Source organism: Triticum dicoccoides, chromosome 7B, assembly GCF_002162155.2.
Source record: "Triticum dicoccoides isolate Atlit2015 ecotype Zavitan chromosome 7B, WEW_v2.0, whole genome shotgun sequence".
NCBI classification, from domain to species: Eukaryota; Viridiplantae; Streptophyta; class Magnoliopsida; order Poales; family Poaceae; genus Triticum; species Triticum dicoccoides.
Window position 1 is genome coordinate 144,540,211 of NC_041393.1, and position 72,089 is coordinate 144,612,299.

Consider the following 72,089-nt stretch of genomic DNA (forward strand, 5'->3'; position numbering starts at 1 on the left):
GTGGCTCATCAGGCCATCGCGTACTGCATCCGGGACGGTGAGCTGTACCGCAAAAGGCCCAATGATGTTTCTTTGCAATGCATCTTCAGGGAGCAGGGGCTTGAGCTGCTGGCAGACATACATGGTGAGGACTGCGGACACCACTCTTCATCATGCAGCCTCATGGGCAAGGCGTTCCGCAGTGGGTTCTATTAGCCCATGGCACTCAAAGATGCCACCGAGCTGGTGCGCTCATGTGAAGCCTGCCAGTTCCATGCCAAGAAGATCCACCAGCCTGCTCAGGGCCTCCAGACTATCCCGCTCACGTGGCCGTTCGCGGTTTGGGGGTTGGACATCTTAGAGCCATTTCCTCGAGCGCCAGGGGGCTACCGCTACCTCTACGTCGCCATCGACAAGTTCACCAAGTGGGCGGAAGTAGAAGCCGTCCGCACCATCCCAGTCGGATCAGCTATCAAGTTCATCAAGGGCCTCATGAGCCGGTTTAGGGTCCCTAACCGTATCATCACCGACAACGGCTCGCAGTTCACTAGCAACCTTTTCAAAACATACTGTGCTAACCTTAGAACGCATATATGCTACGCCTCAGTGGTGCACCCCAGGAGCAACGACCAAGCCGAGCGCGCCAGCGCAGAGGTCTTGAGAGGCCTCAAGGCAAGGACCTTCAAGAAGAAGCTCGAGGCTTGCGGCAGGGGCTAGCTTGACGAGCTCCAGTCCGTGTTGTGGTCCATCTGCACCACCGTGGCCAAGCCAACGGGCGAGACACCATTCTTCCTTGTCTACGGAGCTGAAGCGGTTCTCCCACACGAAGTCAGGCATCGCTCCATGTGGGTCCTGCCGTTCGACGAGGCACGTCAGGACACCACGCGGGGGATGGATCTCGTGCTGGGGGAGGAATGCCGCCGTCAAGCCTCGCTTCGAGCGGCAAGGTACCAGCAGGCGCTGCGGCGGTACCACTGCCGCAACATCTGCCCTAGGACGTTGGAGGTGGGTGATCTCGTCCTGAGGCGGGTGCTCTCTAGGAAGGGGTTGCACAAGCTCTCTCCCATGTGGGAGGGCCCGTTTAGGATTGCCCGTGTCTCCCGGCCTGGCGCCGCATGCCTGGAGACATAGGACAGGGTCCCCATCCAGAACGCCTAGAACATCCAGCACCTCCGGAAGTTCTACCCATGAAGCAAGGCTCCGCCATATGAAGGTCTCCGCTCGTGACACTCTCACATAATAATGAGTGGGGCTGTACACGCCCCGGAGTCTCCTGAGAGCCGCCCTGGGGCCTCATGGGGGCTCCCTCCCACGTCCTAGTGGCAGCACTTAGCTCCGCGCTAGTGAGAAGACTAGACTAGGTGCCGGACACAGCTGTTCATTTGCTTTCCGAAGTTGATTTGCAATCTTTTAGTGATCTTTAATGGATTTGGGGTTTTCGTGCTTTGGTTCGCCAAGTTGGATTTTCTCTCCTCTCATTTCTCTCGTTCTTGGCCTCGGTAAGGAAAGGGCGGCAGTTGCCCGTCGCTCTTCCTCGTGCGTCCCGCACGTGGGGGCTAGGCAGGTGTGTGCGCAGGGGCCTGCAGCGCATGGGCCCACCCTCGCACAAGCACACCTCGCCGAACCCCGTTGCCACAGTGCTTCGGCTTTATCCTAGCAAGAAGCCCTCGATCAACCTCACGGGCACCAGCACCCTCTCATGTCCGGCCCCTCGGGCAGCACGACGTGGTGCATTAAGCCACAACTAACCTATGATAGGGGGCTCGCGCAAGGAGGAATGAGGTGTTCGTTAGGATTTATTTTTCTTTAAACAGCTCTACAGCAGATCTACAACATCTCCCGAGGCCTTAAAGATCTCCCGAGACCAGTGGCCCCCGAGTAACCAGGAATGGGGGCTTCGCCAGGTGTCAAGGGTCTCTCCCTCATGAGGTGGGAAGCTACCAAAAACATGTCAAGCTAAGTTATCCTAGCCTTGCCTACGCAGAATACAGACATCATGGCACAACATCAAAGATAGCAAGCATAGCATAAAGGGCATAACTGACATAGTTCATTACACACCCCAGCGGGGCACCCTACTTTTTTCAAATTGCAAAAGGAAGGAAAGGTTAAACAAAAGTGGCGCAAGACAGCGACAGGTCTTGAGTCCAAGTTCGGCAGCCCCGAGCTCATGCAGGGCTCTCCTCCTGCTTCACCAGGATGTGGTGGCGAGATGATCCGCTGCCTCCCATGATCCGAGCTCGGCGGCGTGGAGGTTGATCGTAGCCGCCGCTGCTCGAGCTCTCACCCGAGGAAGAGTTTCCGCTGCGGGTGGAGGAGTGGACGTCGTCAAGGCCATGCTCACCCCCGCCATAGGCACGGCTGTCGTCAAGGCTAAGATCATCGTCGCTGTCGTCCTCTATGCAGCACCCCGCGTGGCGGCCGTCCTTTCTTAACACCCTCACGAAGATGGTCGCCAGGTCGTTGTACCTGAAGTGGAGGGTGCACCTCCCGCTCAGGCCTTGTGCGCGGGCAAACTCCAGCCAGCCGCGGGTCAGGACCATGCTGCCCGCGGTGGAAATCTCAATACCCACCCATGAGACCCTGCTGCCGCAGCCGTGGGCCTGTAGCCAGAGGCCATCAAGCCCCGATGTCGCCAGCTCACCGGTGAAGAAGCGCGGAAGCCGGAACGAGGTGCCGGCGTGTTGGTGTACAAAAGTAGGGGCTCTCTTTCGTACCCCATTACTTGTTCATGGGCGGTCAGAGGCGCGCCCATGGCCACACTTCGCAGGGCAGAGGAGGGAAGCCGAAGGCGCAAGACGACCAGACAACGCCAAGACCAGAGAGACAAGAAGCAAGAGGGCGAGGTAGACTCCCCCGGCAAGACCCTTGCCGAGGCAGCCTCCGCAGCCCCGTCAAGAGCCTTGCCAGGGCAACTTGCCCAGCGCCAGCGGAGTGCGCCACCCTTGAGCCCAAGGGTTCCAATACCATCAACAACATTGGAACCAAGGCTCAGGAGGCACCTCCATGGTGGCATGCAGATCTTTGTGAAGATCATAAACACAAGACCAAACGAGGACCAGAAGATGACGGTCCTCGGCGGGATCCTTGTCGAGGAAATCCATGAGACCTCCGGCAAGATCCTTGCCAGGGACGACCATGATGCCGTGGCAAGACCCTTGCCGGGACCCCGGCAAGACCCTTGCCGAGGACATCAGCGGGGTCGCGGCCAGGCCCGCACCTTCCAAGACTCCACCACCGTTCCCATGCAGCTGCCAGCCCGGCTAGCTAGGCTGGCACCTGTGAGGTAATGTGCGGCCTCTAGACCAGCTCAGCAAGCATCTGCGTGGTGGCATACAGATCTTCATGAAGACACTGCCACCGCGCCAGCTCAGCAGCCTGCTAGCCTATATGGCGCTGCCCGCCTCGCTGGCCTAGACGCGTGTCGAAGCAAGGCAAGGCGGCAATGGAGCAAGGGGACACCTAAGGGGCGCATTTAATTCGTTTTGTCACGTAATGACAGGCGATAAGCTCAGGTAGTGTACACTTTCCACCTCCTGTGTGCCATCGTGGTGTCCCCTTTTTCCTATAAAAGGAGGCCCGAGGCATACTAGAAAAGGATTCGGCTCTTTGGAACAAGTCATGTATCGTGGCTAGCTCAAGAACACTCAAATTTACACCAAAGCAGGACTAGGGTATTACGCATCCTCGCGGCCCGAACCTGGGTAAACGATCTGTGTGCTGGATCTTAGACCCGCTCTTTCCACAAACCCGCGCCCACCGACCGTAGTAGGGATTCCTGTGATCCCATAGGTGTCATTTCCACTGACATCTTTGGCGCGTCAGGTAGGGGGCGCAGTTGTGAAAATCTGGTCTAGCAGTTAGTTTAGCAGTTCTTCATCGCCATGGCTCCCAAGAGGAAGACGACGACGGAGATCGGTTCATCCGGAACCGGACAGCCCGTGCCGGTGAGGGCGAGTAGCGGGGAGGTCACGGACAGAACTCAAGGCGCGGCCCGCGAACACCCACATCGCTCTGGCAGTCAAAGCCTGGCGAGCGGCGTCGTTCGTGTGCGAGACGACGGGCTGCACGCCGCCAAATCCAAGGACGGAGCTGGGCCCTGATACGTCTCCAACGTATCTATAATTTTTTATTGTTCCATGCTATATTATTATCTGTTTTGAATGATTATGGGCTTTATTATACACTTTTATATTACTTTTGGGACTAACCTATTAACCGGAGGCCCAGCCCATATTGATGTTTTTTGCCTATTTCAGTACTTTGAAGAAAAGGAATATCAAACGGAGTCCAAACGGAATGAAACCTTCGGGAGCGTTATTTTTGGAACAAATCTGACCCGGAGAGCCTGGAGTGCAAGTCAAGAAAGCTCCGAGGGCCCCACAAGATAGGAGGGTGCCCCCCCCTGTAGGGCGCGCCCCCTGTCTTGTGGGCCCCTCGGGCGTCCACCAACGTACTTCTTCCTCCTATATATACCTACGGACCCCGAAAACATCCAGGGGCACCACGAAACACAATTTCCACCACCGTAAACTGCTGTATCCGCGACATCACATCTTGGAGCCTTCGCCGGCACTCTGCCGGAGGGGGAATCTACCACGGAGGGCCTCTACATCAACATCCTTGCCCCTCCTATGAGTTGTGAGTAGTTTACCACAGACCTACGGGTCCATAGTTATTAGCTAGATGGCTTCTTCTCTCTTTTTGGATCTCAATACAATGTTCTCCCCCTCTCTTGTGGAGATCTATTTGATGTAATCTCTTTTTGCGGTGTGTTTGTCAAGATCCGATGAATTGTGAGTTTATGTTCAGATTTATCTATGGTTATTAATTGAATCTTCTCTGAATTCTTTTATGTATGATTGAGTTATCTTTGCAAGTCTCTTTGAATTATCGGTTTGGTTTGGCCTACTAGATTGATCTTTCTTGCCATGGGAGAAGTGCTTAGCTTTGGGTTCAATCTTGCGGTGTTCTTACCCAGTGACAGAAAGGGTTGCAAGACACGTATTGTATTGTTGCCATCGAGGATAACAAGATGGGGTTTATATCATATTGCATGAGTTTATCCCTCTACATCATATCATCTTGCTTAATGCGTTACTCCGTTCTTATGAACTTAATACTCTAGATGCATGCTGGATAGCGGTCGATGTGTGGAGTAATAGTAGTAGATGCAGGCAGGAGTCGGTCTACTTGTTTTGGATGTGATGCCTATATACATGATCATGCCTAGATAGCATCATAATTATTCTTTCTATTAATTGCTTGACAGTAATTTGTTCACCCACCATAATGCTTATGCTCTCGTGAGAAGCCTCTAGTGAAACCTATGGCCCCCGGGTCTATCTCTTATCATATTTGTTTTCAATCAACTTTTATTTGCATCTTTACTTTCTTGCATCTATATTATAAAATACCAAAAATATATTTATCTTATCATATTATCTCTATCAGATCTCACTTTCGCAAGTGGACATGAAGGGATTGACAACCCCTTTATTGCGTTGGTTGCGAGTTCTCAGTTTGTTTGTGTAGGTGCGTGGGACTTTTGAGGAGCCTCCTACTGGATTGATACCTTTGTTCTCAAAAACTGAGGGAAATACTTACGCTACACTTGCTGCATCACCCTCTCCTCTTCGGGGAAAACCAACGCTAGCTCAAGACGTAGCAAGAAGGATTTCTGGCGCCATTGCCGGGGAGGTCTTTGCTCAAGTCAAGACATACCAAGTACCCATCACAAACTCATCTCCCTCGCATTTATATTATTTGCCATTTGCCTCTCGTTTTCCTCTCCCTCACTTCACCCTTGCCGTTTTATTCGCCCTCTCTTTCCCAATCCCCTCCTCTCTTTTTCGCTTGCCTCCTTTTGTGTGCTTGTTTACTGTTTAACCTTATGGCTACGCCTAAGGGGCCTAAACACCTTCTCAGAAGGATGGATGAGATTGAATCGAATATTAGAAGCTTTATGAATTTGCAATTTGAGCATAATAATTTCTTTAGAAAAGAGCTTAAGGAACAAAAAAGTTTTTCGGGATTTATGAACAAAGAGCTTGATGATATGAATAAAGAATTCTATGGTGTTAACGCTCAAATTACCCTGCTTGAGAATGCTATAGCCAAAATTTCTGACAAGCAAGCCACCTTAGTCAATAAGATGGCCGCTAAACCAGAAAAATTACATGAAAATAATGATGAGGATCTTAAAGTTATTGATGCATCTCCTATTAGATCTATGTTTTGCAGTATGAATTTTGATGATTATGGGACTGATGATGAATCAACTTTGCCTAGAAGGCGTCCCAAAAATTCGGAGTCTTTAGATCTTAATGCTAAATTTGGTAAAAGAGAGATTGGAGAACCTCCACTTCTAATAATGTTGAACCCACTATCTCAGATTTCAAGGAATTTGATTATGACAATTGCTCTTTAAAAGGTTGTATTTCCTTGTTGCAATCCGTTGTTAATTCTCCTCATGCTTATAGTCAAAACAAAGCTTTTACCAAACATATTGTTGACGCCTTGATCAATCTTATGATGAAAAACTTAATTTGGAAGTTTATATACCTAGAAAACTTAATGATGAGTGGGAACCTACTATAAAGATTAGAATTAAAGATTTTGAGTGTTTTGCTTTGTGTGATTTGGGTGCTAGTGTTTCCACAATTCCAAAAACTTTATGTGATATTCTAGATTTCCATGATCTTGATGATTGCTCTTTAAATTTGCACCTTGCGGATTCCACCATTAAAAAGCCTATGGGAAGGATCAATGATGTTCTTATTGTTGCTAATAGAAATTTGGTGCATGTAGATTTTATCGTTCTTGATATAGATTGCAATCTTTCTTGCCCTATTATTCTTGGTAGACCTTTCCTTAGAACGATTGTTGCGATTATTGATATGAAAGAAGGGAACATTAGATTCCAATTTCCTTTAAATAAAGGCATGGAGCACTTTCCAAGAAAGAAAGTCAAATTACCTTATGAATCTATCATGCGTGCTACTTATGAATCAAGTTCCAAAGATGGCACTCGTTAGATCTATCCTTGCTTTTATGCCTAGCTAGGGGCGTTAAACGATAGCGCTAGTTGGGAGGCAGCCCAATTTTCTTTATGTTCTTTGTTTTTGTTCCTATTTAGTGTTAAATTTTGTTTCTACTTTCTGTGTAGATGTGTTTTTATCTTTTGTTTAGTGTTTGTGCCAAGTAGAACCTATAGGATAAACTATGATGATAGTTAATTTGATTCTGCTGAAAAACAGAAACTTTGCGCTCACGAGAAAAAATTCAATAAATCACAGAAAAGAGATTTTGCATTGATTCTTTTTGCTGCTGATCCAAAAACAAATTTTCCAGTACGTTCTATTTTGGTAGGATTTTTAGAGTTCCAGAAGTTTGTGTTAGTTACATATTGCTACAGACTGTTCTGTTTTTGACAAATTCTGTTTTCCGTGTGTTGTTTGCTTATTTCAATGCATCTATGGCTAATAAATTAGTTTATAAACCATAAGGAAGTTTGAATACAGTAGGTTTAACACCAAAATAAATAAAAATTAGTTCATTGCAGTACCTTATGTGGTGGTTTTGTTTTCTTTCACTAACGGAGCTTATAAGATTTCCTGATGAGTTTTGTGTTGTGAAGTTTTCAATTTTTGGGTAAAGCTTTTATGGACTATGGAATAAAGAGTGGCAAGAGCCTAAGCTTGGGGATGCTTATGGCACCCCAATATATTCAAGAATAGCCAAAAGCCTAAGCTTGGGGATGCCCCGGGAAGGCATCCCCTCTTTCGTCTTCGTTCATTGGTAACTTTACTTGGAGCTATATTTTTATTCGCTACATGATATGTGTTTTGCTTGGAGCGTCGTGTATTATATTGGTCTTTGCTTGTTAGTTTACCACAATCATCCTTGCTGTAACACACCTTTTTGGAGAAGCCTATTTGATTAGAATTTACTAGAATACTCTATGTGCTTCACTTATATCTTTTGAGCTTGATAGTTTTTGCTCTGGTGCTTCACTTATATCTTTTAGAGCATGGTGGTGGATTAATTTTATAGAAATTGCTAGTCTCTCATGATTCACTTATATTATTTTGACAGTCTCTTAGAACAGAATGGTATTTGCTATGGTTTTAATTTGGTCCTAGAATGATGAGCATCCAAGTTGGGTATAATAAAAACTATCATAGAAAGTGAATTGGATGTTATGATCAATTTGATGCTTGATAATTGTTTTGAGATATGGAGGTAGTAATATTAAAGTCATGCTAGTTGGGTGATTATGGATTTAAAGAATGCTTGTTTTGAAGTTTGTGATTCTCGTAGCCTGCACGTATGGTGAACCTCTTTGTGATGAAGTTGGAGCACAATTTTATTTATTGATTGTCTTCCTTATGAGTGGCAGTCGGGGACGAGCGATGGTCTTTTCCTACCAATCTATCTCCCTAGGAGCATGCGTGTAGTGCTTTGGTTTTTGATGACTTCTAAATTTTTACAACAAGTATATGAGTTCTTTTGATTAATGTTGAGTCCATGGATTATACGCACTCCTTTCACCCCTCCATTATTGCTAGCCTCTCTTGTATCGTGCAACTTTCGCCGGTACCATACACCCATCATACTCCTTCCTCAAAACAGCCACCATACCTACCTATTATGGCATTTCCGTAGCCATTCCGAGATATATTGCCATGCAACTTTCCACCGTCCCGTTCATATGACACACATTACTTTTGTCATATTGCTTTTTGCATGAACATGTAGTTGACATTGTATTTGTGGCAAGGCCACCTTCATAATTTTCATACATGTCGCTCTTGATTCATTGCATATCCCGGTACACCACCGGAGGCATTCATATAGAGTCATATTTTGTTCTAAGTATCGAGTTGTAATTGTTGAGTTGTAAGAAAAATAAAAGTGTGATGATCATCATTATTAGAGCATTGTCCCAGTGAGGAAAGGATGATGGAGACTATGATTCCCCCATAAGTTGGGATGAGACTCCGGACGAAATATAAAAAAAGGGTGGCCATAAAAAAAGAGAAAAGGCCCAATAAAAAAAGAGAGAAAAAGAGAGAAGGGACAATGCTATTATCTCTTTTTCCACACTTGTGCTTCAAAATAGCACCATGATCTTCATGATAGAGAGTCTCATATGTTGTCACTTTCATTTACTAGTGGGAACTTTTCATTATAGAACTTGGCTTGTATATTCCAATGATGGGCTTCCTCAAAAGTGCCCTAGGTCTTTGTGAGCAAGCAAGTTGGATGCACCCCACTAGTTTTCTTTTGTTGAGCTTTCATATATTTATAGCTCTAGTGCATCCGTTGCATGGCAATCCCTACTCACTCACATTGACCCCTTGAAACGTGCTCGTCTCTTTGAGGTATCCATCAGGAATCTGCAGCCTTTTGATCACAACAGGCGAGATCAAGTTCAGACTGGCCCCACCGTCAACTAGCATCTTCGTCACCTTGAGGTTGCATATAGTTGGTGAAACCAACAACGGCAAGCACCCGACCGCAGTTGTGCGATCAGGGTGGTCCTCGGTGTCAAAAATGATAGGCGTGCTAGACCACTTTAGTGGCTTCTGGGCATCGAATGATGGCTCCGCCGCTACGATCTTACGCACCCACTGCTTGAGCTAGCGGTGAGAGGTGTGCAGCAAGGCACCACCGTCGACGCACATGGCCTCCATAGCTTTCTGAAACTCGTGATCACCGGACTCGTCATCCTTGTCATGATCATCGTCTTCCCGCTTCTTGTCGCGGCCCTGGGTGGGCCTCTCTTGCTGGTTATCCTTGCCGCGGCGGCCTACTTGGCCGCCACGCTTCCTGCCGGATCCTTCGACACCGTCTTGACCTCCTTGTCCCGTCTCTCATATTTGGCCTTCTTCTTCTCAGCAAGCATCTCAACTTGTTGGCAGTTCTGGAGGTCGTGGACCTTGGTGCGGTGGATCTTGCAGTACTACTTGTCGGAGCTTCCTGGCTTGTCGGCAGCCGCCAAGGCCCAGCAAGCGGCACACCCGTCAACTTCCTTGCCGGGGTCGCTTGCCTTGGCCTTCTTGGCAGTGCCGGTGTCGTCGGATCCCTCGACGGCAATTACAACCTTGCCCTTGCACTTTCTTTTACGGCGTCGGCCCTTCTTTGTCGGGGCGGCGGTGTCATCGTCTGTGGAGTCGGTTTCCGCACCGGCATCCTCGCTGGGGTACTTCCTCCCCTCTTCAGCTCGAGCGCACCTATCGGCCAGAACATAAAGTTCGGCCACATCCTTGACCTTGTTCATCGCCAGCTCTTCATGCATCTTGCGGTTGCACACATTCTGATGGAATGCACTGATCACGGTGGCAGGATGAACATCTGGGATGTTGTACTACACCCGGCTGAGTCTCTGGATGTACTTGCGTAGGTTTTCTCCTTCCTTCTAGGGGATGATATGCAGATCGCTTGCCTGGCCATGAGCTTGATGGCCTCCAGTGAAGGCGCCAACAAACTCATGGCACATATCCGACCAAGAATAAATGGAATCCGCCGGCAAGTGCATCAGCCATGACATGATATTGGGCTTAATTAAGTGCCAACGGGAAGTAGTTGGCAAGCACCTTGTCGTCACGGGCTCCAGCAGCTTGCATGGCGATGGTGTAAATGCTGAGGAACTCTGACGGGTGAGTCTTGCCATTGTACTTCTCGCCAACGTCGGGCTTGAACGTGTGGTTGGAGGGCCACTGGAACTGCCGCAGCTCATGGGTAAAGGCTAGGCAACCCACCTCGTAGGGTAGGCCACTGTAACCTCCCGGTGCCGGGTGGTCCATAGTGGGCCCTGCCCGCCTATCTGACTGGTGGCGTGCATCACACCGGCGTTCGATGGTGGTTCAAGCATCTTCAAGGGCTCGCTCCCGAAGAACTTGGCGCTGATGGCGGTGGGTCCATGGATCGGATGACGCTAAGGAAATGTTATCACAAGCGTCATCACGACGGATCGACACCCGAGGCAACTGGCGTGCGGGAGGAGAATGCACCGTGGCTGCATCACCTCCGACCCTTCCACCACTAGCATGCGGTGGCTCGACGGAGCGTCGGCCTACGGGCCCCACTGGTCGCGGCTCATCTTTGTTGGCGATGCCGGCGAGGCTCCAGACGGTGGCTCTCCAGTCGTCGGGCTTCTCTGCAGCAGGAGGAAAGTCGAGAAGCAGCTGCGCGCGTGCCAAAGCTTCTGCTGGCGTGGGCGGCGGCGAAAGCTACATGGACCGTGACACGCTCCGACTTCTAACCATGTTAGAAGGGGCTCTATCACGTCCTTGCGGTCGTACACCATTTTTGCCAGCACCTCGGCGTGCATGCTGGCTCCCTTCGTCCCGCGAAAGATGCGCAGGACTCTTCCCACGGCGGCGCCCAGGGTCACCAGCATGGTGACGCTGATCATCGCGCACAACTTGGGAAGAGCGCGTCGTGGGCGCTGGCATAGATGTCTTGGAGGTCACCGCATCGCCGGTAGGTGGTACGGCGATGCCATTGGAGGGCCCCGCGCCACCTGCGGGGGGCCTGCTAGTCTTGAGCTAGCGTTGGTTTTCCCCGAAGAGGAGAGGGTGATGCAGCAAGTGTAGCGTAAGTATTTCCCTTAGTTTTTGAGAACAAAGGTATCAATCCAGTAGGAGGCTCCTCAAAAGTCACACACACCTACACAAACAAACTGAGAACTCGCAACCAACACAATAAAGGGGTTGTCAATCCCTTCATGGCCACTTGCGAAAGTGAGATCTGATAGAGATAATATGATAAGATAAATATATTTTGGTATTTTATAATATAGATGCAAGAAAGTAAAGATGCAAATAAAAGTAGATTGAAAGCAAATATGATAAGAGATAGACCCGGGGGGCATAGGTTTCACTAGAGGCTTCTCTCGAGAGCATAAGTATTACGGTGGGTGAACAAATTACTGTCAAGCAATTGATAGAAAATCGAATAATTATGATGTTATCTAGGCATGATCATGTATATAGGCATCACATCCAAAACAAGTAGACCGACTCCTGCCTGCATCTACTACTATTACTCCACACATCGACCGCTATCCAGCATGCATCTAGAGTATTAAGTTCATAAGAACGGAGTAACGCATTAAGCAAGATGATATGATGTAGAGGGATAAACTCATGCAATATGATATAAACCCCATCTTGTTATCCTCGATGGCAACAATACAATACGTGTCTTGCAACCCTTTCTGTCACTGGGTAAGAACACCGCAAGATTGAACCCAAAGCTTAGCACTTCTCCCATGGCAAGAAAGATCAATCTAGTAGGCCAAACCAAACCGATAATTCGAAGAGACTTGCAAAGATAACTCAATCATACATAAAAGAATTCAGAGAAGATTCAATTAATAACCATAGATAAATCTGAACATAAACTCACAATTCATCGGATCTTGACAAACACACCGCAAAAAGAGATTACATTGAATAGATCTCCACAAGAGAGGGGGAGAACATTGTATTGAGATCCAAAAAGAGAGAAGAAGCCATCTAGCTAATAACTATGGACCCGTAGGTCTGTGGTAAACTACTCACAACTCATAGGAGGGGCAAGGATGTCGATGTAGAGGCCCTCTGTGGTCGATTCCCCCTCCGGCAGAGTGCCGACGAAGGCTCCAAGATGGGATCTCGCGGATACAGAAGGTTACGATGGTGGAAATTGTGTTTCATGGTGCCCCTGGATGTTTTCGGGGTCCGTAGGTATATATAAGAGGAAGAAGTACGTCGGTGGACGCCCGAGGGGCCCACAAGACAGGGGGCGCGCCCTACAGGGGGGGGGGGCGCCCTCCTATCTCGTGGGGCCCTCGGAGCTTTCTTGACTTGCACTCCAGGCTCTCCGGATCAGATTTGTTCCAAAAATAACGCTCCCGAAGGTTTCACTCCGTTTGGACTCCGTTTGATATTCCTTTTCTTCAAAATATTGAAATAGGCAAAAAACAACAATATGGGCTGGGCCTCCGATTAATAGGTTAGTCCCAAAAGTAATATAAAAGTGTATAATGAAGCCCATAATCATTCAAAATAGATAATAATATAGCATGGAACAATCAAAAATTATAGATACGTTGGAGACGTATCAAGCATCCCCAAGCTTAATTCCTGCTCCTCCCCGAGTAGGTAAATGATAAAAAGAGAATTTTTGATGTGGAATGCTACCTAGCATAATTCATAATGTAATTTTCTTTCATTGTGGCATGAATGTTCAGATCCAAGTAATACAAAATAAAAGTTCATGTTGATATAAGAAATAGTAGTACTTCAAGCATACCAAGCAAGTAATCATGTCTTCTCAAAATAGCATGGCCAAAAGATAGTTATCCCTACAAAACCATATAGTCTGACTAAGCTCTATCTTCATCACACAAAGTATTTAATCATGCACAACCCCGATGATGAGCCAAGCAATTGTTTCATACTTTAATAATCTCAAACTTTTTCAACTTTCACGCAATACATGAGCGTGAGCCATGGACATAGCACTATATGTGGAATAGAACGGTGGTTGTGGAGAAGACAAAAAAGGAGAAGATAGTCTCACATCAACTAGGCGTATCAACAAGCTATGGAGATGCCCATTAATAGATGTCAACCTGGGAAGGAGTCAGCCGAAGGGTAAGGTCACGCTGCCCGTGACATTTGGAGGCGAGTTGAACTACAGGACGGAGAATATTGTCTTCGATGTAGCCGAGATCCCCTTGCCCTACAACAGGATCCTCGGCCGCCTGGCACTAGCCAAGTTCATGGCGGCGGCACACTACGCCTATAACACGCTGAAGATGCCTGGGCCGATGACCATCATCACTTTCCCCTTGACAAGAAGGATGCGTTGATCTGCGCTGACCAACTCTACCGAGAAGTAGTTGCAGCGACTGCCGCTAAGGCACTTGCTCCTACCGTCGAAGCCCCGGAAGGGAAGAAGACTAGCAAGACCTCTCGCACCCACTCCGGCAAGCGCACCTCTTCAGAGTGTTGTGCTCCCGTTGAGGACGTGCCAGAGAACTCCACCGGCAAGAGCAAGAAGTCCAGAGCTGCACCACCAGAGACCAAAAAGGTGTCCATCAAGGAGGATGGCATGGGAGGGGCTTCCACCATAAGCTTCACCCTCCATGGAAAATAGGAAGGCGCGCTCGTCACTTTCCTGTGGGCGAATGTCGATGTATTTGCATGGCAAGCATCCGACATCCATGGCGTTCCCAGGGAGGTGATTGAGCACCATCTTGATGTCTATCCTCATGCGCGACCCGTCAAGCAGAAGGTCAGGAAGCAAGCTCTGGAAAGACAGGAGTTCATCACAGAAGAGATCGGGAAGCTAGAGGCGGCAGGCTTGGTGAGAGGAGTACTCCATCCGACATGGTTGGCCAATCCGGTGGTGGTGCGCAAGGCAAATGGGAAGTGGAGGCTGTGTATTGATTACACAGATATCAATAAAGCCTGTCCAAAAGACCCTTTCCCATTGCCACGCATCGACCAGATTGTTGACTCCACGGCCGGGTGCGACCTGTTATCATTCCTTGACGCCTACTCGGGATACCACCAGATTTTCATGATGAGAGAAGATGAAGAGAAGATAACATTCATCACCCTGTGTGGTATGTATTGCTTTTTACGGATGCCTTTCGGTTTGAAGAGTGCTATCTCAACCTTTGCAAGAGCAGTCCAAATTGGTTTTGAGCCCTAGCTACATAAAAATATGGAAGCTTATATGGATAACATAGTGGTCAAAACCAAGGACAAGACAACACTTGTACAAGATTTGGAAGAGACGTTTGCAAATCTGCGCAAGATCAACCTCAAGCTGAACCCTGAGAAGTGTGTCTTCGGTGTTCCGTCCGGCAAACTTCTCGGGTTCTTTGTGTCACAACGTGGGATCGAGGCGAATCCTGACAAGATCAAGGCCATTGAGAAGATTGAGGCGCCTAAGCGGATCAAGGATGTGCGCCGGCTCACTGGCTGCATTGCCGCCATGAGCAGATTCATCTCCAAGTCTGCTAAGCGTGCCCTTCCCTTTTTCAAAATCTTGAAAAAGGCGGTCCCAATTGATGTAGGGTAGAACCCTAGAGGCCGATCTTTCACGTTTGGAGAAGATCCCTACGAGGAACACGAAGAACACGAGGAGGGGAACGAGAGAAAAACACTCAACCAACAAGAATAAAAGTCACACATGCGCTAGATCATCGAAACAGAAGGAGAGATACAAGATTCAAGTCCAACAAAGGACGATACAAAGGGTAGCCGGTTCTTCTCCGTGAGGAGGTCTTGATGATGGTCTTCTCCGGATGGAGGTCTTGAATCCAGGTGGATCTTCTCCGAAGAGGTGTCGGTCCCTCACGAGGAGTAGATCCGGATGGATGAGCGAGGCTCTGTCTCACAAATGAGCTAAATCAACGCTAACCCTAGCTAGGAGGTGGGAGAGTTCTATTTATAGTCATAGTGCAAATGAGGGGCAAAGTGAAGGGGTACATGGGCATCAGCCCGTACCTAGACGCAGCCAGGGTCCGGACATCCGTGAGGCGCCGGTCGTCCGGAGGCTCGCGGGGTCCCGGACGCCCGTTGTTCTTCGGATGTCCGCAAATTCCGTCCTGTGGTCACTGGCACGGTCATCCAGACTTCCTCGGATTTCCATGATTTTGGTTCTGTTGGTGAAGTGGCGGACGTTCGGAGGGGCTCGGTCGTCCGGAGCCTGGGAGACGTCGGACGTCCGGGCTGGGCCGGTCGTCCGGAGCCTGTAGCTCTGGCAGGCCACTCTTCCCATGGCTGTAGCGACCTCCAGGGGTTGGTCGTCTGGGCCGGGCTGGTCGTCCAGAGCCTGTAGCTTCCAAAGCAGCTCTTCTCCTTGATCTTCACGCTTGGTGTCCTCGCCGTCTTGGCCATTGAATGTAGCTGTTCTGTGGCCCCCTTCCAAGCACCTGATCACACATAGAGTCTTCCCATGAGGTAGTAGCCATGTCTCGTGAGTAGAGAGAGGGAGTTCGGAGAGGAGCGAGTTGTTCACCTTATCTTCGATAGCCTTTGCTCGAGCTCTTTTCATTGGTCCAAGTGGTGTCGAGGGAGATGTAGGTACATCCATGGGGATGATCGAGGGATGCTCCGCATCACCAATGGAATGGACCCCAGAGGCCGAAGCTGTACTGCAGGATTTGAAGAAATACCTCTCCTCCATGCCAATAATAGTTGCACCTAAACCGCAAGAGCCGCCGCTGCTGTATCTGGCGGCAACCAATCAAGTGGTCAGTGCCGCGCTAGTGGTGCAGAGGGAGGTTGACGAAGGGGTAGTGGCAACAGCAGGACTGGTGGATTGTGAGCCAGAGCTCCCCCCGGCAGGGCCTAGTTCCGGCAAGGCGAGGCCCCTGGCAGGGTCTGACGCCGGCAGGACAGAGCCTCTACAACCAAATGAAGTGGTGCAGAAGAAGAAGATGATGCAGCACCTGGTTTACTTTGTTAGCTCCCTCTTGCAGGGGGCTAGGTCGAGGTACTCCGGTGTGTAGAAATTGCTCTTCGGCCTCCTTATGGCCTCAAGGAAGTTGCGTCATTACTTCCAAGCGCACGAGATCACCGTTGTCACCCGCCTCCCATTGCAACGGATACTGCATAACCCGGACGCAACCGGGAGGATTGTGGAATGGGCCTTGGAGCTGTCGAGCTTTGGTTTGAAGTTTGAAAGCACCTTGATGATCCAGAGCAGAGTCTTAGCTGAGTTCATTGCAGAGTGGACCTAGACGCCCGATAAAGAGATCCAGGAGACCACTCTTCACGGCAAGGAAACAAGTCGCAACTGGGTTATGTACTTTGCCGGGGCTTTCTTGCTGCAAGGCGCCGGTGCTGGTGTGCTACTCGTCGCACCCACCGGAGAGCACCTCAAGTATGTAATCCAGATGCACTTTCCCAGGGAGATGTGGATGAACAACACTGCTGAATACAAGGGATTGCTTGCTGGTCTCAGGATCGCGGAAGACCTCGGGTTCAAGAAGCTCATCGTCAGGGGTGATTCACAGCTTGTCGTCAAACAAATCAACAAGGATTATCAAAGCCCGTTGATGGAAGCCTACATAGATGAGGTGATTAGACTGAAGGAGCGTTTTGATGGGATACATGCGGAGCATGTTCCCCGAGTGGAGAACGACATCGCCGACTACCTGTCGAAGTGCGCTGCCCTCAAACTACCTGTGGAACTAGTACTTTTGTGCTTTGGTTAACTCAACCATCCGTTGAACCATCGATAGAGCAGAATAAGCGAAGGAAATCAGGCCCCGACAAGTACTTTCCCACCGAGCTCCTAGGAGCCGCTGGCAAGGAGGTTGCCATGGATACTAAGCCTACCATGGGGCGACTGACTCCGGCAGGGCGTCAAGCCCTGGCCATAGAGGCAGCCGCTGCCATGGCAGAGGAAATGCCTTTAGTCCTTGCCATCGAGCCCCAGGCTATGGCATGGGCACATCATACCGTTCGATTCCTCCAAACAGGGGAGCTTCCTGAGGAGCAGGGAGAAGCAGAGAAAGTAGCCCGTCGGTCTGCCATGTATCAGTTTGTTGACACCGTTCTGTACAGAAAAAGACCAAACGGTGTGAAATTGAAGTGCATTCCCCGGGAGGAAGGACTGGAGCCGTTGGTAGAGATACATGGAGGCATATGTGGCTCCCACATAGGGTCGAGGGCCCTTGCCGGCAAGGTTTCTTCTGGCCCACTGCCCTCCAGGATGCAACAACACTAGTAACCAAGTGTGAAGCATGTCTGTTCCATTCAAAGAAGCTTCATCAGCCAGCTCAAGCCCTTCAAACAATTCCTCTCTCCTGGCCATTTTCAGTCTGGGGGCTTGACATACTGGGCCCTTTCCCCCGCATTGTCGGGGGCTTTCAGTACTTGTACATTGCAATCGACAAGTTCACAAAGTGGCCGGAGGTGGAAGCAGTGAGGAAGGTGACAGCGCAGTCAGCAGTCAAATTCTTCAAGGGGCTAGCCTGCCATTTCGGTGTGCCGAACAAAGTCATCACCGACAACAGCACGCAGTTCACAAGCCGCACCTTCATGTAGTACATCCATGACCTCGGCAGCAAGGTCTGTTTTGCTTCCATGGCACACCCACGGAGCAACGGCCAAGCGGAGAGGGTGAATGCTGAAGTACTGCGAGGCCTGATGACAAAGAATTTTGACAGGCTGCACAAGAGCGGAAGGCACTGGATTGATGAGTTGTCGGTGGTTCTTTGGTCGATCAGAACAACGCCAAATCGAGCCACCGGCCAGAGACCGTTTGCCCTGGTATACAGGGCAAAGGCAGTTCTCCCCACGGAACTCACATACGGGTCACCTCGAGTGCTCGCTTATGACGAGCTTGAGCAAGAGCGATTGTGGAAAGATGACGCGACGCTCCTCGAGGAAGATCGTCTTCGGGTGGCTATGAGAGCAGCGTGCTACCAGCAAGCCTTGCACCGCTACCATAGCCGCAAGGTTCATGCCCGAAGCTTTGAGGAAGGCGACCTTGTTCTTCGGCGCATTCAATCGGCCAAGAATTCCAACAAGTTGATGCCAAAGTGGAAACGCCCTTATCAGGTAATACGAGTCACCAGGCCTGGTGAGTCCACCTGGAGACCGAAGATGCCATTCCAGTAAGCAACTCCTGGAACATCGAGCATCTTCGCAAGTTTTACCCATAAGGCGCAGTTGCCGCCCCCCCCGGCAAACCACCTTTTGTACAAGCCTTGTCGGCAAGGCATGTAACCCTTTGTACAAAGCCAGGCGCAGACCCTGGGCATAAATAAATGAAGCGCTGGCGCCCTAAGTTATAGCATGCATGCTAGGTTAAGTCTCTCCCTCGGTTAGGGTTGATAGTGCTTAGCGGCGACTAACCCCTAGCATAGAGGTCGAGTGTGCATCTCTCTGTTCCTTTCCATCCTCTTTGGTTCGCAGGGTACATGGACATTTCTGCTGAGCTATTGGAAGAAAGAGAATGAGTCGGTGCTCTGGTCCCGGCAAGCCAAGGTTGCCAGGGGCTGAAGACACAAGGGTCCAACCCCGGCGAGCCAAGGTTGCTGGGGGATGTAGATTCAGATAAGTCCTTTATCCCCTGTTATGCATTTCCGTATTGAATTGGGACATATGAAACCTCGTTTTATTCCTAGGCTACCGTGCTCCCCTTTTCCTATACCCAAGAACTATTCCCTGGGTCGGAATTTGGTTGTAGCCGCGGTGACAAGGAAGCAAGCGCAGGGCCTAACCCTACTTCACCCCTGCCTCTGCCAAGAGCATGAGTACGCTCGAAAGAAGTAAGGGGACGACAAGGCCTGCTGCCGGGCGACAATGTTTATCTTAAAAATAACAAGGATTCATTCCTTGGCACGGGCTTCGCTCACGCACAAAAAACCTGGCAAGCCCCCTTTTTTCATTAATACGTCCAATACAGGTACAGTTCGTACGGAATGTAAACATGAGCAAGGGGATTACAAGTTTCAAATTTAGCTAAGGCCCGCAGGCTTACAAACTAAAAAGAGATAAGATGCACATAATCCCTTTCTTGTCCCTCTCCTCAGGAAATGGAACAAGATAACATGAGGGCAAAAGGAGCGCCTAGGCGAGGTACGAGCAGCAGAAGACACCACGAGAACATATCGGTGGCCTCCCAAGAGAAGGGCTGGTGATGATGGTGCCGGGAGAAGAGCTAGAAGATGAGGCAGCGGACCGCCAATACGCTATGAAGGCGTCTATGCCATCGTACTCCGAATTAACGGCCCACCACCTGCCTTCTTTGCCTTCTCCGGCCTTCCCACACCAGCCGCCCAGGGAGGCGACCCCGAGAAGTTCAAGGAGTTGGCCTCACCCCCGGCAAATTGCTCTGCCAGGAGGAAGGGCCAGGAGCAGATGCCGCTGTTTCCGCCGCCATCCGGGAACGGTGTGCTTGACGCCTAGTCGGACCCATCATCCTCCCGCCCGCTACCCTCATCATCGATGTCGCTGTCCTCCTCGTCGCTCTTGCCTGAAGAAGAGCTTTGGCCATCAGTCGAGCTCTCCGCAGAACACCCTAGCCTGTGTCCCGAGCGCTCAAAGACCTTGACGGAGAGCAAATAGCTCTCCGCTAGCTTGAAGCAGAGGACGTGCCCATCCATTAAGCAATGGGCGTGTGCAAAGGTTTTCCAGCCCCGGCAAAGGAGCATCACTTGAGGGGTGGGGAACCCTGTGTTCACCCACATGTCGCCATGGCAACACCCCTTCATGTGAAGCCTCAGCCGCGGTGGCTGGTCGACCTCCAGCACACTTGCGAACGCCCGAGGAAGACGAAGGCTGCGGCGCGGCGGCCCATGCAGCTTTAAGATAAACTCGAGCGCCGAGTCCCCAACATGGCCACTCGGCGAAGCAGGAGGAGAGGGTGACAGGGACGGAGACGGCGCAGGCATCCCCCTTCGAGGCCCACCTCTTCCTCGACCGCCTCACTGACCGCGGCCCCGCCCGGTGGCCCCGCCTCGAGCATGGCCTTCACCCTGGGCATCTAGCTCTTCCTTGACCGACGCGGCTCTCTGGCGGGAGGAGGACCTGGTCGCCTCCGCAGAAGAAGAATGGCTGCGACCACGCCCCCTTGCCATGACCGTGGGTGGGAATGAAGACAAGGGGGGGCATAGGGAGATGCTTCTCCTCCTGCCCCTGAGTCCCCTTTTTATAGTTGGGAAGGGGAGGCCGAAGAACTAGCTCTGCACCACTGAAGAGCCCGCTCAGATCCGGCTCATAAAAATGGCAGCAGGCGAGGCCATCGACCGCCCTCCCCGCCCAATCAAGGGCGAGTGAGTATCGGCCCACGCACCTTCCCATATCCCATTCGTCTGTCACCTACCCCACGCTGTGCATGCGGCGTACGTGGCGCAAGGGGCGGGTGTAGTGGGAAACATGGAAGGATGGTTTCAAGGCAGAGAAGGTAAATGAGCAGCGGCCCTGCAGTCCTAAAGGGACATGCAAGCCACCTCTTTACTATTCATCGCAGGATGACGCAGGCATGCTTCGGTCACCCCACGCATGATCCCCACGTCACGCATTCAACGTGGGTCGTGGGGAAGTGCAACGGACGAAGAAGTTACCGCAGTAAGAATCCGCCCTGCCTGCATGACTGTTCTGGACCTAGCCCAACAACGCGTCGCGCTTATGTGTGGCCCAGGCCCGAGGGCTCCTGTTGATGTACATAAGTAGGGGCTCTCTTTCGTACCCCTTTACTTGTGCACGGGCAGTCAGAGCGCGCCCACATCCACACTTAGCAGGGCAGAGGAGGGAAGCCGAAGGCGCAAGACGACCAGAGCAACGCCAAGACCAGAGAGACAAGAAGCAAGATGGCGAGGTAGACTCCCCCGGAAAGACCCTTGCCGGGGCAGCCTCCGGCAACTTGCCCAGTGCCAGCAGAGCACGCCACCCCTAAGCCCAAGGGTCCCAATACCATCAACAACATTGAAACCAAGGCTCGGGAGGCACCTCCATGGTGGCATGCAGATCTTTGTGAAGATCATAAACACATGACCAGAAGACGACGGTCCTCGGTGAGATCCTTGCCGAGGAAATCCACGAGACCTCCGGCAAGATCCTTGCCGGGGACGACCACGATGTCGCGGAAAGACCCTTGCCGGGACCCCGACAAGACCCTTGCCGAGGACATCAGCGGGGCCGCAGCCAGGCCCGCACCTGCCAAGACTCCACCGCCATTCCCATGCAGCTCATAGCCCAGCCAGCTAGGCTGGCACCTGCGTGGCAACGTGCGGCCTCTAGACCAGCTAGGCAAGCATCTGTGTGGTGGCATGCAGATCTTCGTGAAGACACTACCACCGCACCAGCTCAGCAACCTGCCAGCCTACATGGCACTGCCCGCCACGCTGGCCTGGATGTGTGTCGAAGCAAGGGGACACCTAAGGGGATTTTATGCGTTTTTTCCCGTAATGACAGGCGATAAGCTCAACTACTCTACACTTTCCACCTCCAGTGTGCCACTGTGGCGTCCCATTTTTCCTATAAAAGGAGGCCCGAGGCATACTAGAAAAGGATTCGACTCTTTGGAACAAGTCGTGTATCGCGGCTAGATCAAGAACACTCAAATATACACCAACGTAGGACTAGGGTATTATGCATCCTCGCAGCCTGAACCTCGGTAAATGATCTATGTGTTGGCTCCTAGACCCGCTCTTCCACAGCCCCGTGCCCGCCGACCGTAGTAGGAATTCCTGTGATCCCATAGGTATCGTTTCCACCGACATGGCAGGTCTCTTCAACCACACCACCAACTCAGAGAGCATGTCCAATGAGTATAAGCGCGGTCGAGGAGGGCGAGCAACCACAGCGTGCCTCCCCTCGCCACGGGGGAGCCCTATGACCGGTGGCCCCCGCCACAAGAAGAAGCACCACCACGGACGCCAAGGGAGACGCCGACCCTTGGAGATGCGCCCCCGCGCCCCCCTGGGGGCCGCCGCCGGGGTCACCGCATGCTTGCGGGGACGGCCGCGGCCCCTCTTGGGTGGTGGAGAAGCTGGTCCCTCCTTAGGAGCCTTCCCCTTCTCAGCGATCGAGAATCTCCTTGTCGGCGCCATGGATACTGCAGCAAGGTGGAGGAGAAGGAGGGACAAGGAGCGAAGATGAAGAAAGAGATGGGCGAGGGGGGCTCTGCCCCTCCCCTCATTTATAGTCAGAGGGAGGCCAACCGCCGGCCTCCATGATCCCCCGTAATGATGATCCTCTACATGCAGCATCGAGTTTTCAAGTCGAACGACTGCCGAGGCAGCGTGGGGAAGTGGAAACGCCCATGTCCCATCAATTGCCACGCGCCGTTCAAGGCCGCAGGCGGTTAGGGCCCGTGGCGTGATAACCCACAAGTATAGGGGATCGCAATAGTTTTCGAGGGTAGAGTATTCAACCCAAATTTATTGATTCGACACAAGGGGAGTCAATGAATATTCTCAAATATTAGTAGTTGAGCTATCAATTCAACCACACTTGGATAACTTAATATCTGCAGCAAAGTATTTAGTAGCAAATTAGTATGGAAGTAACGATAACAGTAGCAAAAGTAATAGTAGCAGTTTTGTAGTAATTGTAAAGTGGCAACGGTAAAGTAACTAAGCAAAGATCAATGTGTGAAAAGCTCGTAGGCATTGGATCAGTGATGGATAATTACGTCAGATGTGATTCCTCATGCAATAGTTATAACATAGGGTGACACAGAACTAGCTCCAGTTCATCAATGTAATGTAGGCATGTATTCCGAATATAGTCATACATGCTTATGGAAAAGAACTTGCATGACATCTTTTGTCCTGCCCTCCCGTGGCAGCGGGGTCCTATTGGAAACTAAGGGATATTAAGGCCTCCTTTTAATAGAGTACCAGATCAAAGCATTAACACTTAGTGAATACATGAACTCCTCAAACTACGGTCATCACCGGGAGTGGTCCCAATTATTGTCACTTCGGGGTTGCCGGATCATAACACATAGTAGGTGACTATTGACTTGCAAGATAGGATCAAGAACTCACATATATTCATGAAAACATAATAGGTTCAGATCTGAAATCATGGCACTCGGGCCCTAGTGACAAGCATTAAGCATAGCAAAGTCATAGCAACATCAAACTTAGAACATAATGGATACTAGGGATCAAACCCTAACAAATCTAACTCGATTACATGGTAAATCTCATCCAACCCATCACCGTCCAGGAAGCCTATGATGGAATTACTCACGCACGGTGGTGAGCATCATGAAAATGGTGATGGAGGATGGTTGATGATGACGACAGCGACGGATTCCCCTCTCTGGAGCCCCGAACGGACTTCAGATCAGACCTCCCGAGAGAGATTAGGGCTTGGCGGCGGCTCCGTATCATAAAATGTGATGAATCGTTCTCTCTGATTTTTTCTCCCCGAACGTGAATATATAGAGTTGGAGTTGAGGTTGGTGGAGCATCAGGGGGCCCACGAGGCAGGGGGCGTGCCCAGGGGGTAGGGCGTGCCCCCCACCCTCGTGGACAGGGTGTGGGCCCCCTGGCCTTGATTCTTTCACCAATATTTTTTATTAATTCCAAAAATATTCTCCGTGAAGTTTCAGGTCATTCCGAGAACTTTTATTTCTGCACAAAAATAACACCATGGCAATTCTGTTGAAAACAGCGTCAGTCCGGGTTAGTTCCATTCAAATCATGCAAGTTAGAGTCCAAAACAAGGGCAAAAGTGTTTGGAAAAGTAGATACGATGGAGGCGTATGAACTTCCCCAATCTTAAACCTTTGCTTGTCCTCAAGCAATTCAGTTGACAAACTAAAAGTGATAAAGAAAAACTTTTACAAACTCTATTTGCTCCTATTGTTGCAAATATGTAAAGCCTGCATTCAAGTTTTCAGCAAAGATTATGAACTAACCATATTCACAATAACACTTAGGTCTCATGTTTACTCATATCAATGGCATAATCAGCTAGCGAGCAATAATAATAAAACTCGGATGACAACACTTTCTCAAAACAATCATAATATGATATAACAAGATGGTATCTCGCTAGCCCTTTCTGAGACCACAAAACATAAATGCAGAGCACCCCTGAAGATCAAGGACTGACTAAACATTGTAATTCATGGTAAAAGAGATCCAGTCATACTCAATATAAACTAATAGTAATGCATGCAAATGATAGTGGTGCTCTCCAACTGATGCTTTTTAATAAGAGGATGATGACTCAACATTAAAGTAAATAGATAGGCCCTTCGCAGAGGGAAGCAGGGTTTTGTAGAGGTGCCAGAGCTCGATTTTGAAATAGAGATAAATAGTATTTTGGGTGGCATACTTTCATTGTCAACATAACAACCGAGAGATCTCGGTATCTTCCATGCTACACACATTATAGGCGGTTCCCAAACAGAATGGTAAAGTTTATACTCCCCCACCACCAACAAGCATAAATCCAAAGCTTGCACGAAACAAAGGGTGCCTCCAACTAACAACAATCCTGGGGGAGTTTGTTTGCAATTATTTTGATTTGATTTGAGCATGGGACTGGGCATCCCGGTTACCGGCCATTTTCTCGTTAGTGAGGAGCGGACTCCACTCCTCGTGAGAATAACCCACCTAGCATGGAAGATATAGACAGACCTAGCTGATACATGAGCTGTTCGAGCATGCAAAACAGGATTTCATTTGAAGGTTTAGAGTTTGGCACATACAAATTTACTTGGAACAGCAGGTAGATACCGCATATAGGAAGGTATGGTGGACTCATATGGAATAACTTTGGGGTTCATGGAAGTGGATGCACAAGCAGTATTCCCGCTTAGTACAAGTGAAGGCTAGAAAAAGACTGGGAAGCGACCAACTAGAGAGAGACAATAGTCATGAACATGCATTAAAATTAATCCACACTGAGTGCAAGCATGAGTATGATATAATCCACCATGAACATAAATATTGTGAAGTCTATGTTGATTTTGTTTCAACTACATGTGTGAACATGTGCCAAGTCAAGCCACTCGAATCGTTCAAAGGAGGATACCACCCTATCATACCACATCACAACCATTTTAATAGCATATTGGCATGCAAGGTAAACCATTATAAAATCCTAGCTAATTAAGCATGGCACGAGCAACTATAATCTCTAATTGTCATTGCAAACATGTTTATTCATAATAGGCTGGATCAGGAATGATGAACTAATCATATTTACAAAAACAAGATAGGTCGAGTTCATACCAGCTTCTCTCATCTAAATCATTCCATCATATATCGTCATTATTTCCTTTCACTTGCACGACCGAACGGTGTGGAAAATATTAATAGTGCACGTGCATTGGACTAAGCTGGAATCTGCAAGCATTCAATACAAGGGAAAAGACAAGGTAATATGGGCTCTCGGTTAAATCATCAATAATGCATAAAAGAGCCACTTCAACATTTTCATTATGGTCTTCTCCTCTCGACCCCCAAAGAAAAGAAAAGAAATAAAACTATTTACACGGGAAAGCTCCCAACAAGCAAAAGAAGAACGAGAAATCCTTTTGGGTTTTCTTTTTAATTACTACTACTACAGGCATGGAAAGTAGACTAGCTAAAAGCTACAACTAATTTTTTGGTTTGGTTCTACTTAAGGTGTTTCAAACACACAAGAAGAAGACTTAGAAAAGAAAATAAACTAGCATGGATAGTAAAATGAAAAAGTATGAGCACCGACAACTAGCATGAGTGTGTGAACATGAATGTAATGTCAGTGATAAATACGTACTCCCCCAAGCTTAGGCTTTTGGCCTAAGTTGGTCTATGGCCACCGCTGGCCTGGTAGATATCCAAATTCGTAGTTGGGGTTGTACAGAGATGCAGCAGTGATACGTCTCCAACGTATCTATAATTTATGAAGTATTCATGCTATTATATTATCCATCTATGATGTTTTATATGCATTTATATGTCATTTTATATGATTTTTGGGACTAACCTATTAACCTAGAGCCCAGTGCCAGTTTCTGTTTTCTCCTTGTTTTTGTGTTCTACAGAAAAGGGATACCAAACGGAGTCCAATTGACGTGCCAATTTTTGAGGATTTTTTTATGGACCAAAAGAAGAGCATGGAGCATCAGAGTTGGGCCAGAAGAGTCTCGGGCTGCCCATGAGAGTGGGGGGCGCCCCCCCCCCCCCTAGGGCACGCCCCCTATCTCGTGGACAGCCCAGAGACCCCCCCTGACGTGAAACCAACGCCAAATATTCCTATAAATACAGAAACCTTCGGGAATTAACCTAGATCGGAAGTTCCGCCGCCGCAAGCCTCTGTAGCCATGAGAAATCAATCTAGGCCCTCTCCGGCACCCTACCGGAGGGGGTCATCATCATCGGAGGCCATGGAGGAGGATCTCGGAGGGGCCATCATCACCATGAAGGCCAAGGACCAGAGGGGGAAAGCCATGGAGGAGGAAGCACAAGGGGGAGAACCTCTCCTCCTCTCTCTTGGTGGCACCGGAGTGCCATCGGGAGGGGAATCATCGCCGCGGTGATCGTCTTCATCAACATCACCATCCTCATCTCTTTTACGCGGTCCACTCTCCCGCACCCCGTTGTAATCCCTACTTGAACATGGTGCTTTATGCTACATATTATGATCCAATGATGTGTTGCCATCCTATGATGTTTTGAGCATATATCTTTTGTCCTTGGGTTGATTGATGGTCTAGATTGGTACGAGTTGTATGTTTTATTTTGGTGCTGTCCTATGGTTCCCTCCGTGTCGCGCAAGCGTGAGGGATTCCCGCTGTAGGGTGTTGCAATGCGTGCATGATTCACTTATAGTGGGTTGCGTGAGTGACTGAAACACAAACCCAAGTAAGGGGGTTGTTGCGTATGGGATAAAGGGGACTTGATGCTTTAATGCTATGGTTGGGTTTTACCTTAATGATCTTTAGTAGTTGCGGATACTTGCTAGAGTTCCAATCATAAGTGCATATGATCAAAGTAGGGAAAGTATGTTAGCTTATGCCTCTCCCTCATATGAAATTGCAATGACGACTATCGATCTTGTTAACAATTGCCTATGACAATTCCACACGCCGATCCATCATTATTCCACACTCACTATTTATATTATTTAGTTTTATATTCTAACTTTATGATAACAGCACCTACTTTTATATTCTAGCTCGATTTCATACAAAGTTATCCTCTACATACCCACAACATAGTTTTATTTCTCGTTGCTAGTTGGAAGCAAATGTTCGGTGCACGTAGAGTCGTATCAGTGGCAGATAGGGCTTGAGAGAATATTGATCTTACCTTTAGCTACTTGTGGGTTCGACACTCCATACTTATCACTTCCACCTTTGGGAATTGCTACGATGATTCCCTGCACTTGGGGATTATCAAGCTCTTTTCTGGCGCCGTTGCCGGGGAGCAATAGCGTGAGGTTGATATTCTCGTGTATGCTTGTTTGCTTTCTTCACTAAGTAGATTTTGTTTTTCCTTTTTGTTTATGTTTAGTTGTGGGTGAAACATACAAAAATAATAAAAATAATGAAAATACCAAAAAAGAATTACTTGCCTCTCATGCCTAAAAAAGTTTTTCAAAAAGAGAAGTGATTGGAAAGTTATGCATTGAAGAAGTGAGGGTCGACCTTGAGCACTTGTGTTCATGCTCACGGAAACAACGTAGAATTTTTCATGGAAGTTTCTCTATAAATAATTATACCCTTGTATATATCCTTTGTATTATAAAAATAATGTGCCAAGCTTTGGTTTTAGTGTGATCAGATTGCTTGCTTACTATGTGCAGAACAAAAATAGAGATTTTGGCTGTAGTGCATGAATTTACGTTTTTTACTGGAAAGTCAAATGGGTCTGAAACTTTTTGCAAATTACTTATGTACAAATTTTTCAAATTTTCAAATTTATGTGATAATTGTTGGAGTTACAGAAGTTTACTAAACTTCCAAATTACTACAGACTGTCCTGTTCTTGACAGATTCTGTTTTTGTGTGTTGTTTGCTTATTTTGATGCATCTATGGCTAGTATGTAAGGGTATGAACCATAGAGAAGTTGGAATACAGTAGGTTTAACACCAATATAAACAAAGAATGATTTAATTACAGTACCTTAAAGTGGTAGTTTGCTTTATTACACTAACGGATCTCAGAAGTTTTTGTTTAAGTTTTTGTGAATGAAGTGTTTCAAGAACGAGGAGTTACCGATGTGAGAAGAATAAAGAGAGACAAGAGTTCAAGATTGGGGATGCCCAAGGCACCCCAAATAAATATTTCAAAGGATACTCAAGCATCTAAGCTTGGGGATGCCCCGGTTGGCATCCCATCTTTCTTCTTCAACAAATATCAGTATACCTTGGTTTTTGTTTTGTTCACATGTTTTGTGTCCTTTGTGTTTGTATTTTTCTTTAAGATTCATGCTAGTATGAGATATCTCTTCATTGATTTATAGAATACTTCATGTGCTTCACTTATATCACGGATCAAAATGATGCAAATACGTCGACCACTTAGGTCAACTCCAGCGCACGACCCATCCTGTCCGAGTGCGTCCGTTTGAGGCAAAACGGACGGCATTTCCTAAACGGCGCTTTAAGCGCCCGTTCTAGGTGTTAGGGCAAACGGGCGCACACACCCCTTCTCCACGCGGGCCGGCCCATTCCATTTTTTTCCTCCTCTTTATTAAGGAGCAAAAATTCTACGAGCGCGGCGGGAATCAAACCGTGACTTGCTGGTGATATGCACACTACGCTAACCACCACAGCCACCGCACCTTTTGCGTCTCTCATTAGTTTTTTACTTCTTTTCTTCTTTCTTGTTTCTTTTTCAATTTTTTATTTTTCTTTGAAGAGTTTCGTTTAGTTTTTTTCTTTTCTTTTTTCGTTTTTCTTAGAACTGTTTTTGTTCTGTTTTTTTATATATTTTTCATTTTTTTTCTAAATACATGAACATTCTCTTTTTCCCAATTCGATGAACTTTTTTTCAAAGTTGATGAACTTTTATCAAATTTAATGAACTTTTATTATGAAATTTGATAAAAAAATCAACCACGGTGAACTTTTTTGAAATCCATGAACTTTTTTTAAATTTTGATGAACTTTTTCAAATTCGATGAACTGCTTTTAAAATTTGGTGAACTTTTTTTCAAATTCGGTGAACTTTTTTTCAAATTCGATGAACTAATTTTCAAATTTGACGAACTTTTTGTTCACCGTATTGAAGAAAAATGTTCACCATACATTGAAAAAATGTTCAGTGTGTATAACAAAATGTTCATCATGTATAGAAATTTTGTTCAGCATGCACTCAAAAGGAGTTCATCGTATTTAAAAAAAGTTCTACGTGTATTTGAATATTGTTCACCATACATTGAAAAAATGTTCAGTGTGTATAAAAAATGTTCATCGTGTAGAGAAATTTTGTTCAGCGTGTATTCAAAAAAAGTTCAGCGTATTTTAACAAAATGTTCAGTGTTCTTTGAATAATGTTCACCCTATACTAAGAAAATGTTCAATGTGTATTCAGAACTATTTTTGAATACGCAAGCTTTCTTTTGCATGCTCAAGAACTCCATCCATAATATTTGAACATATTTTCAATATTTGAAATGTATAAATGCCACAGTGTATTGTGCAATAAATAGCGCTTCTATTTTCTGTTTATTTAAACTTTTGCGGTGGGAATATCAGCTAGCAGTTAGGTGGTCTAGTGGCTAGCCTGACCGTGTGGAAGCGGGAGGGCGCGAGATCGAATCCCGGTCAGGAGCTATTTTTGGCTGTCATTTTTCTCGTTGCTTTGTTGCGTGATTGTGGGCCGGCCCATCCAACCGCTGCGGGCGCCAGATCCCTTGCGCGGTGCTGAAGGCGTCCTATAGGAGGTCTCAAAACGGACATACCAGACGACCCAGCGCACAAACGCAAACAGACTCTTGTCCGTTTTATGTCTGCTTTTGACCCATCCCCGGCCCAAGTTTGGGCCGCCTTTGAGGTGAAACAGACAGTGCACGGACGGTCGAGCCGCGCCCACTTGTCCTTCCCTAGCCTGCCCGTCGGTGGCACATGTCTCCCTTTTTTATCCTCCGCCCCCCTCTGCACCGAGCACTCCAGCCGCACCCCCCGCCACTCTCGTCCCTCGCCGCCGCCGCCGCTGCCATTGTCATTGTGCAGCTCGGCTGCGCGGTCAGCCCAACCCTCGTTGCAGCCTCCATGCCCTCGGCGATCCGAGCTACCCAACCACGACCACATGATTTGTGCTCCCGACCGTCGGATTTGGAGCGAATCCGGCCGGACTTGAGCTTGCCCGGCTGCGGGAGGCCGCGCCGTGCCATGGACTGGCCGGGCACCGGGCCGGGAGGCCCTAGCAAGGCCACATGCAGATACTGACTCCTCTAGCCGCTCGGATCTACACCGTCGGTGGTTCGCCGACAGATACACGAACGACCATCGGCCGGGCTCGTTGCCCAAAAGCTCGTCGACGCACAGTTGCCACTCATTAAGTGCGACCACTGCCCAAAGAAGGTCTTTCGCCGCGTGTCTACAATGGATGAACATCCCGGATGGGTGTTCATCAAGTGCTCAACCGATGGGGTATGTGCTACTTAGCTTCGATTGTACTCTCGGATTTGACTAGTTGTGCTAACTTAAATTTTTATTGTGTAGAATGGATGCAACTTTTGGTATTGGGAAAAAAAGCACATCGATATATTGATAGGGTGCAATTTAGTAAATGTCCGTGCACTTTTAGCAAGAGTAGAGGCTAGAGATGAGACTAGTGCACTTGTTGATAGAATAGAGGCTAGATGCGAGGAAGCAACGTCTACTTCTTTAGACTCGAAGAAGAAAGAAGCACACAAGATCGAGCCTCCGCAGACCAACAATCAATGCATTGAGAAGGCACTAATCCAACTTACGGGAGCAGTCATGGAAGTTAGTTATCTTCTAAAATGTCTTCTTGTGGTTGTTGTGTTCTTTGGTCTTGCTATTCTAGTCAAATTTTGGTGATGTGCTTCCATATATCAAAAATCAATGATGAAAATAAAAAATATATGCTTCAAAAGAAAAATGTATGCGGACGGGATGCGGCCGAAATGCGGCCATGCGTTGGGCGCACCCCAGAAAATGCCTGGACACGACCCCATTGCCCTACCCAAACTGACAGAATCCAGGCAAAACGGACGTCCGTTTGGGGCCGTGCGCTGGAGTTGGCTTAGAGCAAGTACAATAGCAGGCTTATAACTCGCTTACATGGCAATTTTTTCTATGTGAAGAAGAGAAACATGAAAAAGTAAGGGGAGTACAAAAATATGAAGGGTAGAATCTTTTTTCAACTTCTCTCTATCTCTTTCTTCATATTTCTGCCATGGCCTCTAGGGCCTTTTATTGGAAATATGCCCTAGAGGTAATAATAAAGTGGTTATTATTATATTTCCTTAATCATCGTAAAGGTTCATTATTCATGTTAGAATTGTATTGACGGGAAACTTAAATACATGTGTGGATACATACACAAATATCGTGTCCCAAGTAAACCTCTACTAGACTAGCTCGTTGATCAAAAGATGGTTAAGGTTTCCTAACCATAGACATGTGTTGTCACTTGATAACGGGATCACATCATTAGGAGAATGATGTAATGGACAAGACCCGTATGATTTTCTGTTTTTGCTACTGCTTTCTTAATGTCAAATACATATTCCTTCGACCATGAGATCATGCAACTCCCAGATACCAGAGGAATACGTTGTGTTCTATCAAACGTCACTTCGTAACTAGGTGATCATAAAGGTGCTCTAGAGGTATCTCTGAAGGTGTCTGTTGAGTTGGCATGAATCGAGATTGGGATTTGTCACTCTGTATGACAGAGAGGTATCTCGGGGCCCTCTCGGTAATACAACATTACAACAAGTTTGCAAGCAAAGTGATTAAGGAGTTAATTACAAGATGATGTATTACATAACGAGTAAAGAGACTTGCCGGTAACGAGATTGAACTAGCTATGGAGATACCGACAATCGAATCTCGGGCAAGTAACATACCTGCCAACAAAGGGAACTACGTATGTTGTCATAAAGGTTTGACCGATAAAGATCTCGTATCATATGTAGGAACCAATATGGGCATCCAGGTCCCGCTATTGGTTATTGACCGGAGAAGCGTCTTGGTCATGTCTACATCATTCTCGAACCCGTAGGGTCCGCACGCTTAACGTTCGTTGATAATATAGTACTATATGAGTTATGTGAGTTGGTGACTGAATGTTGTTTGGAGTCCCGGATAAGATCACGGACATGATGAGGAGCTTCGAAATGGTCCGGAGGTAAATATTGATATATAGTATATGGTATTAGGGGTCCGGAAAGGTTTCGAAATGCACCGGATTACCATCGGAGTGCCGGAAGGGGTTCCGGGAGGCCACAGGTAGTTATTGGGCTTAACGGGCCAAGGAGAGGGGAGCACACTAGCCCACACGGGCCTGGCGCGCCCACCTCCCGGCCACCGGCCCTAGGGAAGGAAAGGAAGAGGGCCAGCCCCCTCTTACCTTCTCTTCCAAATGAGAAAAAGGAAAGGGGCGAGGGGGCGCCTCCCCTCCTGGCTTCTCCCAACGCGCCAAGAATGAAGGGGGTGGTGCGCCTAGGGCTGCCTCCCCTCCCCCTCCACCTATATATATGTGAGGAGGGGAGGGGGCACCACACACCATGAATCCCCAAGCCGTGTGCGGTGCCCCCTCTCCCTCTAGTTTCACCTTCATCTAAATCCATTGAGCTTAGCGAAGCTCTGCAGAAATAGTTTCACCACCACCATCATCACGCTGTCGTGTTGCCGGAACTCATCTACTACTTCGCCTCTCTTGCTAGATCGAGAAGGCGAGGACGTCATCGAGTTGAACGTGCGCTGAACGCGGAGGTGCCGTGCGTTCGGTGCTTGATCAGAACGGATCGTGAAGGTGTATGACTACATCAACCACGTTATTAAACGCTTCCGCCTAATGGTATACGAGGGTACGTAGACACACTCTCCTCTCTCGTAGCTATGCATTTCCATGGACAGATCTTTCGTGTGCGTATAATTTTTTTTGTTTTCCATGCAACGTTCCCCAACACCTTTTGCCATGTGTTACACATTTCTGTCACTATAACATTTGATTTTCAAACCTTACAAACAAATGGATGGGTTTTCAAACCATCATCTGAGTGCAATCACACACACATGTGTGCACATGACACCTCGATGTTAAAAAGGTTTTAAATCTCCCATTGAGGCAATTGAGGTCGACTTCGTACAAATCTTGAAATCTAAAGCATTATTTTGTTCATATTATTATCTATCAACTAACGTGATCGTTTATGTTGTTGGGCGTATATGTTCACTAAGCAGCTTCTTGTTCACATCATTGCTTCTATGGTCAGATGGAAAAGAGACCAAAGAGAAGAAAACATCATAGTAAAAATGATAAGAAGATTCAAGGAGATGAGAAAAAACAACAACTTTGTTTTACAATTTTAGTTTTTTCAAATATAATGTCCTCATGTTAATTCATTTGTTTTTGTTCCATGTTGCATTGATTACTGCACAAGTATGTGAAATATTGGTGATATTATCTATATGTGTCATGTGAGTTTGTTGTGTAAGATCGTATTATGTACTTGTTATGTGCTAGGAATATAGTGATAGATTAAGTGGTTTCATGCCCAATGCCGCCTAAAAATTGTTTTCATGGACAAGTAAAATTAAGATCAACCTCTAATTAATGTTGCCCTGGTGATTCAAATACAATACCCGAACACTAGCGGGTCCGAAGGGCCACACACCACACATGGGTCATACCACAATTGCTTTCTTCCGACTCTGATTCCTGATGATCACAAACTTATTATATCATCTGAATTTTTGCTTGGAAATAAAAAGAATTGAAAAGGATGAAGACTGCCGGCCTCTGCATCTGGGGCGATGAATGCCTGCAAGTTCATTTGCCGCTAGCCTACCTTCTCTTCCGGAAATCTGAAGCTGGAGCCAACAGGCAGGCAAAGACACATTTTCTCCACCCTAAAAATCCATCTCTCCTAGAGTGTTGCTCTACAACCATTGGCTAAACAAAGGGGGTGCAGGTCGAGGTGGCTATGAAGTTTCACACATGATACTCCATGAAAGGACCAGTGTTGGATGGCGACTCCATGATCGCCTGGATTCGCGTCTTTGATGAAGGGGATAACAGACAACTTTAGAGCGCAAACTGGGTGATAGAAGACACACATATCTTGTGGAAATAGTTTCGGGTTCCGCAAACCCTTGAGAGGTTCGAACTCTGGGGTGTCTACGGAGATCTCAACCTACCTAGCTTGCCAACCCGCGATCCTCACAGCCTAGCGTGACGAACTCGAAGGGAAAGAGAGACACGGTGGTTTATCCTGGTTCGGGCCACCTTGCGGTGTAATACCCTACTCCAGCCTTGTGGTGGATTGCCTCGAGGGGCTGAGGATGAACTAGTACAGTGGATGAACAGCCTCAGGAGGTGAGGTGTTCTTGACCTCAAGTGAGCTGGTGAGTTGGTGAGGGTGGAATGGATTCGATCCCCCCTATGGTGGTGGCTAGGTCCTATTTATAGTGGCCTCGGTCCTCTTCCCAAATGTAGGCGGGAAGGGATCCCACAACGGCCAAATTTGAAGGGAGACAACAAGTACATCCTATCCTGACTAAAGCGGTCTTCGCCTGCAAATGCCTCTGGTCGTGACCCTGCGGTGGGCTCAGCGATGACCTCCGTCCTGCCGTCCTGGCGGTCTTGGTCTTGTTGCACCAGAGTGGAAACTTTCTGTTGATTCCTCGGGACACCGCGCTGCTGCTTGCCTCCTTTGCACCGAAGAGGAAACTGGTACACTGCGCCCGCTGGCGCCCACTTGTCCTTGGCCATCATGGCTCACGTTAGCTGAGCCTCATGAGCTGCACCTTGCATAGAAACCTCCGCTCCTCTGGAGCCAGCCTGGGGAGGCCGATCCCCTTGGAGGTCTTGGTGTCGTCCGCCTCGCAAGGGTCTTGAGTTGTTGATGCTGAAGCTAGGTCATACCAGGCCGTCAATGGAGCCATGCAGTGGGCTGCAGGCAGACAAGCCTGGGTACCCCCCGCATCCAGAACACCGATAGTAGCCCCCAGGCCCAAGGCGCGCTCGGACTTGACTTCTAGGCGAAGCCAAAGGGCAAGTGCGGAGCACCGTGATACGTCTCCATCGTATCTACTTTTCCAAACACTTTTGTCCTTGTTTTGGACTCTAACTTGCATGATTTGAATGGAGCTAACCCGGACAGGCGCTGTTTTCAGCAGAATTGCCATGGTGTTATTTTTGTGCAGAAATAAAAGTTCCCGGAATGACCTGAAACTTCACGGAGAATATTTTTGGAATTGATAAAAAATACTGGAGAAAGAATCAGGGCCAGGGGGCCCACACCCTGTCCACAAGGGTGGGGGGCGCGCCCTACCCCCTGGGCGCGCCCCCTGCCTCGTGGGCCCCCTAATGCTCCACCGACCTCAACTCCAACTCTATATATTCATGTTCGGGGAGAAAAAAATCAGAGAGAAGGATTCATCGTGTTTTAGGATACGGAGCCGCCGCCAAGCCCTAATCTCTCTCAGGAGGGATGATCTGGAGTCCGTTCGGGGCTCCGGAGAGGGGAATCCATAGTCGTCATCATCATCAACCATCCTCCATCACCAATTTCATGATGCTCACCGCCGTGCGTGAGTAATTCCATCATAAGCTTGCTGCACAGTGATGGGTTGGATGAGATTTACCATGTAATCGAGTTAGTTTTTATAGGGTTTGATCCCTAGTATCCATTATGTTCTGAGATTGATGTTGCTATGACTTTGCTATGCTTAATGCTTGTCACTAGGGCCCGGGTTCCATGATTTCAGATCTGAACCTATTATGTTTTCATGAATATATATGAGTTCTTGATCCTATCTTGTAAGTCAATAGTCACCTACTATGTGTTATGATCCGGCAACCCCGAAGTGACAATAATTGGGACCACTCCCGGTGATGACCGTAGTTTGAGGAGTTCATGTATTCACTAAGTGTTAATGCTTTGTTCCAGTACTCTATTAAAATGAGGCCTTAATATCCCTTAGTTTCCAATAGGACCCCGCTCCCATGGGAGGGTAGGACAAAAGATGGCATGCAAGTTCTTTTCCATAAGCACATATGACTATATTCGGAATACATGCCTACATTACATTGATGAACTGGATCTAGTTCTGTGTCACCCTATGTTATAACTGTTGCATGAGGAATCGCATGTGACATAATTATCCATCACTAATCCAATGCCTACGAGCTTTTCACACATTGATCTTTGCTTAGTTACTTTACCGTTGCCACTATTACAATTACTACAAAACTGCTACTGTTACTTTTGCTACCGTTACTGTTACTTCCATACTACTTTGCTACTAAATACTTTGCTGCAGATATTAAGTTATCCAGGTGTGATTGAATTGACAACTCAATTGCTAATACTTGAGAATATTCTTTGGCTTCCCTTGTGTCGAATCAATAAATTTGGGTTGAATACTCTACCCTTGAAAACTGTTGCGATCCCCTATACTTGTGGGTTATCAAGACTATTTTCTGGCGCCGTTGCCGGGGAGCATAACTCTATTCTTTGATCCACTTGGGATTTATATCTGCTGATCATTATGAGGAACTTGAAAGACGAAAAAACTAAGATTTTTCCCTCAACTACGAGGGGAGGTAAGGAACTGCCATCTAGCTCTGTACTTGATTCTCCTTCTGTTTTGAGTAAACTTGCGACACCTAAACCTGCTTCTGCTATTAATTCTGATATGTCGCATGTTATTGATGATGCCACTTCTGCTATGCATGATGCTTATGATGAAACTACTTCTATGCTTGATAATACTGTGCCATTAGGATAATTGCTTGACAAACAACTTGCTAGGGCTAGAGAGAATGAAATTATTGAAACTAATAATACTAATGAAAGTGATGATGGAGATTCTCCCCCTAGATATGAATTGCCTATTGTGCCTGAGGGTTATTGAGGGAGTCCTGGATTAGGGGGTGTCCGGATGGCCAGACTATGACCTTTGGCCGGACTCCCGGACTATGAAGATACAAGATTGAAGACTTCGTCCCGTGTCCGGATGGGACTTTCCTTGGCGTGGAAGGCAAGCTTGGCGATACGATATGTAGATCTCCTCCCATTGTAACCAACTCTGTGTAACCCTAGCCCTCTCCGGTGTCTATATAAACCGGAGAGGTTTAGTCTGTAGGACGAACAACAATCATACCATAGGCTAGCTTCTAGGGTTTAGCCTCTCTGATCTCGTGGTAGGTTAACTCTTGTACTACCCATATCATCAATATTAATCAAGCAGGAGTAGGGTTTTACCTCCATCGAGAGGGCCCGAACCTGGGTAAAAAAATCATGTCCCTTGTCTCCTGTTACGATCGGCCTAGACGCACAGTTCGGGACCCCCTACACGAGATCCGCCGGTTTTGACACCGACATTGGTGCTTCCATTGAGAGTTCCCCTGTGTCGTCACCTTTAGGCCCGATAGCTTCTTCGATCATCAACCACGACGCGGTCCAGGGTGAGACTTTTCTCCCTGGACAGATCTTCGAATTCGGCGGCTTCGCATTGCGGGCCAATTCACTTGGCCATCTGGAGCAGATTGAAAGCTACGCCCCTGGCCATCAAGTCAGGTTTGGAAGTTTAAACTACATGGCCGACATCCGCGGAGACTTGATCTTTGACGGATTCGAGCCACAGCCGAGCGCGCCGCACTGTCACGATGGGCACGATCTAGCTCTGCCGCCGGACAGTGCCCAGAGTGCCGCTCAGGTGTCCACTCCGACCCTTAGCTCGGAGCCGACTGCGCCAGTCAAGGACGGGTGGCTGGACGCTGCCTCGGGGGCTGCAATCTCTACGGCGATCGAGCCGAACTCTAATCTTGTCCTTCGCGGAGCTCGTGACTCCAAGGTGCCGGACTCCTTTACGGACTCCGAATATTCCGCACCCCTCCCGATTGAACCCAATTGGGCTTCGATCATGGACTTCACCGCCGCGGACATCTTTCAACGCCCGCCCTTTGGCGACATCCTGAATTCACTAAAGTCTCTTTCTTTATCAGGAGAGCCCTGGCCGGACTATGGTCAGCAAGGTTGGGATGCATACGACGAAGAAATTCGAAACCCACTCACCACCCACTTCGTAGCCACTGTCGACGATTTAACTGACATGCTCGACTTCGATTCAGAAGACATCGACGGTATGGACGCCGATGAAGAAGACGAACAAGAACCAACGCCTATAGGGCACTGGACAACCACCTCATCCCACAATGTATACATGGTGGACACACCTAAAAGAAACAACGATGAGGATCAAAAAGGCGCAACGAGGGATCATTCCCTCGAAAAGCAATCAAGGCGGCGACGGAAGCGCCGCGCCAAACCGCACCTCGACAGAGACCCAGCCATAGAGCAGGACGAACCGGCGGACGACGAACATGCCGTCGAGCAACCGTCCGAACAGGGTAACTTGGATAAACAAACCGAACAACCCGTCCCCGGCGAAGATAATAGTCCGGATGACCTCACGCCGGACAAGTTGCTGGAGAAGAAGAACCTCCACCAAAGGCTCGTTGCCACTATGCGTAGCCTGAAAAAACAGAAGCGGAAGCTCAAAACAGCGGAAGATGCACTCAGAATCAGATGGAGCAAAGTACTCAACACCGCACACAAGTACGGCGACAGTCACCACACAAAGAGCTACCCGAAGCGAAAATTACTACCGGAATTTGATGAGGTGGCCTTAGAGCCCCCACAGTCAAAAAACAAGGAAGCCACCAGGTCGGATAGATGACCCCATGACCGACATCGAGCGGCAAAGGGCGCTGCACTCAATCCGGTACGCGATCCGCACAAGGATTCACATCAAAAAGACGGCCCGACTAGATCTATCTACGGGCCAAGAAAGCAAGCTCTAGTAAGCAATGCAACGCAACAAATATTCGAACATCGCGGCACACCCAAATACAGGGGCGCCGCACATCCCTTATGTTTCACCGACGAGGTGTTGGACCATGAATTTCCAGCGGGATTCAAGCCCGTAAACATAGAGGCATACGACGGAACAACAGACCCTGGAGTCTGGATTGAGGATTATATACTCCACATACACATGGCTAGAGGAGATGACCTCCACGCCATAAAATACTTACCCCTCAAGCTCAAAGGGCCAGCCCGGCATTGGCTTAAAAGCCTTCCCAAAAACACCATAGGAAGTTGGGAAGAGCTCGAGGATGCTTTTCGGGCAAATTTTCAAGGGACCTATGTCCGACCTCCGGATGCAGACGATCTAAGTCATATAACTCAACAACCCGGAGAGTCAGCCCGGAAACTCTGGAACAGATTTCTTACTAAAAAGAATCAGATAGTCGACTGTCCGGACGCTGAAGCCCTAGCAGCTTTCAAACATAGCGTTCGAGACAAATGACTCGCCAGACACCTCGGCCAAGAAAAGCCAAGAACAATGGCCGCATTGACAAGCCTCATGACCCGCTTTTGCACCGGAGAGGCTAGCTGGTTGGCAAGAAGCAGCACCAGCGAGCCAAGTACATCCGAAGTCAGAGATGGAAGCCGGAAACCGCCGTAGCAAGGAACAGCGCCGGATCAAGGATAACAGCCCGAAGAGCACGGTAGTCAACGCCGGATTCAAAAGCTCTCGGCAGAACCAGAAAAAGCCTCCCCCCCAAGATAATAGGGACGAGCTATCTAACCTCAACAAAATCTTGGACAAAATATGCCAAATCCACAGTACTCCTGGGAGGCCTGCAAACCACACCCACAGAGATTGTTGGGTCTTCAAGCAATCCGACAAATTCAATGCCGAACACAAGGTGCTCGACATATCAAGAGAGGATGACGATGAACCCCACAAGCAGAGCACCGGAGAACAAAAGAAGTTCCCGCAAGAGGTCAAAACAGTAAATTCACTTCATGTGAAAAAAGGAAAAAACAGAGTGGCGCCTATGGAGATATGTGCCATACGGCCTGTCCCATAGGAGTCCCGCCACTGGTTGTTACAACCAATCACCTTCGATCATCAGGATTACTCTAGAGGTATTCGGAACGCAGGCTGGACTGCCTTGGTCTTAGATCCGATAATTGACGGACTCCACTTTACACAAGTCCTAATGGATAGGGCAGTGATCTAAACCTGCTATATCACGACACAATCCGCAAAATGGGGATAAATCCAGCAATAATTCGCCATGGCAACACTTCCTTTCAAGGGGTCACGCCAGGCCCAGATACCCAATGTATGGGTTCCCTCTTGTTAGAAGTTATGTTCGGCTCCCCCGACAACTTCCGAAGCGAAAAGCTAACCTTCCACATCGCCCCATTCATAAGTAGCTATCAAGCACTACTCAGACGCGAGGCCTTTGCCCACTTTAACGCAATACCGCATTATGCGTCCCTTACACTCAAAATGCCCAATCCATGAGGCATCATCTCATTAAAGGGAAGTATCCAGCATTCCTTGAGCGCGAACGATGGTGCGGCTGCCTTGTCAGCCGCACATTAAACCAGCTTTACTAGTTAGACCACCTAAATATGTCGTTCAAAACCCCGGACATGGCTCGATGAGTACGGCGTAAACATACAAAGGCTTAATAGCCGCATACCCCTGTACAAGGGGCTCCGCGCGTTTACACCAAGAGACAATAAAGCTCAATTCTACCCATTTTCTGTATTATACTTTGTTTATTTTAACATAGATTTCTCGCACGATTGTTCTCAACTAAGTTCCTCGCTTTTACAGACGAACACCATGCTACACCCGTCCAGGATACGGCACAACGGAGACACAGGCGTAGACGTGCAGTAGGGACCCGTTTCAAGGATTCTTTTCAGATTAAGACCCTGCGTAAACCTTTTTTACTGTCTCTTGTTGATAACATCCCCCGGTTTTTTGCTATAACCGAGGAGGAGGCTGGCGTCTTGGCATGTGGCCATGCCAGAATTTTGCACGTACCTGGACACCAGGGGCTTCTTACCAAGGGCTTTTGTTCGGCCCGTTTTCATAAAGACCGAATACCTTAGGGAGTGTTCGGCGTCGCGAGTTTGGCCTTATATGCATCAACTCCGAATCATGTCTTTGGTCAAATGTTGGGTTTGCCCGGCTCCTGTGTTTTGCTGCCTTACGTTCCGCTCTATCGGCTAAGGCGGCACCAGGAGAACTACTGCGATTGTGCCCCGGTTCGGCCAGGCGAGCACCTCAGTAGAGAAAGCCAAAAACTGACTGTCATGATATAGCGAGAGGCTGGTCAACCACTCGATGACTTGCCGAAATCTTTAGGATTCCTCCGGATTAACGAAGGGCCGTTTCCCGGTTAGGCACACACGCGCCCCGAATTCGAGCGAGCGCGGTGCCCCTAGGGGCTATTCAGTAGCCCCACTGTCAAACTCCTATGGCTAAGTGAAAGTGATAAAGCATTATAGTCCGGTTGCCTAGTTCGCTGTGCTATCACCTCCTTTATAGGACCAAGACGTTGGATCAAGTGTGAAAATGCGCCTTCTGCGAACACCCCCGCATTATATGCGTGGGGGCTGAAGCCAACGACTGCCATCTTTCAGGTTATATACACATATACATTAACGGCCGCACATGAGGTATTCTAATTCTTGAAAGCACAAGTATAAAAAGCTTTTATATTGCGTCAAAACATTGTTTTACAATAGTACATGTTATTCGAACATAACATCCTTTGAGCACTGTGTCTCTATTAAACGAGCGCCCTGCAGAACTTCCTCAAAATAGTGCTCGGCAGGTACTCGGCTTCCGTCCGAATCCTGGGATGCAACAGCACTGGCCTTCATCTTTGCCCAGTATGTCTTGACACGGGCAAGAGCCATCTGTGCACCCTCTATGCATGCTGACCTCTTCATTGCATCAATATGCGGCACCACACCAAGGAACTATTGCACCAAGCTAAAATAACTCTTCGGCTCGGGCCCTTTCGGCCACAGATGACTCACGACATGTTTCATGGCGAGTCCGGATAACCTGTTCAGCTTCGCCCATGCGGCCAAATGATCAGACACCGAAAGTGGGCGCTCTGGATTGTGGAACTGCGACCAAAAAAGTTCTTCCAATCCGTGGTCATTTAGACCCCGGAAGTGTTCGGTCGCGTCCGCGGCACTCGCCGCCAGATCCAGATAAGTGTTTGCCGCACTCCACTTCCGGTCCAATGGAGCATATTTAGGATCCCCGAACTTCATCCGCAGCATATAGGGCTTTCCAGCCGTGATATCTCCGGTCTGACGTAGCTCCTCCTTCATAGCTCTCATTGCAGAGCGAGTGTCCTTGGCCTCGGCAGTGACCTTTTCTAGGTCCTTCTGTGCCACCCTATCTTCTTTTTCAAGAAGCTTACAACAGTCAGCAGCATCCTTCAATTTTATAGCCATCTCAGCCATTTCTTTCTTGCTCTGGCAGTGAGCAGCCTGTTCGGCTCTTAGCTCTTCAGCCGCCTTTAAGGCAGCCGCATCACTTTTCCTAGCTTGCTCCTTGGCTCGGGAAAGTTCCGCCCGAAGGTTCTCCACGGCAGCGGCACCATCTGCATTAAGCACACATGATATAAGGTACGAGCATCAAGCTCCTCTTACCAGATGTCTTCGGAGACATTACATACCTTGTGCCTCGTCCAGCCGCTCATTTACAAGCGCGATGTCAGCATCTGCCACGTCAAGTTGCCGCCTTAGCTTGGCAAATTCATCAGTCCGGCTAGCCACCGAACACCTCGCCACCTACATGGGAAAGGCGACATATTATTCCTGGGATTATGATCCTCTGTGCGCCGTCATTTTTGACAACACACAGAGTCTCAGGGGCTACTATCTATACAGGGCGCATTTTATATATGCGGCTCTGTCAAAAGGTACATCATTTTGCGTACCTCAAAACCTGTCAGTAAACTCCTGGCGGCCTCGTACAATCCACTTTCCGCGGATGAAATCCTTCTAATCACCGTGTTCATGAACACACGGTGTTCTTCTGAGATAGACGCTCGCCCGAGCAGATCCTTCAGCTCCTCCGACCGTGCACCGGAAGGTGCCGGACTAGTCCGAAGACCTTTTTCGAGGTTCGGATTTGGAGAAACCCTCCGAGACGACACCTCGGGGTCGCCCGCCTCGCAAGACGGTACAGCTAGGGGAGGCGTTTCACTCTCCATCATCTCCGGACGAAGATCCCCTGAAGATGAGCTCTGCTAAGAAGGGTTGAGATCTGAACTTCAAAGTAAAATTTCGGTTATCTTACTCAGAAATAAAACAAGGATGTCACTCATTTTAAAACCCCTCTCTTTACTTACGGCTCGGTGGAGAGCTGATCCCCTTGGGGGCACAATGCGGCCGGGGCACTCTCCGGCGTCGGACCCTCTAATGAAGATTTCTTCCCCCGCTTTGAGGCCATCGCCTCCGGGTCTTCAGAGGCGGTCCTTTTCTTTCCCTGGTTAGGGGAATTCTCGATTCCTCCTTTCCTGACAGCCTCCTTCGCGGAGGCGGTAGCTTCTTGGTTCCCCTCTTCGCCTTCTTCCAAAGGCGCAGTCTCCACCATCCTGGCCAACACGGGATCCGGCGTAGTCTCAGGGAGGGGGGCCGGACACCTGATAAGCTTTGCTTTCGCTATCCACTCCTGTTTAAAGGATAGCTCTTTTAGAAGGGCAATTTTAAGATAAACATACGGGTAGCGTGTCCGGGTACAGGGCTACTTACTTGAGTGTCTGGGCGATTGCAGCTCAGACCTGCGTCCTCGGACGAGTCCAGACACATTGCCTGTGATCCGAAGAACAATTTATACATCTCCATGGGCGTTGTGCACATAAAATGTTGGAGGACTCACGGTCTCTCCGAATTAAATTCCCACAGGCGGAGGGGGCGACGTTTGCAGGGCAGTATGCGGCGAATCAACATAACCTGCGCCACTACGGTCAAATTGATATCTCTCTAGGAGATTTCGAATGTGGCCCTGCAGCAAGGGCACGTCCTTGGACGGCCCCCAGTTAAGCCCTTTATTGACCCATGATGCTAGCCATGGTGGGGGACCCGAGCGAGAAGCAGGTGGCGCCGCCCATGTGGTTCCCTTGGAAGCTGTGATGTAAAACCACTCTCGTTGCCATAAGCCGAACTCCTCTTGGAAAGAGCCCTCGGGCCACGAAGCGTCGGCAATCTTGCTTATAAGAGCACCTCCGCACTCCGCGTGCTGCCCCTCGATTATCTTCGGTTCTACCTTGAAGGTCTTAAGCCACAGTCCGAAGTGAGGGGTAATATGGAGGAAGGCCTCACACACGACAATGAACGATGAGATTTGGAGGATGGACTCCGGAGCCAAGTCGTGAAATTCCAGCCTGTAATAAAACATGAGCCCCCTCATGAAGGGATCAATCGGGAAGCCGAGCCCCCAAAGGAAGTGAGATCTGAACACCGTGCTCTCACCGGGCTGGGGAGTGGGGATAGCCTGCCCTGGAGCAGGCAGCCTATGCGAGATTTCGCCGGTTAGATACCTGGCATCTCTCAGCTTTCGCACGTCTTCTTCCGTAACGGAGGAAGGCATCCACCGGCCTTGGAGGTCGGAGCCGGACATCATCGAAGGCCGAAGCGCCTGAATTTGGAGCTTTGGGTGTTGGAACTCGAGGCGAGAGGCGGATTTGATGGGATTGAAAGAAAGCAGTCGAGCCTTGGTCTCTTTATAAAAGGGGTTGAATACCAAGAGCCCTCCCCGTGACCGTCTGGGATTCACTTTCAATTAAGAAGTCATACCCATGGCACGGTTGGGTTACCCACGCCCGTATTGATGAGAATCCCGGAATAAGGGACACGATCTATGCTTTGACAAGACGTGCCAAGGAAACCGCCTCGCTAAACACGCTGAGGTGGGACAGTAAAACGATTCAAATAAAGGCTTGGCTGTGGCATGATGTCATGCTACGGGATACGTCAGCAGATTAGATTTGTGCGAATATTATTCTCTCTACGGTGGTATGTGGAAACTATTTTACAGAGTCGGACACTATCCTTGTGTTCAACATCTTCTATGAAGTATTCGGAGGAGGAACCCGCCTTGCAATGCCGAAGACAATTTGCGCGCCGGACTCGTTGTCATTGAAGCCTGGTTCAGGGGCTACTGAGGGAGTCCTGGATTAGGGGGTGTCCGGATGGCCGGACTATGGCCTTTGGCCGGACTCCCGGACTATGAAGATACAAGATTGAAGACTTCGTCCCGTGTCCGGATGGGACTTTCCTTGGCGTGGAAGGCAAGCTTGGCGATACGATATGTAGATCTCCTCCCATTGTAACCAACTCTGTGTAACCCTAGCCCTCTCCGGTGTCTATATAAACCGGAGAGGTTTAGTACGTAGGACGAACAACAATTATACCATAGGCTAGCTTCTAGGGTTTAGCCTCTCCGATCTCGTGGTAGATCAACTCTTGTACTACCCATATCATCAATATTAATCAAGCAGGAGTAGGGTTTTACCTCCATCGAGAGGGCCCGGACCTGGGTAAAAACATCGTGTCCCTTGTCTCCTGTTACCATCCGCCTAGACGCACAGTTCGGGACCCCCTACACGAGATCCGCCGGTTTTGACACCGACAGTTATGTTATGGATGAAGAAACTGCTAGAGATTTTCTTGCTTGCAATGATAGATCTGATCTTAAGAAATTATTAGCTAAGCTGAAAGAAAAGTCTTTGAATGCTAGAATGAAATATGACCTTGCTTTTGCTACTTCACCTATCTGCATTACTGATAAGGATTGTGATTTTTCTGTCGATCCTGAGATAATTACTTTGGTTGAATATGATCCTTTTTATGGCCATGAATATGAAACTATTGTGGCACATCTTACTAAGTTAAAGATATAGCCACCCTATTCACTAATGATGAGAAAACTCCTTACTACTATATCCTTAAATTATTTCCATTTTCACTAAAGGGTGATGCTAAAATATGGTTTAATTCTCTTGATCCTGGTTGTGTGCGTAGTCCCCATGATTTATTACTACTACTACTATGATTTATTACTTCTCTGCTAAATATTTCCCCGCTCATAAGAAACAAGCTGCTTTAAGGGAAATATATAATTTTGTGCAAATTGAAGAAGAGAGTCTCACACAAGCTTGGGGGAGGCTTCTCCAATTACTTAATGCTTTGCCTGATCATCCTCTCAAGAAAAATGAAATACTTGATATCTTTTATAATGGACTAACCGATGCTTCCAGAGACCACATGGATAGTTGTGCTGGTTGTGTTTTCAGGGAAAGAGTTGTTGATCAAGCTGAATTGTTATTGAATAATATGTTGACTAATGAAAACAATTGGACACTTCCTGAACCAACTCCTAAGCCAACTCCGAAGAAAATGGGTATTCTATTTCTCAGTCCTGAAGATATGCAAGAGGCAAAGAAATCTATGAAAGAAAAGGGTATTAAAGCTGAAGATGTTAAGAATTTACCGCCTATTGAAGAAGTACATGGTCTTGATAACCCGACACAGGTAGTAAAGGTAAATTCTCTCTATAGATTCGATGAGGTGATATTCCTCGTTATAAGTCTGCTAGCCAATGCTTAGATCAGTTTGATAATTTTCCTCCTAAACCATCAAAGAAAAAGGATGATGAGGATTTTGAGCGCTTTGCTGAAATGATTAGACCTATCTTTTTTACGTATGCGTTCGACTGATATGCTTAAAATAAATCCTTATGCTAAGTCCATTAAAAATATAGTTACAAATAAAAGAAAGATACTGGAAGCTGAAATTTCCATCATGCTTGCTAATTATACTTTTAAGGGTGGATTATCTAAGAAACTTGGAGATCCAGGAGTACCAACTATACCATGCTCCATTAAAAGAAACTATGTTAAAACTGCTTTATGTGATCTTGGAGCCGGTGTTAGTGTTATGCCTCTCTCTTTATATCGTAGACTTGATTTGAATAAGTTGACACCTACTGAAATATCTTTGCAAATGTCCGATAAATCAACTGCTATACCTGTCGGTATTTGTGAGGATGTGCCTGTTGTGGTTGCAAACATTACTATTTTAGCGGACTTTGTTATTCTTGATATTCCCGAGGATGATAGTATGTCGATTATCCTTGGTAAACCCTTTTTGAATACTGCAGGGGTTGTTATTGATTGCAAAAAAGGCAATGTCACTTTTCATGTTAATGGTAATGAGCATACGGTACACTTTCCGAGGAAACAACCTCAAGTTCACAGTATCAATTCTATTGGAAAAATTTCATCGATTATTATTGGAGGTTTTGAATTTCCTCTTCCTACTGTCAAGAAGAAATATGATATTCTTATTATTGGGGATGTACATATTCCCGTTGAGGTAACTTAGTATTATTCAAAATTTCTCCGGTTCCATGTTATTCGAAAAGAGTTTGTTCACAAGACTTGATCAACCTTGTTAGTGGATTCCTTTTGATGAGCATGAGATGGATGAAGTTAGAAAGCACAACTCTCTGTACCCTCCTTTTACTTTCTGTTATTTAGATTAAATAAAGCAAAAATAGTATTTTCTGTCTGTTTTCTGAACTATCCTTGCAATAAAAAATTCCCCGAAAATAAAAGTTCTCCAAATGTCCTGAAAATAAAATATGATTTTTTCTAGAATATTTAAGAATTACTAGCATTGAGAACACACCAGAGGGGGCAACCACCTGGCCACGAGGGTCCAGGGCGCGCTCACCCCTCCGGGGTGCGCCCCCTGCCTCGTGGGCCCCTGGTGCCCCCCTCCACTTATTCCAACACCCACACACTCCTTCCTCCCAAAAACATCACCAACCAGCTCAAGCACGAGTTCTAGCTCATCTTGCTGCCATTTTCGATCTCCTTGCTCAAAGCTTCATTCACGAAACTGTTTTGGGGGATTGTTCTTCGGTATGTGACTCCTCCAACGGTCCAATTGTTTTTGTTCTAGTGCTTTATTTATTACAATTTTTTGCTGCTAAGGTGACCCTGTTCTTGAGCTTGCATGTCAAATTTAATTGGCCCCAAGTAGTTCTAATGCATGATATAGTCTCTAAGCACTTGTGAGGGTAGTTGCTATCAATCTTGTTGAGTTTGGTTCACTTTTATTGTGAGTTACTAAAATTTTCAGAAATTTTTCAGAGGAAGAAGTATGTTTAGGAAAATGTACCAAGGTGGTTCTTCAAGGAAGCAAGGACCCAGGCTCGCAATACGTGAGCCGGACGACAAACCACCGAGGGAAGCTCAAGTGCGGCCTTGTGAATGGCCGTCAGAGGAGTTTATGGTCCAAGCAGGCATCAAGGATGAATTTGATGCATATGTGCGTAATGCTGATCTTGAGGACTTCGTGTCAGATAAGTGCCTACAGTACTACTACCTTACTGATTCCTTTGTGAGAAGGTTTAAATTTACATCTTCGCGCAATTCTAGAAGATTTTAATACTGCTTGTAAACTCCCGCAGTGGGGCAATGTTAGTGAACCTCATAAATCTGAATATAAAGACTTCCTTGCTAGTGTCACTGTGGGTGAATCCAGAGAAATCACACAAGCTACTATAGGGAGCATTCATTTCCCCTCCATACATTATTTTGCTCTCTTTATAGGTAGATGCATTAACGGTAAAGATGAAGCTTGTCACATGTGCGTTCCTGATCTTAGTGTCCTCAAGAGTGCGGTATTAGGTGATAAACAATATAACTTGGGGGCCATTGTTGCACGAAGGCTGCATCTTAATGGTACATGTGGAGATTTGTTTGGTGGGATTTATGCAACTCGTGTAGCTAATTATCTTGGTGTACCCATACATGGAAGTGACATGGAGTTGCCTCCTGCTTATCTAGATTATAGTGCCATGGTTAGCCATCAGTTTCTTGAGAGGAATGAACATTTCCTCCAGTACGGACTAATCTTTGACAGATGGCGTACTGTCCATGTTGCTCTCCCTGCTCCCACTTTCTTTGACTTTCAAGCAAAAAGGAGATACTTTATAACCAGGGAGGAGGCAAACTGTTGAGTAACGTGATTGTATAGGAAAGCTAGGATAGCATAGGATATTATTCTACCTTGCCTTGTACTCCAAGATGATCATGTACTCCTATATATATGCCCACGAGGCTCAAGCAATACATCAAAAAATTCCACCAAATCTCTCTCTCCCTTCTAACATGGTATCTATCGCAGCCGCCGCCGCTTCCGCACCTGCGCGCCACCCCCGGGGCGGTCGGCCTCCATGACCGCCGTCGGGGGCTGCGCCGCCCGTACCTAGGGTTCGTCCGCCGGTCGTGATGACCGACTGCCCTAGAGAGTCTTTTCCCCGAACCTTGCTCCGAGGTTTTCTCTCTCCCGCCGGTCATCTTAATCGCCTGGTTTCTTTTTGGTTTTCCGATCTATTCTCGATCGGTTTGCGTCGTCCACCGCGGCTACGAGGCCGTCCGCTCCAGGTCGTCCCGTTGGCAGCACCGACCCTCACGCCGCTGCTGCGTCACCCCGTCAGGCCATAGCGAGCGTGGCATGCGGTCCACACCTCCGTCCCGAGGCCGTCCCCGCGGTTGCACCGACCCGCGCTTCTCCGCCGCGCTGCCCCATCGGGTTGTCGCGCCACGGCCCGCGGTCCCTGCCGCCGCCCAGAGGTCTTCCGCCGATGCCTTGACCTGCCCGCCGCCACTGCGTCGCCCCTTCAGGCCGTAGCGCCGTGGCCCGCGGTTCATCGCCGTCCCCGCGCGTCGACTTCCCGTGGCATGCGCTGCACCACCACCTTTGGCGCGGGAATGCCACCGTCCGCGCTGGTCTTTGTCACGCTGTCAGGGTTCTTCGCCTACTTCGAGCATCGCCGCTGCGCTCATAACCTAGCCGCCGCCGCCGTCAGGCCACCGTCGTCGCTCTTCTTCGGCCGCTGCCGCCGCCCGTCCACCCCGTTCATCTTCATCCAGCACCAGCCCATCGCCAGCGTCGTCGTCATGTACCCCGACTTCTTAGACATGGCGTACAGCTTGTGCAGGTCCCAGTCTATGCATGCCCGATGCTGGCAACACCGCCGCGTGCCTTCATCCCCGACGTGTCGCCGGGCCTGGCAAGCCTGGCGCGGCGCTTCGTCAACCTCGTCTTCGTCCGTCTACGCATGCCCGATGCTGGCAACACCGACGCGTGCCTTCGTCTACGATGTGTCCCCAGGGTTGGCAACCCCGGCGCGACGCGTCGTCAACATCATCTCTATCCTGGCGCACCACTACTTCGACACCACTGCGCCCACGACTAACTCGGCACCTCCTTGCGCTCGCGGCTCCACGGCGACTTCCTCAACACCGGCTACCCTGACTCGACATCGACCACGGCCTTCTTCACAAGGCTACCTCGACCACGGCTCCACCACCCACGCTCTCGGCTACATCGACAAACGGCACAAAGGGCTACCGCTTGCTTGATTAACCTCGTCGGTTTTCACTCCAACCATGACTCCGCTATGCATCGACTGTTACGACTGTGGGGGGTGTCCGTTAGCTTGCCTTCAGATTCTTCTCCAGTCTCACCGTCTGCGTCGCTACCGTTGTGACTGCGGGGGGGATGTTGAGTAACGTGATTGTATAGGAAAGCTAGAATAGCGTAGGATATTATTCTACCTTGCCTTGTACTCCAAGATGATCATGTACTCATATATATATGCCCACGAGGCTCAAGCAATACATCGAACAATTCCACCAATCTCTCTCTCCCTTCTAACACAAACGAATATGAGAGGAGGACGGAGGCAGCTCGTCAAGCAGTAGCTGCTTGATAATCCCCAAGTGCAGGGAATCATCGTAGCAATTCCCAAAGGTGGAAGTGATAAGTATGGAGTGTCTAACCCACAAGGAGCTAAAGGTAAGATCAATATTCTCTCAAGCCCTATCTGCCACTGATACGACTCTATGTGCACCGAACATGTGCTTCCAACTAGCAACGAGAAATAAAACTATGTTGTGGGTATGTAGAGGATAACTTTCTATGAAATCAGAGAGCTAGAATATAAAAGTAGGTGCTATTATCATAAAGTTAGAATATAAAACTAAATAATATAAATAGCGAGTGTGGAATAATGATGGATCGGTGTGCGGAATTGTCATAGGCAATTGTTAACAAGATCGATAGTCGTCATTGCAATTTCATATGAGGGAGAGGCATAAGCTAACATACTTTCCCTACTTGGATCATATGCACTTAGGATTGGAACTCTAGCAAGCATCCGCAACTACTAAAGATCATTACGGTAAAACCCAACCATAGCATTAAAGCATCAAGTCCCCTTTATCCCATACGCAACAACCCCCTTACTCGGGTTTGTGTTTCAATCACTCACGCAACCCACTATAAGTGAATCATGCACGTATTGCAACACCCTACAGCGGGAATCCCTCACCCTTGCGCGGCACGGAGGGCACCATAGGATAGCACCAAAATAAAACATACAACTCGTACCAATCTAGACCATCAATCAACCCAAGGACAAAAGATATCTACTCAAAACATCATAGGATGGCAACACATCATTGGATCATAATATGTAGCATAAAGCACCATGTTCAAGTAGGGATTACAGCGGGGTGCGGGAGAGTGGACCGCGTAAAAGAGATGAGGATGGTGATGATGATGGTGATGTTGATGAAGACGATCACCGTGGCGATGATTCCCCTCCCGATGGCACTCCGGTGCCACCAAGAGAGAGGAGGAGAGGTTCTCCCCCTTGTGCTTCCTCCTCCATGGCTTTCCCCCTCTGGTCCTTGGCCTTCATGGTGATGATGGCCCCTTTGAGATCCTCCTCCATGGCCTTCGGTGATGATGGCCCCCTCCGGCAGGGTGCCGGAGAGGGCCTAGATTGATTTCTCGTGGCTACAGAGGCTTGCGGCGGCGGAACTTCTGATCTAGGTTAATTCCCGAAGGTTTCTGTATTTATAGGAATATTTGGCATTGGTTTCACGTCAGGGGGGTCTACGGGTTGTCCACGAGATAGGGGGGCACGCCCTAGGGGGGGCGCCCCCCACTCTTGTGGGCAGCCCGGGACTCTTCTAGCCCAACTCCGATGCTCCGTGGTCTTCTTTTGGTCCATAAAAAATCCTCAAAAATTGGCACGTCAATTGGACTCCATTTGGTATCCCTTTTCTGTAAAACACAAAAACAAGGAGAAAACAGAAACTGGCACTGGGCTCTAGGTTAATAGGTTAGTCCCAAAAATCATATAAAATGACATATAAATGCATATAAAACATCATATATGGATAATATAATAGCATAAATACTTCATAAATTATAGATACGTTGGAGACGTATCAGCATCCCCAAGCTTAATTCCTGCTCGTCCTCGAGTTGGTAAATGATAAAAGAAATAATTTATGAAGTGTGAATGCTAGCAGGTGCACAAGTTTGATCAATGATAATTTCGATCACCTTTTCTAGCATCAAAATGTGTCATAATAGTAGCTTATCTCATAAAACTTTTCATGATCAAGTAACAATCTATTCACAATGTCAAGTATGGTTCAGACACTTCATTGAGAACTAACAAACTATAATCTCAGTCATTGAAGCAATTGCAATTTATCATAACATCAGAAAGAGTCAAGAATAGAGTCAAGAATAGAGCTTTTCAGCAAGTCCACATACTCAACTATCATATAGTCTTCTACAATTGCTAACACTCACGCAATACTTGTGGTTAAGGAGTTTCAGCCGGACACTGAGAAAGATAGGGGCTTATTGTGTTGCCTCCCAACGTATTCACCTTTAGGTGATGTCAACAATAATAGCCCATGCTAACTTACATCCAATTGGATATATATACCATGATCTTTCAAATACGAGGAGCTTGCCAAAGGATAAAATGAAAAAGGGAAAGGTGAGGATCACCTTTACTCAAGCATAAAGTAAAAACATAAAGTAAAAGATAGGCCCTTCGCAGAGGGAAGCAGAGGTTGTCATGCGCTTTTAGGGTTGGATACACAAAATCTTAATGCGAAAGAACGTCACTTTATATTGCCCCTTGTATGTGGACCTTTATTATGCAGTCCATCGCTTTTATTACTTCCACAACAAGATCGTACAAAGCATATTTTCTCCACACTAATAAGTTATGCATATTTAAAGAGCAATTTTTATTGCTTGCACCGATGACAACTTACTTGAAGCATCTTACTCAATCCATAGGTAGGTATGGTGGACTCTCGTGGCAAAACTGGGTTTAAGGATATTTGGAAGCACAAGTAGTATCTTTACTTGGTGCAAGGAATTTGGTTAGCATGAGGGGGATAAGCAAGCTCAACATATTTAGAAGGTCAATGACAATATACTTTAACTGAGATGTGAGAAAACACAAATCATTACGTTGTATTCCTTGTCCAAAGTCAACACTTTTAGCATGTCATACTTAATGAGTGCTCCCAATCATAAAAGATGTCCAAGATAATATATTTGTATGTGAACCTCTCTTTCCTTATTACTTTCTATTAATTGCAACGATGACCAAAACTACGTTTGCCAACCTCTCAACAATTTTTATGCCTCATACTCTTTATATGTGAAGTCATTACTATCCATGTTATAAGCAAATGAAACATATATAATTTCAGATTTATGACATTCAATTCATTCCCCCATTTACTCATAGGATAAACATGAAGCACTTGAGAAATGACAAACTACTTCAAAAGATATGAGTGAAAGATATTGAGTAGTCAAATAATTAACTAGCCACGGGAGGGTTCCTTTTTTATTCAATAATCAGATCCAATGATTTTATTCAAACAACAAGTAAAATCAAAAACACGCTACAAGCAAAACACATATCGTGTGACGAATAAAAATATAGCTTCGAGTAAGGTATATCGATAGTTTTGAAGACGAAAGAGGGGATGCCTTCCGGGGATCCCCAAGCTTAGGCACTTGAGTCTTCCTTGAATATTGCCTTGGGGTGCCTTGGGCATCCCCAAGCTTAGGGTCTTGCCACTCCTTATTCTCCTCATATCGATATCTCACCCAAAACTTGAAAACTTCAACCACACAAAACTTAACCAAACTTCGTGAGATAGGTTAGTATGATAAAGAGTAAACCATGCACTAGGGTACTGTAAAATACAAGGTTCATAATTGTTTTCAGATAATGCCTAATGTACCATATCATTTCTACAATTTATATTGAGAAATATAAGCCATAGAAACTAGAAAACAAGCAAACTATGCAGTGAAAGCAGAATCTGTCAGAAACAGAACAGTCTGTAATGATCTGAACAATAACCATAATTCTGCTACTCCAAAAATTATGAAATAAATTTATGGACGTGAGGAATTTGTCTAATAATCTTCTTCAAAAAGAATCAACTCAAAAGCACACTTCTGTAAAACATGGCAGCTAATCTCATGAGCGCAAAGTTTCTGTTTTTTACAGCAAGATCGCATTAACTCTCACCCAAGTCTTCCCAAAGGTCTTACTTGGCACTTTATTGAAACAAAAGCTATAAAACATGATTACTACAGTAGCTTAATCATGTATACACACAAAAATAGTAAGGATAAATATTGGGTTGTCTCCCAATAAGCACTTTTCTTTAATGCCTTTTAGCTAGGCATGATGATTTTAATGATGCTCGCATAAAAGAAAAGAGTTGAAACACAAAGAGAGCATCATGAAGAATATGGCTAGCACATTTAAATCTAACTCACTTCCTATGCCTAGGGATTTTGTGAGCACACAATTTATAGGAACAAAAGTCAACTAGAATAGGAAGGCAAAACAAGTATAACTTCAAAACTTTAAGCACATAGAGAGAAAACATGATATTATTGCCACTCCTACAAGCACATATTCCTCCCTAATAATAATTTTCAGTGGCATCATGGATAGCAACTTTGTTCTCAAACTCAATTGGAACCTCTTCCAAAATAGTGGAATACTAACTAAAGTTGACACTCTTCCAAATCCACTTTCATAAATATCATACGAAGATTCAACACCCTCCAACATAGGGGGATCACTAATTCCTAAAATTGACACTCTTCCAAACCCACTTTAAATTATAGTATTATTCATACTCCAAAAGATATAAGTGAAGTTTCTGGAGCATTCTACAATTAATACAGACTGGCCAATATCCAAGCTCAAAATATATAAGTGAAGCGTACGAAGCATTCTATAAAACCATACTCAATAAATGTTCAAATATTGAAACAATTGGAATTTCCAAATGCGCTCATGTTATTAAAATAATCATATTTTTAAAAATTGTTCTGAATTTGAAAATTGTTCATGCTTGTCAAATTGTTTCACAAATTTCAAAATTGCTGATGTTTGTAAAAAACTATTTGGAATTTCAATTTTTTGTTCACAATTTCCATGATTTGTTCGAAAAAATTGAAAAAAGTTTGGTTATGCAGCTCTAGTTGGTTCTTAAAGGTTCGCGTCGCGAATCAGTCATCAAAAACTCATCAACGCCAATGGCTAGAAACGCTCATTCACGAGCGAGGCGTTGCGAGTTTGATAACTCTCTAGCGCACAACACTATTTATGAAATTGATAATTAAGGATACCCTTGCAAAGGTCACACCATCTTCTTAGGTGTTGACAAATGCGCACTACATGTGTGCCACCTGCCGCAACTTGTTTTTCTTTCGTAGATTTATTTATTCAAAAGGTTTTATCTCTTGAACTGTGTGTTCAAATCTCGAACTGTTTTCATCGTTGAATTTCTCGCGTCAAGATCTTCAAAACTAGATCTTAGTTTAATAAATTTTGACAAAGTTCTTTTCAATAAAAAAACAGAAATGAAAAAAAGAACAGGGGAAAAATGAATACAAAAAAATCCAAAAAAATGATTAAACTAGTTTCATGCAAAAAGAGTGAATACCAAACAAGGGAAGAAAACCGGAACCTGAAAGCACGGTTGCGGTTTTTTAACTTTTTTTGGAGCACATGCTGGGTTTTTTCTATTTCGTGTGAGTTTCTTGTGTAAGGAAAATTGTGCTTAGATGAGAAACAAATTTGTGTTTCTCGTGCAAGCACATATTTTTTTTTTCATAAATAAGCACAGTTGTGTTTCATGCGGAAGTAAATATGTACTTTTCATGGAAGCATTTTTTTTCCTTTTTTGAGAAGCATAGATATGCTCTTCACGGAAGCAAATCTGTGCTTCCATGAAAAGCAAATTTCTGCTTCTGGTGGAAGCACATTTTTTTCTCAAATAGTACAATTGTGCTTTCTGGTGAAATCAGGCATCTTTTCCTTTTTCGAGAAGCAGAGTTGTGCATCTCGCGGAAGCAAATTTGTATTTCTGGTGGAAGCATAATTTTTTTCGCTCAACTTTTCTTTCTAAAACCTAAGGAAAACCCGGCGAAAATAGAAAATTCAATAAAAAAAACCTAGAAAAATCAATCTAAGACTCAAAGTTGCATTAAGAAAAAATCTGTAGGGAACACCCAGCCTGCGGCATGTGCCGGCGACAAGACACACCACTTGGCATGCTCATCGCCTGAAGAAAAGCTTGGCGTGCTCCCAGGACACAAAAAATGATCCTTGAAGGTCCCCCACAAGGGGTAACCTCAAGTTAGTTGCTCTCCACTTTTGGGTGATTTTTTTGGGCGTCACGGTTTTGGTCCCTCCTTTGGACCGGCCCAGACAGGAGTTTCCTCCTTTGCGAAGCGGTTGTTGCACGGGCGCAGCTATACATTGCTTAGAACAAGGGGAAATCCTATTTGGCGCTACAGGAGGATTTCGTTAACGTGCATTTCGTTAACGGGCGCCTGCAGCGCACATCACCTACCGCGAGCTGGGCCGGCCCATTTACTTGTTTTCTCATTTTGATAAATCGCAAAAAAGAGCGGTCTAGGTAGGATTCGAACCAGCGATCTCCTGGTTTCGAGAACGCCACGATAATTACCAACCCACCTCCTTCAGATCTGACAGATTACCTTCTTTTGAGAGTATTTACTTACTGTTTTTTCGAACGATTTTGTTTCATTTTTTCTTTTTACTTTCTTTTTATTCTTACACTTCTTGATAATTATTAAATGGGCAAACTTTTGTCATTCTCGCTATTTTGTTTTGGTAAAATCGATGAACTATTTTTCAGTTCGTGAACCTTTTTTGAATTCGATGAACTTTTTTTAAATCGATGAACTATTTTTCTCGAAATCAATGAACTTTTTTTTCAAAAGTTGTGGACTTTTTTTCAAAACTCGTGAACTTTCATGAAAATGGGTGAACTTTTTTTCAAAACCGATGAACTTTTTTCAAATGTATGAACTCTTTGTGAAAATCGATGAACTTTTTCAATTTTCTTGAACTATTTTGTATTTGATGAACTTTTCCAAAATTTTCATGAACTTTTTTCAAACTCGCGAACTTTTTAAATTTCGCTAACTTTTCTGGAATTAGTGAAATTTTTCAAATTTATGAATATTTTTTTCGAAATAGTGAACTTTTTTCAATTCTCGTTAGCTTTCTTGAATAAGTGAACCTTTTCTTTTTGAAACAAATTTGTGAACCTTTTTTAAATCTGTGAACATGTAAATTTTGGAAAAGCGCGGCTGCAATTGTCCTTAAACCCTTGGCGGTATTATTAGCCTGTCTTATGATGCGGGTGTAGTGGTAAGCCAACTGCGTACTGGAAGGCAACGATGCATGTTCGAATCCTCGACGCGACAAGTTTTTGAGGTATTATTTCGCTGTTGTTGCTTGTTCGTGGGCCGGCCCACTAAGGTGGCGCAGCGAGCGCCAGTTTGGTTCAGCGGCGCTGAACGCGCTGAATAGGAGGTCCCTAGAACAAGGCAACCTTCCGACTCACTGAAGCGCCTTGCAGTCACGCGAGCGTATGGGCCGACCCAGTGCGCGGGAGGCCAATGCCTCATATTTTGTTCCTTTTCATGATTTTTGTTTTCATTGTTTTCTTTCGCTTTTTTTTTACTTCTATTTACACTTTCAAATATTCTAAGTGATATATTTCAAAAACATTTCAGAAAAATGTTAAATGTACATAGAGAAAATGTTTTTGATGTATACGAAAAATGTATCCAAAAAAATATATAATGTGTGTGAAAAAAGTTTATCATGTATTTAAAAAATATTAATCCAAGAATTTCACAAAACTTTGAACAAGTATTTGAAAAATGTTAATCAAGTTTTTAAAAATGGGCAAATGTGTATAGAAAGATGTTTACCATGTATTAAAAAAATGTTAAACTTGTATTTGAAAAATGTTAGTCAAACATTTGAAAAATGTGAAGCATGTATAGAAAAAATGTTGACCATGTATTTAGAAAAGATTAAATTTGTATTTGAAAATTTTCAATCAAGCATTTGTAACATCTTGAAAATCTTTTAAAAAAATGCTAAGCTATTACCTAAATAAATTTAATCAATCATTTGATAAATTTTTCAATGTGTATATAAAAACTGTTTTCCATGTATTGAAAAATGTTAAACATGCATTTGAAAAATGTTAATCAAGGATTTGAAAGAAATGTAAAATATGCATAGAAAAACTGTTGACCATGAATTAATAAAAGGTCTTTTTAAAAAATTTAATCAAGCATTTGAAAATTTTGGAATGTATATAGAAAAAAAGTTGACCATGTATTCAATAAATATTCATCTTGTATTTAGAAATATTAAACATGTATTAGAGAAATACAATAAATGTATACCAAAAGTGAGTTTAGTAAAACAGTGAACAACTGAGAGAAAAGAAATAAAAACGAGGAAAAATGAAGAAAAAATGAAGAAAAAGGAAAGAAAAAAACTATTGAAAAGCAAAAGGGAAAAAAATAATAAATAAATACCTGTACAAACATAGAAATGAAACAAATAAAAACAATTGAAAACAAGAAAAAACAAAAACAAAAAAAGGAATAAAAAGCCGGATCTTTTTATTCAACACGGCCAGGGCCTAAGAAAAGATTTTTACGGGGATCGTAGAACCTTCAGGGTTTTTTTTCCGGGGTTGTAGACCCTTCGGGTTTGGTCGAAGAAAAGATTCGCTAAAAGTGAGATATAGCCCTTGCGCTATTGGACGCGGAGAGCGTTAATATTTTTTTGGCGCACACACAGAGCGTCATATAGAATGCTTTTTTACATTGTCCGCTCATCAGGCCCATCCAACGCAACTTCACGGCCCCACCGGAGCAATAGACTTGGACCAAAGACCAAGTCAACCCCGCACAATAACACAGTCAAGCAGGACCCACACGGCATGTGCCGGCGGCTAAAAACACCACTTGGCATGCCTATCGCCTAAAACAACTTGATCCTGTATTTAAAAAATGTTAGTCCATGCATTTGAAGAAATGTTGAACAATTATTGGAAAAAAATTAATCAATCATTAAAAAATGGTAAATGTGTATAGAAAAATGTTGACCATATATTAAAAAAATTAAACTTGTATTTGAAAAATGTTAAACAAACATTTGATTATGTGAAGCATGTATAGAAAAAATGTTGACAATGTATTAAAAAATGTTAAATTTGTACTTGAAAATTTTGAATCCGGCATTTGAAAGTTGTTGACCATGTATTGAAAAACAATGCTAATCTAGTATCTGAAAATGTTAATCAAGCATTTGATAATTTTTTCAATGTGTTTAGAAAAAATGTTGACCATGTATTGAAAAATGTTAAACTTGTATTTGAAAAATGTTAATCAAGGATTTGAAAAAAAAGAGAAATATGTATAGAAAAAACTGTTGACCATGTATTAAAAAATGTATTTTAAAAAAGTGATAATCAAGCATTTGAATATTTTAAAACGTACATAGAGAAAATGATGACCATGTATTCAATAAATATTAATCTTTTTAAAAAAAATATTAAACATGCATTAAATGTATACCAAAAATGAGTTTAGAAAAATAATGGAAACTCTAGAGAAAACAAACAAAAACAATGAAAAAAATAAAGTAAAAAATGAAGGAAACGGAAAGAAAAAAGTATTGAAAAACAAAAGGGAAACAAATAAAAGTAAAAATATAAAACCCTGTAAAAATAGAGAAAAGAAACAAAAAATGTTGAAAACAAAAACAGAAAATTAATGAAAAACTGGATCTTTTTATTTAAGAAGGCCGCGACCTACTAATTTCACCCGAACTGCATGGTGGCCCAGTGCTTAGCAGCGCTATGCCTCGCTTCCTATTTCATTTAGCCCGAATAGGCCGGCTTTAATTATAGACCCTTCACGTGAGTCCGAAGAAAAGATTCGCTGTAAACGAGACATAGGGTGTGTTTGGTTGTCGTGTGCTACAGTACCTGTGTTGCATACCCTTCTCCACTCAGCCTGGCTTTGAAAAAACAGCCTCATATGCGACATCTGCGAGTTGTTTGGTTACCTGCATGGGCTGAACCACATTGCCTGATGTTTGGTTGCCCGCATGTTAGTGAATAAACCCAAGGCATGGTGTTTGGTTGTATGCAACGCCTGGTGTGTGGTAACCTCTTTGGCTAGTTGGTGAGGTTACCAACACACTTCGGCACAACCATGTAGCACACATCATAAGCAGAGCAGAGTATAAACAGAGCATCAACTACTTAACAACATAATTCAGTTAAGCAGTACCACACTTCATAACAGTTCAATGCCTAAACCATAAACAGTTCAAAGCAGACTCGATAGTAATTAGAAAGGAGGTGCCCCGGCCCTACTCCTTGGCGGCGAAGGCTTCGTCGTGCTTCCCGCACTTGCTGACGACCTCAATGCCATCCTCGTCGAAGATGATGACCTTGAGGGTGTCGGGAGTGAGGAGCTTGAACGTCACCATGTAGCCGATCTTGATCTGATGAACGGCTGCATAGGTGGCCCAACCCTGATCCAGGGTCACCCTGCCGTTCATCAGCTTCACCGTCACCTTCCAGGAGCAGCCAGTGTTGTTCCTGAGCTTGAACTCCGTCGGCACCACGACGAAGTGCTAGGTGAAGTCCAGGGGCATGGGGATGCACTCAAGCTTCGGTGCAAGGATGACCTTGCAGAAGTGAGTCGGGCCATCCTCCTGATGGTAGTGGCCATACTTGCGGCTCTTGTTGCTGGGGGGCTCATCCATGCCCTCGTCGTCGCCACCCTCAGGCGTCTCCGGGACTTCCTCGGTGGTGGGCGGCAGCACAACCTCGTCGGGCACTGGGTGAAGGGGATGCTTGCCCTTGTTCTCAATGGCCAGGAGCACCTCATTGCTCTCCTTGATCTGCACACAATTCATGGAGTCAGGCACAACAAAGAGTTCATGGCTAATTGAAGAGCTTGTAGTTAAAACGGCATGACTGTCACTCTTCTCCTCCTCTCCATCCCCCCTATATTTACTCACCCTGCCCACCACTACTTACCCACCCCCTCTCTTCTCTCACTGTCAACCTTCCCTGATGTAGGGCGGAACCCTAGGGGGGCGATCTTTCACGTTTGGAGAGGATCCTACGGGGAACACGAAGAACGCATGGAAGAACACGAGGGAAATCGCGAGGGGAAACACAGATAAACACTCAACCGACACGAAATTGATCACACAAGTGCTAGATCATTGAGGCACAAAGTAACACGAGATCCAAAGTCAACAAGGGACAATACAAGAGTAACCGTTCTTCTCCATGAGGAGGTATTGATTGTCTTCTCCGGATGGAGGTCTTGAATCCAGATGGATCTTCTTCGAAGAGGTGCGGTCCCTCACGAGGAGTAGATCCGATACGGATGAGCAATGCTCTATCTCAAATGAGCTATCACAATGCTAACCCTAGAACGTAGGTAGGAGAGGAGTATATATAGTCTATGGGGTGAAAGGGTACACGGGCCTCGACCCAAGTGGCTGCGTGCAGGCAGGGCCAGAAGTTCCGGGCCAGGCCGGAAGTTCCGGGCGCCGGAGGTTCTGGGCAGGGTCCGGCCTAAGCAGAGAGTTGGCGCGGGTGGAGCTGGGCTGGCGTCCTGGGGCCGGAAGGTCCGGGCCAGGTTCCGGGCTAATGAGAGAGTTGGCACGCCCGGCCTGGTCGAAGTCGTAGGAGGCCGGAAGTTCCGGGTCGGCCGGAGGTTCTGGGGGCCAGAAGTTCCGGGCTCTGGCCGGAAGTTCCGGGCTGTCTAGAGAGTTGATGCCTGTCCCTTCTTATTCAACTTTCGGCTCCGTGGCTTGAGCGTTGTACCTGATCACGCATAGCATATCGGACTTAGGCAGTAGCCATGTCTCACTGGAAGAAAAGGGAGACTCAAGTAGGAGTGATGTCACCTCAGATTGAATAGCACGAGCCCTTGCTCTTGTCATGGGTCCACTTGGAGCTTGGATGGTTGAGGTAGATTCCATGGGGAAGATCAAGGGATGCTCCGCATCATCTCCCCTCCCTTGGGAAAGATCCGACCTCGGATCGAAATCCTCATCACCATGGAACGGGGAGAGATCGTTGACGTTGAAGATATCGCTCACGGAGTACTTGTCGCGTGGGATGTCGATCTTGTAGGCGTTGTTGTTGTAGCGTGCTAGCACCTTGAAGGGTCCATCGGCTCGAGGTATTAGTTTGGACTTGCGTTCGTTGGGGAAGCGGTCCTTGCGAAGGTGTAGCCACACGAGATCGCCAATGTCGAAGATCATGGGTTGCTTGTTGGCGTTGAGCTTGGTCGCGAGTCGTTGCACTTGATGCTTGATGGTTGTCCTTGTATCTTCATGCACCTTCATGAGGTAGCTCGCGCGGGCACTTGCGTCCATGTTGGTGCGCTCTTGTAGTGGAAGAGGAAGGATGTCCAATGGTGACAACGGGTTGAAGCCGTAGACGACCTCGAAAGGGGACTTGCCGGTAGTTGAATGTCTTGCGCGGTTATATGCGTACTCGGTGATGGGTAGACACGCCTCCCACTCCTTGATGTTCTTCTTGATCAACACGCGAAGGAGAGTGGAGAGTGTATGGTTCGTCACCTCCGTTTGGCCGTCGGTTTGAGGATGGTATGCCGAAGAGAACAATAGCTTGATTCCGAGCTTGGCGCATAGCGTCTTCCAAAAGTAACTCAAGAACTTGACGTCGCGGTCGGAGACAATTGTCTTTGGTACTCCATGTAGTCACAAGATTTCCCTACAAAAGAGATTGGCAATATGTGAAGCATCGTCTATCTTGTTGCAAGGAATGAAATGTGCCATCTTAGAAAATCGGTCCACAAGAACAAAGACGGAATCCTTTCCATTTTGAGTTCTAGGTAACCCAAGTACAAAATTCATGCTAATGTATTCCCAAGGTCGATAAGGAATAGGAATAGGCATGTAAAGACCATGGGATTGAACTTTTGACTTAGCTTTGCGGCACGTAGAGCAACGGTTGGTGAAGCGTGAGACGTCGCGGAACATCTTGGGCCAAAAGTAGTTCTTGGAGAGCGTGGCGAATGTCTTGTTGCGTCCAAAATGTCCCATGAGTCCGCCTCCATGAGCCTCTTGCAAAAGGAGCAAACGAAGGAAGATTCGGGAATGCAAAGTTTGTTAGCTCTCATAAGATAATCATCTTTGATGTAATATTGCTCCCAAGATGTATGCATCAAACACTTAGCAAAAGGAGTAGAAAAAGATGGGTCATTAGCATACAATTCTTTTATGTGCTCAAAGCCAATAACATTCAACTCAAGTTTAGTGACTAGTGTGCGTATGCGGGAAAGTGCATCCGCAACTACATTTTCCTTACCCTTAGTGTACTTGATCACATAGGGGAAAGATTCAAGAAACTCACTCCATTTGGCATGACGCTTGTTCAACTTAGTTTGACCTTTTAAGTACTTAAGTGTTTCATGATCGGTATGGATAACAAACTCATGAGGTCTAAGATAATGTTCCCAAACATGTAGTACACGCACTAAGGCATACAATTCTTTGTCATAGATGGGATAGTTAAGTTGAGCACCGGATATTTTTCACTAAAATATGCAATGGCTCGTTTTTCTTGCATCAAAACTCTGCCAATTCCGGTACCACTTGCATCACAATGAACCTCAAAAGTTTTGTTAAAGTTGGGCAAAGCAAGAATCGGAGCATGAGTAAGCAAAGACTTGAGCTCATCAAAAGCGGTGGATTGCAAAGATCCCCAAACAAAAGGAGCATTCTTCTTACTCAAGGCATGCAAAGGAGCAGCAATAGTGCTAAAGTCTTTCACAAAGCGATGATAAAAACCTGCAAGACTAAGAAAGCTACGCACTTGTTGCAAATTGGTGGGTTGGGGCCAAGTTTTAGTTACTTCAATCTTAGATTCGTCAACATGGACACCCTTGGAAGAAACGACAAAACCCCAAAAACAAGTTTGTCAACACCAAACGTACACTTCTTCATGTTGGCATAAAGACGTTCCTTGCGGAGGGTTTGCGAAACAGCCCTAACATGATTAAGATGGTCTTTCATGGATTTTCTAAATACAAGAATATCATCAAAGTAAATGACAACAAAAACTTCAATATAAGGTCGAAGCACAAAATGCATAAGACGAATGAAAGTACCAGGAGCTTTCGACAAACCCATAGGCATAACTAACCACTCGTACAAACCAAATTTGGGTTTGAAAGCGGTTTTCCATTCATCACCCTCTTGTATGCAGATTTGATAATAGCCACTTTTAAGATCAATTTTTGAGAAAAAGGCAGCACCACTAAGTTCATCAAGCATGTCATCTAGGCGTGGAATGGGATGCCTATAACGAACGGTAATAGCATTTATTGGTCTACAATCCGAGTACATGCGAAAACTACCGTCTTGCTTGGGCACAAGTATAATGGGAATGGCACAAGGACTTAAGCTTTCACGTACATGACCGTTGTCGATGAGTTATTGTACTTGCCATTGGATCTCCTTAGTTTCTTTGGGTTGACGCAGTATGGAGCTTTGTTTGGTAGGGGCACTCCGGGGATGAGGTCGATTCGATGCTCAATGACTTGTAGAGGAGGTAGACCCAGAGGTAGCTCATCGGGGAAAACATCTTGGAATTCCTGCAAAAGAGATTGAAACACTAAAGGTAGCTCATGAGAGGTGTTAGTTTTTGGGTCCCTATCCTTGCACACAAGTACAAAGTTCATAAGACTCGATGGGTTTTCACACACTTCGCTCATCTCACTTTTGGTGGCAAATAGGACAAGGTTTTTCTCTCTAGGGGAAGAGGCGCTCAAGTTTGGCTTGTGGCTCTCACTCACTTTTTGGTGGATCACTTTCTCACTCCTCTCTCCACGATGGGTGGCTTGATTGTCGGCTATCACTTGACTAGGAGACATAGGTCGTAGCACATATTCCTTCCCTTTCATCTTGAAGCTATAGTGATTGGTATGCCCGTTGTGGATGACACCACGGTCGAATTGCCATGGCCTACCAAGAAGGAGGTGGCAAACGGACATCATGGCGACATCACACTCCAAAGTGTCCTCATATGCGCCAATTTTGAAGGAGACTTGGACCGTATGCTCAACTCGTATAGTGCCGGAGTCACTTAGCCATTGAACCTTGTATGGATGCGGGCGCTTCATCTTGACCAATTGAAGCTTGGAGCATAGTTCTTCACTTGCCAAGTTGTGACAACTACCTCCATCGATGATGACCTTGATGGACCTTCCATTGATGCCGGCCTTTGTGTGGAAGATGTGGCATCTTTGGTCTTCTTATTGTTGATGTTGAAGAGTCAAGACTTTGGAGACAACGAGAGTGGGGCTCAAATCTTCATCACAAAAGACTTGATCATCTTCATCCTCGTTCACTCGCTCGTGCATGGCCACTTGCTCAAGGGCTTCCATTTCCTCTTCACTCGCCCATCGTCATTGAGGATCATGGTGCGCTTGTTTGTGCATTGGTAGGACTTGTGGCCTCGGCCGCCGCAAGTGAAAGACTTGAAGGAGCTTGTCTTGACGGTCTCATCGGTCGGAGTAGATGATGAAGCACGCGGTTTGAACTTGCTTGTAGTAGGAGGAGGACGACTTGAGCTTGTCAAAGTTTTCTTACAACTTGACTTGTCGTCGTTGCTTGGAGATGGCTTGGTTGAAGTAGAAGTTGGAGGAGTCGATGAATCTTGGTTGTTGGAGAAACCGTAGGTCTTGGATGAGTACTTGGCGTACTTGAAGTCATCTTGCACTTGATGTTCTGCCTTGGTAGCTTGATGCACGAGCTCAATGAGGTTGGAGTAGGGTTGGAAGTCGGCAATCTTCTTGATGGGATGATTGAGGCCATTCAAGAAGCGTGCCATAGTTTGCTCATCATCTTCCGTGACATTGGCTCGAATCATGGCTATCTCCATTTCCTTGTAGTATTCTTCAACACTCTTTGTTCCTTGCTTGAGGAGTTTTAGCTTCTTGAAGAGATCGCGGTTGTAGTAGGTGGGCACGAAACATGCTTGCATGACATCCTTCATTTGAGCCCAAGTGGTGACTGGAGGTTCACCTCTTACTTCTCGGCGCTCAAGGACTTGTTCCCACCATATGAGCACATAGTCTTGGAACTCAAGTGATGCCATAGCGATCTTATTCTCTTCCTCATAGTTGTGCAAACGAAAGATTTTGTCGACCTTCAATGCCCATGCGAGGTATTATTCGGGATCATTGCTCCCATTGAACTTGGGCATGGTGAATTTTAGCTTGCCGTAGAGTTGCTCTTCATTGTGTTGTTGGCGATGGTGATGATGACGCCCTTGACGTGGAGTATAATCATCCTCATGTTGCTCTTGGCGCGGGAAGTCCATGATCAACTTGTTCTTGTTGAACTTGAGGTTGAAGTGGAGCTTGACGAGCTTGTGGAGGAGCTTGAGGAACTTGACGTTTCACTCGCGGTTGGTAGTTCCTCTCTTGGATTTCTTCTTGAAGGGCTTCCTCTTGATTGCGCCGCTCGCGATTGCGGTTGGCGATGGCTCGACTTGATTCTTGAAGGGCATGTTGCGCCTCAAGAGCTTGTGCTTCACGTTGTTATTGTTGAAGACGTTGAGCCTCGGCGTCTTGTTCCTCTTGGCGTAGACGCGCTCGTTCTTCCTCTTGGCGATGTTGACGTTGCCATTCTTGAGCTTGTGCAAACGCAACTTGGTGTGGTTGAGGATGAGGTAGATGCTCGTCGACTTGCTCTTGTGAATGCTTGTCATGTAGCAGATTGCGAGATGCATGACGGTCTTGACGCACGGCTCGTTGAAGAGTGTTCGATGTCGGTGTACTTGAGACGGATAAGGTGTCATTGGAGTGTCAAGTTGAGCGGCTTTGTCTTGAGGATGAAGAAGTGGAAGGATGGTGGTTCCCCATCAAGGCACGGATCTCGTCGACCCTTGCATCATTCTCTTGCTTGTGAGTGTCGAACTTGTTGTCGAAGTAGTCTCTTGTACATTGCTCGGAGAGTTGCAAGTTGGTGGCGAGGTTGTCGATGCGGTCGCTCATTGCTTGTTTCTCTTGGTGCAACGCCCGTTGAGCACCAAATAGGTGGTTCTTGGTGACGAATGATGACATGTCGTCGCCGTTCTCGATGAGGGGTGGATTGGTAGAAGAACTTGGCCTATCCATCATTCCAAACAAAATGTAATTGGTAGAAGGAGAAGAACGTATACCAAATGTACCTTGACCGATGTTGAAGATGAATCAAGTTCACTCAAATGTGGACAATGAAATAGCACTATAGGTACCAATTCTTGTCGGTTCTCACACCTACACAAGTAAAAGCTTATGGTGGAGCTTGGTTAGGATGGTGGCACAAAATTTGATGCAATTGTAAGTGAGATTCAATAATGTTGGAAAAGATTCACAAATTTGCAAATGCAACAAGTAGACCAAGCAAGGAGTTGTACACGGAAACACACACGCAAATAGATAGATGGGATTGTGCAAACCAAAAGTGAGCCAAAATGTGGAGTCCACGAAAATGCTCTTGTTGCACAATACACGAGAGACGCTAGCACGATTGCACAATAGGCGGATACGAAACTTGTGCACAACCTACTAGGCAAAAATGCAACGACCTCTATCTCAAGTATGCTATATGTATGGTATTTCGGTGCTATGATCCAAGATGATCAGATATGACAATCTTAATGTAGTATGATGCTATGGTTCTTGCTTATAAGCTCTTTGCTTATCTTTCCCTCTTTGCTTAACAACTTAGTTGGCTCTTTCACTTTGAGCTCTTTTCTCATGCAAAACTTCACGAACCAAGATAGCAATTGTGTATGCGATGACAACTTTGTGACACAAAAGCTGATGTCAAGATATGCACCACTATGGTATGTTATGTATGTTATGGAGTATGATCACTAATGTGCACAAGTCACGTTGCCGGCAATACTCAATGGCTAGTCTCGATGGGTAAGCAACGCAAAAGATGGGCTATGATGGTTATCAATGCAATTGCAAGGTATGACAAAGATGTCGTCGAAGTTACCGTCCTTGGCGATGACGAGTCCTTGGCGAAGATGAGCGGTGGTGATGGTGACTTTGAACCGTACCTATATAGCCGAAACACAATAGGACACAGGAACCACAACTCAAAACTCGAAGACCCAAAACGTGTCAATGTGTGTCGGAGGTGATAACGGTAAGTAACGGTGGTGCGTGCGGAAAGCGGTGGTGGTGCGAGTGGAAAACGGAAGTCGGGAGCTGCACAAACTTTCTGTCTAGGCCGGAAGTTCCGGGCAAGATGGAAGGTCCGGGGTCCGGAAGTTCCGGGGACGGCCGGAATGTTCGGTGGCCGGAAGTTCCGGGGGTCGCGATCCTGCCAAGAACAGAGACTTGGGGATTGTGGATTTGGGCGGAAAAACTTCGAGAAATCCCAAATCCGCGAGGGAAAAGAAGAAATTGGGGGGAAGAAGGGTGGGGAAGCTAGATCCACTCGATGCAAAGCCGATCCGTGGATCAAATCCAACAAAATTTCATCACACCAACAAATCACAAAAAAATTGGGAGGGCTATTTTTGTGGGGATTTTCGAATTTAGGACAAAAACCACAAAATCAAGCTAGAAAACACGGTGTAGGGGCTCCAAAAGCGTGATCAACGTGGCTCATGATACCAAGATGATGTAGGACGGAATCCTAGGGGGGCGATCTTTCATGTTTGGAGAGGATCCTACGGGGAACACGAAGAACGCATGGAAGAACACGAGGGAAATCATGAGGGGAAACACAGAGAAACACTCAACCAACACGAAATTGATCACACAAGTGCTAGATCATCGAGGTACAAAGTAACACGAGATCCAAAGTCAACAAGGGACGATACAAGAGTAACCGTTCTTCTCTGTGAGGAGGTCTTGATTGTCTTCTCCGGATGGAGGTCTTGAATCCGGATGGATCTTCTCCGAAGAGGTGCGGTCCCTCACGAGGAGTAGATCCCATGCGGATGAGCAATGCTCTATCTCAAATGAGCTATCACAATGCGAACCCTAGAATGTAGGTAGGAGAATAGTATATATAGTCTATGGGGCGAAAGGGTACACGGGCCTCGACCCAAGTGGCTGCGCACAGGCAGGGCCGGAAGTTTCGTGCCAGGCCGGAAGTTCCGGGTGCCGGAGGTTCCGGGCAGGGTCCGGCCTAAGCAGAGAGTTGACGCGGGTGGAGCTGGGCTGGCGTCTGGGGGCCGGAAGGTCCGGGCAGGCCGGAAGTTCCGGGGGCCGGAAGGTCCGGGCCAGGTTCCGGGCTAACCAGAGAGTTGGCAGGCCCGGCCTGGTCGAAGTCGTCGGAGGCCGGAAGTTCCAGGTCGGCCGGAGGTTCCGGGGGCCGGAAGTTCTGGGCTGTCCAGAGAGTTGACGCCTGTCCCTTCTTCTTCAGCTTTTGGCTCCGTGGCTTGAGTGTTGTACCTGATCACGCATAGCATCTCAGACTTAGGCAGTAGCCATGTCTCACTGGAAGAAAAGGGAGACTCAAGTAGGAGTGATGTCACCTCAGATTGAATAGCACGAGCCCTTGATCTTGTCATGGGTCCACTTGGAGCTTGGATGGTTGAGGTAGAGTCCATGGGGATGATCAAGGGATGCTCCACATCATTCCCCCTCCCCATCGCCATGAGCTCTAGCTCTAGCTCCAACGCCAACCCCTTCCCTTGGGGTATTGGCTGGAGGGCCTTCTTCCTAGGGTGGTCGGCTGGTGACCGCACCAAGTTCGAGAACACCATGGAGGTGTGCTCAAACTTTGGCTCCATGACTGACATGCAGAAGGAATCTAATGCAGTGCTCATGAAGGCCACTACAGAAGAGATGAAGACACTGATTCCTGACCCGGCGAAGGGCGCGATGGAAGTTGACATCATTCGTTGGGCCATGAATCAGGCCGTCTCCGACGATGCTAAACAGAGAAAGAAGTGGTGCAAGTACAAGAACTACTGGGCTCCTAATGACCGTCGTGCCGTAGTGTACTGGGAGACGGCTATCGCACCGCCGGCGGTCATCGGTGGGGAGCCTAAGGAGGAGGAGGAGGAAGAACCGGTGTAGATGCCGGCAAGGGAGCCAGAGCTAGGCCGTCGTACCTGGTAGATCGACCTCGACTCTGCCGAGGACGAAGATGATGACGCGCCACCCTGCACGGTGATGAAGAAGAAGATGAAGGCCAGCCAGTCCACCCGCCGCTCCGCACGCTGGTGACGGTGGCCGCGGTTATGTACCCCCAATCCCCCTTCTACTATGAACTACTATTCCGATCTACCTCTATTCCGATCCTGGATGAACTACTTGTCAGAGAACATAGTAATAATTCAAAATTTTCCTACGTGTCACCAAGATCAATCTAGGAGACGCTAGCAACGAGAGAGAGAGAGAGAGAGCATCTTCATACCCTTGAAGATCGCTAAGCAGAAGCATTACAAGAACGCAGTTGATGGAGTCGTACTTGCGGCGATTCAAATCGCGGAAGATCCGATCTAGCGCCGAATGGACGGTGCCTCCGTGTTCAACACACGTACAGACCAAGGATGTGTCTCCTCCTTCTTGATCCAGCAAGGGGAGAGGAGAAGTTGAGGGAGAGCTCCGACAACACGACGGCGTGGTGGTGGAGCTTGTGGTTTTCCTGTAGGGCTTCGCCAAGCTCTACGGAGGAGGAGGAAGTGTTGGAGGAGGGAGGGGCTGCGCCAGGGGAAGGGTGCGGCTGCCCTCCCACCCCTCACTATATATAGGGGGAAGGGGAGAGGGGGTCTGCCCCTCTAGATGGATCTAGAGGAGGGGGCGGCGGCCAGGGGAAACCCTAGATGGGTTTGGGCGCCCCCACCCCTAGGAAACTTGCCCCCCAAGCCGGGAGGGGCGGCTGCCCTAGGGGTGGCTGATACGTCTCCAACGTATCTATAATTTATGAAGCATTCATGCTATTTTATTATCTGTTTTCAATGATTACAGGATTTATTATACACTTTTATATTACTTTTGGGACTAACCTATTAACCGGAGGCCCAACCCATATTGCTGTTTTATTGCTTGTTTCAGTATTTCGAAGAAAAGGAATATCAAACGGAGTCCAAACGAAATGAAACCTTCGGCAGCGTTATTTTTGGGAAGATTATCACCCAGGAGACTTGGAGTTCATTATCACCCAGGAGACTTGGAGTTCACGTCAGAAGAGCCTCGAGGAGGCCACGAGATAGGAGGGCGCGCCCCCCCTACTGGGCACGCCCCCTGTCTCGTGGGCCCCTTGAGCAC